Source organism: Durio zibethinus, chromosome 18 (assembly GCF_047325235.1).
Source record: "Durio zibethinus cultivar Kanyao isolate XHJ-2024 chromosome 18, ASM4732523v1, whole genome shotgun sequence".
Classification (NCBI taxonomy): Eukaryota; Viridiplantae; Streptophyta; class Magnoliopsida; order Malvales; family Malvaceae; genus Durio; species Durio zibethinus.
Window position 1 is genome coordinate 1,698,127 of NC_143179.1, and position 72,089 is coordinate 1,770,215.

Sequence of the window (72,089 nt, forward strand, 5' to 3'; positions counted from 1 at the left end):
GCCTTATTAGTCTCTATTGCTACCTCAGATGCAAAAACTTTAAATAGCCTGACCAACAATGTGTACATCTCATCAATCGTCAAATAATTAACTAAAATCATGATCCCAGTGATCGGTATGTGTAGAATCGCTAACACATCATCCAATGTGATGGTCATCTCTGTAAATGGTAGATTAAAAGTGTTGGTTTCAAGCTACCACATTTTAACAAAAATCAACACTATCTTATTATTCATTAAATGATATATGCAATCAATAAGTCAATCTAACCTCGACTAAGCTACATTGGCTTGAATATGTCTACATGCATTGTCTAAATGTCATTGTTGTAATTCAGGTCCATGATTAATCAATTTCAATGGATCTCACTCCTATAACAATAATAACAACAACAACATTAACAATATCATCAACATAAATAATATCAACGATAATAACAATTAACTAATTTACTTTAAAAACATAAATTAACATTATCATATTATACGATTCAAGTGATTATCTGGCCATTCCATATCTATAATACAATAAGAAATATGAAACTTTTAAAGATAGATGTATCAATCAGACCTTCAAGAAAAATTGAACCTGTTTTGCACTATCATCTCTATCTCTATAATGATGCTTGTGGGTGAAAGGTTCCTTATCATGAGTGGAAGGCTTAGCTTGTGGAATATCATCTCCTACATGGTTCTCAATTGACTTATTATCTTCCTAGACTCGACATCTCTTTTCAGAGGCAATCGGATGCCTTTGACTTGGACCAAGATTAACTATAGTACATCAATCACCTTTGCCAACACCTCTAACTTTCGTACAAATGCCTTCATTTCAAGTTCAAGCCATATCAAACCAAAATACAACATTAATTTATTTTTGAGCTTATGAAATGGATTTTCACAAGCTTTGAAAAGCTTTTATATATCCATTTCCGTAAGCCTTTTAAAGCTTATGAACATGGATTTTTGTAAGCTTTCCATTTTCGTAAGCTTTAAAGGGTTTATGGATTTGAATATCCTTAACCTTTTCAAAACTTACAGAAATGGATATCCAAAAGATATGAAATGCTTACAGATATTCAAATCCATAAGCCTTTTATATGAAAATCCATTTCTATGTGCTTTAAAAAGCTTACGAAAATGAATATTTGTAAACTTATAAAGGCTTATGAAAATTCATTTTCAAAATGCCTTAAAAACTTATGAAAATCTATTTCCTTAGTACACATTTCACCAAAAACAATTCGTAACCATAGATTATAAATCCTAAAAAATCAGCCAAATTAATAAACAATAACAACTAAATCTTACCTAGAATGAATTGAATAGTAAAAAATCCTATGATTTAGGGGTTTGTTTGATGGTTTTGAGTTGAATTTGGATGAGTTTGGATTGTGTTTACAGGGAAGATTGAGAGAATCAAGAAGAGAGAAGAAAAAATGGATGCAAAGGGTATGAATTGAAATGTGAAACGTTGGGATGGGGTGTAATGAGTAAAAATGTTGATTTGTATTTAAATTTTTGGTATAATTAATAATAGGACGTGAAGAGTAATTTTAAGGGCGTATTTCGAATTTCCTGATATGTTGCTAAGCAACTGAAATTTGACATAAGGATCATTTTAAATTCATTCTATTTTTTATACTTTTTGAAATCATTCTTACATAAAATTATTTAATTATAATTTTCAAATCCTTTCCTACTTTTTTGTTTTTGAATTTGAAAATTCAAAAATTTTCAATACAAAAGTTTTTAGAAGTCTTTGGGATTGCAAATATAGAATCTTTTAAAAATTTTCAGATTCGCATATTCGAAAACTTTTAAAATTTTTGTCTTAGATTGTTTGAATAAAGAAAAAATCTAAAGACTCATATGCATAGCTTTTTTTTTATCAATTTGTAAATGAGTTTATAATTATTTAAAACAAATCATACTTTCCTTTTGTAATGTTATGAAAATTCTTACAGGATGCATATTCTGTAAATTATAAAACTTATTGGACATATATATCTGAAAACTTTAAAATTGAAATGAGAAAGGGCAATTTAATAATTTTGAAAAAATATGTTAAGAGAAAAAATGGGGGGGGGGGGCGTTTAGAAGCATCATTTGACATAATTATGATGAAATGAAAATTTTTTGTAATATTTTTTATTACGAAATGAAATTATAATTAAAAGCATTTTTTTAAAATAATTGCAGCCCTTTCGGAAATATTAAAGAGGCTTATTCCTGATTTTGATTTTTTTTATTTGTTCTTAAGAAATGAAACGTGTTTTATGCTTGTTTGTATTTTCCATTTAAAAATGGACAAAAAAAACCTACTAAGTTTCAAAAACATTTTCTCATATATATTTTTGAAATCTTATTTTGATAGGATCTATTAATTAAATTTAATTTATTAAAATTAATATTTTGTTAATATTTCACAGCAGCCTCTCGCTCAAAATTAACTAACTTCCATAAATTTTTAATTATTATTCAAAAGATGAGATTAAGGGGTCCTTATAAATACAAAATAAAGATATTTATGATGTTATTAAAATATTTGCATTTAATGAACTGTTTTCATGATATGTAAAAAGAAACAATATTTTCCTTTACTCAAATATAATAAAGTGACTTTCAAATTGCTATCTTAAAAAATAAACATGGAAAATGAGCGTAATATATATATGAGGAGAGATCAATTATATTAGTGTAAAATGAAAATATTTTACATTTTTCTAACCATTAATATCTCCCAAAATCAATTTCTAATGTTGATCCCATTTTTTATTAAATGAAAATTCATATTCTTACAAAAAAAAGTCAACAATCTCTTGGATTAGTTTACATATCATTAGGGTTGGCATTTAGAAATTACGAGTTCCAAAAAACTTAAATCCGTAATATCATTTTCAATCAGATATATAGTAAGATAAAGAGGTTTAAAAGTAGATTAAGAGTTTCAAAAAAAATATTCTTATAAAAAATATAAAATTAAATCATTTTTTTTTTCTTTTTCATCCTTTAAATTCATTAAAATCAATGATTAAGAAAAATAAAACTAAAAAGTTTATATATATATATATATTTACATATATAACAAATAAGCGTAGGTTTAAAAGAGTGAGGATGCAATTTTAGACCATTGCTTAAAATTTTCAAAGTAGCTAAATACAATAACACTTCATCTAGGATAGCTCTTTTGCTCAAATAATTTGGATTCTTCTTTCTTTATATTCAATACATAAAAATATTGAGTTACATAACAAGAATTAGGATAATTTGTTGTTACATAAATCTCATTCGTAGGTCATAAAATTCGAATTTGAGATTTTCAATATGAAATTACAAATTTTAATAGTTAAGATTTTAAATGAGATAGAGTTCATTTAATACAAGGTAAAATTAAAAAACAATAGGCTTTAGTAAGATCCAATTCCACACATAAAATTATGGAAACCAAGAAGAGTAAAAGAGGCGTGTGATCAGGCAGTTTATCTGCCAACATAAAATGATTAAAAAGGAAACTGTCAAAAACCGTTTTGTTCAAACTTACACTTACTAAATTATATTAGTTGATATGATTTGATTATATTAGATTACATGGTTAAACATTCTTTGCCACCTAATTTTATTAGGTAAGTTTCAGTTGTGGAATTGATGCATCCCAATATCATTCTTTTTTATAAAGAGATAACAAGTTGAAATTTAAAAAAAGAAAAAATTTCAAGTACGGAAATTTAAATTTTAAATTTATTAAATATTATTTTTTAAAAAATTTAAATAAATCAATTTTATTAAACTCTATATTCAAATTAGCTTTGCCTTGAGATTAACTTTTTCTTTCTCGTTCTCCACAAAACAATAAAAATGTGTCATTATAAAACAATATCATCAACAAATTAGATTAAACAAAATGATTTGGTGCTTAATCAACCAAAATTTGTGAACCCCGATTTGATACCTTAATCGGGCATATAATTTCGACAATTATCTTTGCAGCTATACATAATTGGGCCACCAAAGAACTACGCCGAAGTGATGAAAAGTAATTATTTGAATCAAACACAATATATATATATATATTTATATATATATATATATTTATATATATATATATTGTGTTTGATTCAATCAAGTAATGAATTATTGTGATTAAATAGTGATCAAACTTTGATAAGTCAGACCGAAATATGTGACCTACCTAATCTCACTACACTTAGGCTAGCTTATAGTTGACTAAAAAGGTCCAATTTTCTATTTGACTTTAAATCTTGGGAAATTACCAAGAAAGAACAAAGTAAGAAAAAAAAAAAACACACACACACACACACAAACACATGAATTGAAGTGTTTTAACCATTTGTCTAGGTTCAAAGAATAAATAGTTCTTCGACTATTAAAAAATTCAAGTACAATAAGTTCTCTATCAATAATTATCCAAACCAACCCCAAGATCCCACTCTCAATAGCCTCACAAGAACAATTACTCAAATTCATTCAAAGTTATAGATCCACCTAGAATGAAAGACAGAGTTATAAGTATTTGCCTCTAAAACTATCAAAAGCAGTATGCAATTTCTAAAGCTTATACAGTTTTAGAATATTAAAGTTCAAAGTAGAATAAGATTAAAATTTCATGTGAAATAAGCAATAAGATCTTGTTCTAGCCAAATTAAAACTCTACATTAAGAAAAAAAAAACTATTAATTGTTTCCATAAATCGATGTTGATTTGTGAGGGTTCATTTTTCCAAAGCAACAAAAGACTTTGCATGTGGGAAAAGAGGGGGAAAGAGCAAGAATAAGTCTTGATACTATGAATGATGCATTCTAGATATTTAGAATGGTCAATCTCCTCCAACGAACCACTTTTGATACTTGAAATTTCATTGATGATGAATTGATTTATTATGTATAATTGGTTAAAATATTAATTTTATAAAATGAAGTATTACGAATCCTTGAAAGAAAACAATTCTTCTAATAATAGGTGAAGTTGAATTTAAAGTTTTTGGACAGAACATCAATATTAATCTTGACTGACAAAGCATAGAAATTTCAATGCGAGAGAGATTGTAGCCACTTTTGAGCGTTGGTGATGGGTTGTGACACGTTGGCCACACCACAATGTCAGAATTTTTTTTATAATATATTATTTTAGCATTGAAGAATATTATAAGCTGTTTACAGCTTATTATAAGTTGAAAGCATCAAAGTATAAATTCTGATACGGTGAAATATTGTATGTTATAATTATTATTAATATTTCCAAGGATACGTATATAATCATTATTATGCGACGTGGTCTTCATGACTGGCTCCTTATTTTTGTATATGCATGCCAGGCAGATGCACATGCAATCTTAGAACGCAGACTGAATCACCTTCATTTTCTTAATCATAAATAATCAGTCATTTCACAAATATTTCCTTCCGAGAAACCAAAGGTTTTTTTTCTGTTGAGATTTAGATTAAAAAAACGAATGATTGAAGATCCGAAAAAAAAAGGAAATGGAATTAATGAAAAATAAAAAACATGTGCATGCAAGATATGAGACACATGGATTGAGCTAACTGTTACACTGTTAGAATCATAGTCTCATATGGTTTGAAGATATATTGTATTTTTTTCTTCCAAAACTCTAAATTACTGTTTTTTTTTCTTAATTAAAATAGCATGGATAGAGGCAAGGTTTCTGGGATTCTCCATGTTATGTGCTCAAATGAAGCAATAATTACTATAAATTACTATTTAAAAGAAAAAAAAATTAATAGATACAATGTAGTAAAGAGCTAAAACTTCAAAAACTTGTATGAGCTCTATATGAGTTACAAGAGAGAAAATGGCAAAGAAGATTACCCATGGGTATGATAGCTTTACTTGATTTCTGTCGTAACGATTTTATGTTCGCCCGATGAATTTAAAAAATAAAAAAAGTAATCGCCATCAATCTTTTTTTTATTAGATGCGATTGATCACCTATTAAAATTTATCATTTTAATAAAATTTTAAAATTTATTAAAATTTATTAAGAAGTTAATTTTATAGTCTGCGAAACAGTCTGGGTTTAAGAATTGGTTACGCGTGGGGAAGGATTAGTACCCCCATAACGTCTGTTTAAAAATGGTACCACTTAACTACGTGTTATCATTTGATTTTGATAAAAAACAATTTTATTTTTGGTGTTTGAAAAATAATTTTCTTGATTGTTTCATTTATTGGGAATTAGTTTTTATATTCAAATATTATTCTAAAAAAATAAATTAAAATCTTTTTATTGAAATAACTCTTAAAATGTTTCAGTACGTTGGTAACATTAGAAGAACTCTTTCTCACCTAGAGATTTCTTAAGTATCGCTTCTCAGAATACCTTAGAATCTCATCTTCAGATATTCAAATTTATTTTTCGCAAAAGAACTATGCAATGCGTGCAATACAAATGATAATATGTTAATACAAATATTTTATTTTTTGTTTAGAAATTTTATTAATTATTATTAATCTTTTCATTTAAAACTTTGAAGAAAATGAAAATTTTATTATATTGAAGATTTTCTATAAATATTCTAATACACTAGTAATATTTTTAAAAAAATCTTCTCACCTAGAGATTTCTTAAAACATCTCTACTCGAAATACTTTTAGAATCTCATCATTGGATAAAATTTCTTTTTTTCTCATTTTTATTACTTATTATTAATTTATTAATTAATTTTTATTATTTTATTAAAAAAAAAATTTTTATTGTATTGAAAACTTTTTATAAATACTCAAATACACTGGTAGTATTTAAAAAAAATCTTTTCACCTAGGGATTTTGTAGGTATCACTACTCGGAGTACTTTTGAATCTCATCATTGAATAAAAATTTCTTTTTTCTTATTTTTATTAATTTTGTATTATTTTTATTTCTTTTTTTTTAAAAAACATTTAAAAAAAATAAAAAAAATAAACTACATAAAGATTTATTCTAACAAATTTAAATTTTTTAACATGCATAACTGCTAATAATAAGATTTAAAATAATATAAAAAATATATAAAAAATCAAATAAAAAAAATAAAAAATTTTTTTTTACCTAAACTAGATCAGTCAACAGTCTGATCAACGCAGGTCTGGGCCAATTCGATCCGTTCGGCAGTTCAATGTCGGTCTGGTCTGGTTTGAGTCGGTTCAGCTAAATCGATCGAGGGTCAAAGGGAGAACGGGTAGTCGGGTTGGGTGCGTGATCTCAGGTCGGGTCGTCAGTCGACGCACAGATCCTCTAGGGTTAAAACAACATCGTTTGTTTCTTTCCTAAACGACGTCGTTTTAAAAGCTTATTTAAAGGTCGAATCAGCTATTTTTTTCAGTTTCCTTTTTTTTTCTCTTTTTCTCAGACATTTTTTTCTCTCTCTAAAAATCTAAAATTTGGTGACTACTCCACCGCATCAGTCGCCGTAAATGGTCATCGGTGATCGTTGACCGTCGTCTACTGTCATCTGTCGATCGTCTAAAAAATCCAAAATCTCTAAGAATCTTCTTTTCACCTCCCCCTAAACACGAATCTGAGCTTAGTTTCACGAAAAAAAGCCTCAAACTATGTAGATATGGCTAGGAAGGTTCGACCAAACTGAAATTTTTTATTTTTGTGATTTTTTTTGCTGGCGCTACGATTTTCGTTCCAAGAACTATTTTTTTTTTATGTTTGATCTTTTTTTTTTTAGGGGAAACTCCTTTTTGGAATCTGATAGTGTGTTTTTTTATTTGTTTTGTTTTTTTGTTGTTTTTTTTTTGTAAGATTTTTTTTGGGCTTATCTTTCTTTTCTTATAAGTGTTTTTACAGCTCTATTTATAAAGCAAAAGGAAGATCAAAATCTTAAAAAATTTAAGATTTTGATTATCTACAATTAGGGTGGCCATCGACTATCAGAATGACTGTCGGTGGCTGTTAGAGCTGGGATGGCTTGCAAGCAGCTATCAGAGCAGCTGGCAATGCGATTGCTAGCAATCAACAAAAAAATTGCCAAAAAAAATAAAAAAATAATTAATTCATTAATAAAATGGTGTTTACAGCTGTCCCTCTTTGCCTATTTTTGAGAATAAAAAATAAGGCAAAGATAAATAGACAACCATTTTATCTGAAAAGAAGAAAAAGCTAGTTTAATCAAAGACTCAAATTTTTATTTGATTTTTTTTTTTGTAAATTTAAAAGGGTTCCTCTAAGCAGATGTTCAATAATTTTTAAAAATATAAAAAGGTTACTCTAAGCCAAGGCTCAACAATTTTAAAAATCATCTTGAAAGAGCTCTTCTAAGCAAAGGCTCAATAATTTTAAAAATTTATCTTGAGAAAAAACTCTTCTAAGCATAGGCTCAACAACTTTAAAATTCATCTTGAAAAAGCTCCTCTAAGGAGAGGCTCAACAACTTTAAAAATTCATCTTGAGAAAAAACTTTTTTAAATAGAGGCTCAACGACTTTAAAAATCTCAAACTCCTTTAAGTAGAGGCTTAACAACTTTAAAAATTCATCTTGATGAAAAGCTCATTTAAACAGAGGCTCAACGACTTTAAAATTCATCTTGAAAAAGCTCCTATAAGCAGAGGCTTAACAATATTTTAAACTTCATCTTGAAAAGGCTTTTTTCAGCAGAGGCTCAACAACTTTAAAAATTCATCTTAAAAAAAGTTATCCTAAACAGAGACTCAATAACTTTAAAAATCTCATCGGTTCTTGAAATTGAGTTCTCATATATGAACAAGTAAATTTCTCTCTTGAAATCTTTTGTTTGATTATTATCCTCGTCCGAATATCAAAATCTTATTTTTTCATTAGGAAATGGAAAGTCTCTACCTTATTATAACTGCTCATTGATGCATATATTGAGTGCTCTAAATGCAATGCATGTAATGCAATCAAAATTATTCATTGTAGTAAAAAAGTTTTCGAAATCTCTCACTTTTTTTCTTTAATCATAATTCTCAAGAATTGTCATATGACCAATCTATTCTTAACATCTGACCATTATATTCTTCCTTAACAATACTTTTCTTCTTCAAAAGTCTGTAACATCAATGTCTTGTCTTACTTTTCTCATCTTTTTTCATCTGTCTTTGTCAATTTTAAAAAAGTAATGCTGAGATCTTTCATGTTTGTTTTTCTTTTTATCATTTTAAGTTCAAGATAAACAAAATACAATCACACATTTCTTCTATTTGTACAATGAAGAAAAATATCAAATGTGAATAAAGGAATGGATAGGTGTTATTTAAAAAAAAAAGATAGCATATTTCATTAGACCGATAATAAGTGCATGGCAAAGTGTTTGAGTCAAAACAAAGGTACCTTAAATAATGATCATAAGATAATCACGAACAAAATATTCTCAAATTTTTTTTCTAAAACTAAATCAGAAGATTTTCTGGATCCTTCAGAGTTCATCAAACTATATTTACCCCTATGTTGTAAGTACATCTAAGCTATCTTTTTAGATTTTCAGCTTAAATGAGTCATTATTTTTTATTTTTTTAACTTTTTTATTTTTTTAAGCAAAATAATTTTTCACAGCATCTAAATTTATTGGAGTAGGTAAATCACTTTCGTCCATTTCTGCCAAAATTAATACCCCACTAAAAAAGCCTTCTTCACCATGTACAAGCTTTCCTAATTTGGTGTCCATTTTTTTCGATTGTCATGTTGATTTGAAAGGATCCTTTTTAGCACTAAGTCTCCTTCCCTAAAGTGACGAGGACAGATTTTCTTATCATGTGCTTGTGTCACAGGTCGAAACTTAAGCTCTGAACCCGCGCGACTTCAGAACCCGCGCGACTTCAAGACCCGAGCATTCACCCTTTCGATGTCTCAGATCAATCTTCCTGTCACGGTTCACACCCTTGTGAGGTATTATCCGCTCTGACCCCCCTAGCCTCACGATTTTATCCTACAAAAGATACCTCACAAGGGAGAAGTGGTGTGAATTCTTTTATACCCCAGTGACCCTCTTATTATGTTCGATGTGAGATTCATGACTCTTCTTTAGGTCCATGACATTCTCTCCTACCCAACCTCATGACGCCCTCATCACGGAGGCTGGCCACCGTGCCTACCTCCCTCGAGGTGCTTGACGTGGATCGAACGATTTAGGGCTGGCTCTAATACCACTTGTCACAGGTCGAGACTTAAGCTCCAAACTCGCGTGACTCCGAGACTTGGGCATTCACCCTTTCGACGTCTCATATCAGCCTTCTTGCCATGGTTCACACCCTTGTGAGGTATTATCTGCTCTGACCCCCCTGACCTCACGATTTTATCCTACAAAAGGTGCCTCACAAGGGAAAGGTGGTGTGAACCCTTTTATACCCCAGTGACCCTCCTATTATATTTGATGTGAGATTCATGACTCTTCCTTAGGTCTGTGACACTTGCATCATCCTTTTTTGATGTAATTGACCATGACAAAGTGCTGTAAGTCTTTTTTCTTCAATGAAATTTAATTGCTCGTAGCGATTCTGAACCCATTCTGCTTCCTCTAACTTTACCTTAATCAGGACTCTCAACGAGGGAATTTTCACTTCAATCGGTAACACAACTTCCATTTCATATACCAAAGAGATTGAGGTAGCCCCAATAGATATTCGGACTGATGTTCTATAAGCATGTAAGGTAAAAGGTAACTTATCATGCCAATCTTTGTAAGTATCAATCATTTTCTCCAAGATTCTTTTGATATTCTTGTTCGTAACCTCCATTGCCCTATTTATTTTTAGACGATATAGTGCAGAATTACGATGACGGATCTTGAACTGAGTGCACACTTTATTCATCATTTTGCTATTTAAATTTTTGATATTGTTAAAAATAATTATCTTGGGAAGCCCATATCTGTATATTATCTCTTTTTTTATGAATTTACGTATCGCGAATCGGGTCACACTAGCATACGATGCTGTTTTTACCTATTTTATGAAGTAATCAATCATTACAAAGATGAATCTATGTCCATTCAAAGCTTTTGGAGTGATGAGACCAATGACATCCATGCCTCACATAGAAAATAGCCATGGAGGAGCCAAAATGTGTAATGTCGATGGTGGAGCGTGAATCTTGTCAGCATAAATCTGACACTTATGACATCTTCTAGCATAATCAATACAGTCACCCTCTATTGTTAACCAATAATAATCAGTTCTCATGATTTGTCTAGCCATCATATGACCATTTGCATGTGCCTCACAGACTTCATCATGTACTTTTTCAATAATCTTTTTGCTTCAGTTACATTTACACATCTTAAGAGTACTTGATCTCGACCCCTTTTGTAGAAGACATCTCCATCCAGGAAAAAACTCATAGCCAACCTTCGATAGTTCTTTTATCATTTTTTGTCACATGTTTCGGGTATTGCTGACTCTTAATATATTGCATAATGTGATCATACTATGGCCTCCCATCAACTTATTCTTCGACACCTGAATAATGTGCTGGTACATTTTTCACATCCAACTTGATAGGTTAGATTTCAGTATTTACATATATTTTGATCATTACAGCTAGAGTAGTCAGTGCATCAGCAATTTGATTTTTCTCTCTGGAGAGATGCTCAAACTAAATTTCTTCAAATTGCTTGACTAACTTAGAGATGTATTTATGGTACTGGATCAACTTGGAATCTCTTATCTCTCATTCACCTTGTAACTGATAAATGACTAGAACTGAATCTCTAAACACATCTAATACTTTGATCTTTTTTTCAATTACTGCTTGCAAACTCATAACACAGACCTCATATTCGGTCATATTATTTGTGCAATTAAAATTTAACCGACTGTGATAGGGTAATAATGCCCATCAAGAGATATCAAAATTACCCCAATACCATGGCCTAAAACATTAGCAGCCTCATCAAAATACATCCTCCAAGACTTTTCAACAGGTTGATTTTCTTCAATGGCCATCATATCTTCATCAAAAAAATCTAATTTCATTGGCTCATAATTTTTGACTACACGATTAGCAAGGAATTCCACTATTACACTCCCTTTAATAGCCTTTTGAATCACATAAATAATATCATATTCTGAAAGCATAATTTACCATCATGTTATTCTCCCTATCAATAGGGCTTTTTGAAGATATATTGAATAGGATTCAACTTCGTTATGAGCCAAGTAATGTGGTAAAGCATGTATTGTCTAAACCTTCAAGCTGTCTATGCCAATACACAACACATCTGCTTTAATGGTGAATACTTAGACTCGTAATCAGTGAATTTCTTACTCAAAAAGTAGATTGCTTGTTCTTTCTTGTTGGTTTCATCTCTTTGCTCCAACACACATCCCATTGAATTTTCGTGCACTATTAAGTATAAAATCAAAGGTTTTCCCGGAATGGGTGGCACCAACACGGGCGGATTCGATAAGTATTATTTGATTTTGTCAAAAGCTTCTTGGCATTCATCATTTCATTCTCTTGGATCATGTTTTCTAGAAAGCTTGAAAATAGGATCATACTTGTAAGTGAGTTGAGAGATGAAGTGAGCAATATAATTCAATCTTTTCATAAAGCCTCGTACCTCTTTCGAAGTACAAAGAGAGGATAAATTTTGAATAACCTGTATCTTATCTGGATCAACTTCGATTTCTCTTTCCCTGACCACAAAGCCTAATAGTTTTTTTGATTTGGCACCAAATGTACATTTAGCAGGATTCAACTTCAACTGAAATCTTTTCAACCTGTCATAAGATTAATTACATGATCTTCTCCTTCACGAGATTTTGCTATCATATATCCATATACACTTCTATCTCTTTATGCATTATGTTGTGAAAAAGAGTCACCATTGCTCTTTGATAAGTGATACCAGTATTTTTTAACCCAAAAAACATGACTTTATAGTAAGACATCCCCCACATAGTCACAAATGTGATTTTCTCCATATCATCTCTGGCCATCTTGATTTGGTTGTAACCTGAGAAGTCATCCATAAAAAAAATGTGAAATGCCTAGCAGTATTATCTACTAGGTTATCGATATGGGGCATAAAAAAATTATCCTTAAGACTTGTCCTATTTAGATCTCGATAGTCGACACACATTCTCACTTTTTTATCTTTCTTAAGAACTGGCACTATGTTGGCTACCCATTCAAGATATTTTGCCACCTCTAAAAATTTTGCATCAAATTATTTTTTCATTTCCACCTTAATTTTTAGTAGCATCTCCGGCTTCATACGCCTTAGCTTTTGCTGTACTGACTTGCATTATGGTTTCAAAAGCAACTTGTGTTCTACAATATTAGTGCTGAGTCCTGGCATATCTTGGTAAGACCATACGAACACATCCATATATTCTCAGAGCAACTCTTCTAACTTCTACCTTTCATCTGGTAAAAAGGATGCACCAACTTTGACCTCTCTTCTGTTTTCATTATCCTTCCAAATTTACTAATTCGATAATTTTCTGGTGGGGCTCTATCAGCTTATCTTTATGTTCTATTAATTTTAACAAATCAGGAGGTAGTGTGTAATTATCTGAATCTTTTTCATTATCAAGTTCATTAACATGAATTAAGTTTTCAAAATTGAATCTGAGATTATTGTAATGATTATCCTCTTGTTCATTATTTGAGACCCTACAAAAGGTAAAATAAAGAAAACATTGACACAAAAAAAAATGAAATGGCAAGAAAATGATTAAGGCAAAAAGAGAAATGATTCCAATGAATAAAAGTGAAAGTGAATAAGAGAAATGTAGACGTATTTTCCAAGCCTTTTATTAAAATGACAAAGATAAACACGTCACAAAGGATCTTCTAATGCTTGTACAAAGCAATTAGGGATTTAAAGTTTCACAGTACATTACTTTTTCAAAGTTTTAAAGATAACAGACAGCTCTATAACTTTCCAATTATCCAGCTCAAAATCTAGAGGATAAAAGTACATGAACAGTTCTTCATTTCGACTCTTCTTTTTTTCATCATCCATCATTTGAATGGCTAGCTTTAAAAATTCTTCCATGAATCCTGCACTTAAGGCTCTAAGTAAATCTGGATAAATATATCCTTTCGAACGAAAAGAATCATAGAGGTATGAAATGACCATAGACTCTAACTTCAGCTCATATCCCTCAAGATTAGCTATCTTTTTATCTTTTTTCTCATTCATTATTTTCATTATGTCCCCTTTTGTTGGCTTATATCCCAAGCTGAATCTATCTCTCTTTTCACATATAACCGATAGGTTCATGAATCCTTACGGATTCTTCTCAAGTCTGACTTCAGGTCACCATCCCATCTTGGTAAACTGTTTGACTACCATTTTAGTTATTGTAGACAAGTATGACAAATACAATTTAGATCTTTCAGCCACATATGTTGCATTGGCAATCTCAAAAGATCTATAAGAGCATTCTAGTGCTTCATCTGCTGATTTCACATAAAAAATATTTATTGGTTGAGTTACCATTAAATCTTTTTCTCTTGCCACACATGTTAGCTTTCCTTTAACAATGAATTTGACTTTCTGATGTAATAAGGATAGAATAGCACCTGTCATATGGATCCACAACCTACCCAATAAGCAACTGTATGAAAAAAAATGTCCATAACTTGAAATTTCATGTTGAAAGTGCACGAGCCAATCTGCAATGGCATTTTTATGTCTCCCAGCACCTTTTTTCAGGTTCCATCAAAGATTCACTATCATATAACTAGGCTTCATATAAGATCCATTAATAGAGAGTTTCGTCAGAATAGTCATAGGTATAATATTGATAGATGAGCCATTATTAATCAAAATCTTAGTCATTATATGAATTTTACATTTAACAATAATGTGGAGAGCCTTGGTACTTTCATAACCTTTGGGAGAAATTTTTTCATCATTAAAAGAACCATAGTTTAAAATTATTATATTATCAACAAGCTATTCCACATATTCAACAAAAGCACTGTGAGACACATATGCTTGATTTAGCACTTTCAGTAAAGCATTATAGTGTGACTCTGAACTGAGCAATAATGACAATAGCGAAATCCTAGTTGGCATCTTGTTCAACTGTTCTACCACGCTATACTCACTATGTTTTATTATCTTTAGAAATCCACATGCTTCACTCTCAGAGACTGACTTTTGACATTCTTTTTCTGAGACTGTGACAAGATTACTCTGACTTTTTTTTTCTTCTCTTACCTTAACTTTCTCTTTTCTAGCTTTTTTTAGAGCCTCTGAGGCATAACATCTCCCACTTCAAGTCATACCTCCTACGTCCGTTATGTTTATAGTATTTGGGTTAACTACGATATCACAATCATACTTTCACGATACTACTTTGTCATTCTGATATAAAAAATGATCAGGAACTTTAATTGTCACTATTGGTCGAGATATGAGTTTTTCTAGCTTCGGTGTTGATTTCTCATTATAATAAATTGTTATTGGTCTATGCACAAATTTATTCTTTGAATTAATAGTAGACACTTCAGCTTTCATTAACTCTTCTCTTTTTTTATAAGACTCTATCCGACCTATATCCATCAACTTCTGTACCTCTTGGCGAAATTGATGACAATTCTCGATAGAATGCCCCAAAGCACTCTATGATAATTACAGCTCTTAGTTGAGTTAATCGCTTCAGAGCAATTCTGAAGTTCTATTGACTTCAATATATTAGCTTTAATCAAGACTTCAACACCTTAGCCATCAAAGTCTTAACTTCATCTATTTTTCCTTCACGTGGTTTCTTTACCCATCAGTTAAGGTATTTATTGATGGTCTAGTATGGTTCGGTAGAAGATTTTCATTAACATTTGGAGTCCTTTGTTGGTTGGTATCAAAGTGTAACACATTTTCATTGATTAACCCCTACACTTTACGCTTTAAAGTAGTACAGTTCTCAGTGAAATGACCTAGCTTCCTATAGTGATAATCACAATACGCATTATGGTCATACCATCTGAGAAATAGAGGTTTCAAAGGTTCAACAATAATAGAAGCAAGTAAATATTTCTCAACAAGTCGGGGATATAAATTTGTGTATGTCATGAGAATGGGGTTGAAAGTGGATTTTTCTTAGGTATTTCTTGAAGCTCTCAAATCATTATTAGGACTAGGTCTCCATTCTAGTCTTGTGGGTGTAGCAGAATAGTTGTAAGTGGGTGTTCGAAAGGATAATTAAAAATGGGATGGATAAGCTGATGGTTGTAGTGGCTGGTATAGTTGATATGGATGATGGATAGATGTAACATTGTTTACGAAAGGGTAATGGGTTTGGTAGACTGATGCAAGGTAGGACGTGAAACATCTAAACTGTTGCCCCATATAGTTAACTGCTTAGGATCCATTCTCTTTTTTTTTAGAGCTCTACCTTTCTTTGCTCCACTTGTCTCTCATGTATTGAGCTTGCCATTCTTTATGACATTTTTAATGATCTCACCCGATATCACCATATCTGTAAAGTTTTTGGTTGCATTGCCTATCAGCCTTTCATAAAATGGTACTTTCAAAGTATTCATAAATAAGACAATTATCTCTTTTCGATAAAAAAAGATTAAACTTGTGCAGCTATATCTCTCCATCTTTGTGTATATTCCTTAAAGCTCTCAGTTGCTTTCTTTTTCATACCTTGTAAAAATAGATGATCTGGAGCTAGATCCCTGACATGCTGATATTATGTAAAGAATGCCCTTATAAGCTTTTGCCAGGAATGAATATGAGTCTTGTCTAATTGAACATACCATCTAACTGTAAAACCCGTAAAGCTATCTTGAAATATGTGCATTAATAATTTTTCATCACGAGCATGTGCTACTATCTTTCAACAGTACATGGCGATATGAATCATCGAACATTTCATCCCGTCATATTTTTCAAATTCATGAACCTTAAATTTAGGCGAAATGACCACATCAAGGGCCAAATAAAGCTCGATTGCATTTGTGAAACTATAAAAATTCATTCCTTTCACTACTCTAAGCCTTTCTTCCAATAGCTTCATTTTTTTTTGGCACTGGTATCTTTCACTTTCTCAGGTATCTTTATCCCTAGCTTTTTTCTTTCTTTTGGATCATCCAAATCAAGAACCAAGATTGACTAGGGTGATTTTTTCGTCATAACAGGATTAAAAAATGTTTGAAACTGTCCTAGAATAGATGTTGATGTCATTCCTGGATAAAGATTGGAATATCCACCAAGAGTAAGAATTTATACTCTGGTTCCTTGAAAAGGTTGGGTTAGTCATGACTCGAATCTTGGAGGGTATATAGGATCTGTTATATCTGACAATTGCTCTTGGAGGCTAGGATTTTCTTCCACTGCTTTTCTCTTATCAAGTTTCTTGAGCATATCCATTATTGTACTGAGATCCTCTCTTAGTTCTTCTTAAATTTTCTCAATTCTTTCAAATCGACAAACTTGTTCTTGTTCCATGATTCTTGTCTAAGTCCTAGTGTTGTATGAGTGACGAGTGGGTTGAGTTGAAATTTTTGAAGAGCAAGCTATTCTTGAACCTTTGTTTCCATAAAATTTTTTTAAAAAAATCAGAATGCCATGTGTCAAAATTTTTATTTTTTGAAAGAGAATAAAAATGGTGTAAATGATGCATGAATGCAAGTGAGAGATATTTGCTCTTAGATAAATTTCAACACTAAAAATTTTTATTTATTTCATACAACTTTGATTACATAGGATTTATCATCTTAGAATTATATCCATAGAAGTATTTGACTTGCTCATAATGGTCATTCACCTCCTCTAGAAAGTTTACTAGGCGTTGTCCATATTCTCCTATGGGATTGACTTCTTGTCTTAACGCTTCTACCTTTTCAACCATTTCTCATTCCTTTTTTACTACCTTACAAACTTGACTAGTTATGTGCTCTATGTATTGTTGCCTTCCTAAACTTTTTATTTTTCACATCATGTGAGCATCTCTTTTTGAATCACATGTGAAGATCCAATCTTTTTCCCTTTTCTGTCATTCATCTATTATTACCGAAATATGGTTCTTATGGTCTTGCAGTTGTAGCTCTAACCTTTGGATCATCTGGTGAAGTGATTCTTTCTCATTCAGTACTTCTAGGTACTTTTTTCTTTCTTTCACAATTATAACCTTTAGCATTTCCTTTTTTTTCTGACATTCCACCAACCTTGTTGAAGTCGTATTATACAACCCCTTCTAATTTTGACATTTTTGAGAGATTCTGGTGGCCTCTTCTTACTTTGCTTGAGCTTTGCCCTTCCATTGGTTCATTTCTTCTCGGAGCTCATTCACTTAACATTACTGACTAAAGTAAGACTTAGTGACCTTTCCAGTCTTGAATTGGACTCGTAACCTCTTGTTTTCCTGGTGCAGATCTTTCAAATCAATATTGGCCACATCCTGTTCTTTTATAGCTTTTTTCAATCTACTCCATTGTATCTCTGCTTCATATTTTAATTGTCTCACTTTCTCTCAAAGTTTCAAATTTTTTTTATTTTTTCTTTTTTAGCTTCTAATTCTTTCTTCACAAGCTCAATTTTTTATAATTACACTTTTTCTAAAAGATTAACTGATTGGTGTGAGCTATCATCAGAAGAGAGTACTATGTCTCTAGGCCACCTTAGTTTTCAAATTTGGTAATCATAAGTGACTTTATCGATGAGAGGCCTAATCTCATTTTTCATGTTTTCTTTCATGCTTGGATTAACTGCTCTGAGATTCTTAGTGAACTTGGTTCTCCGTAAATGAATTCTACCTGAACCAAGCCATGAGTGGCAAGAACAAACTATTTTGCACCAAATTGTCTAAGCACCATCAATGGAGCATAACTCACAACACCCCATAACCCTAACAGCGGTATCCATGACTCGTTTCCTCCACAATATAGCAAAGGCACACAAGGCATCCAAGGCGCCATCCATTCAATTTTATCACCGATAAGCCTTCGCAAGAAAAAAATCCACTCTTTCTTAGTCTTCAATGTTGGCCATTGGCTTTTGCAAAACTCTTCAATTGGTGTTTTGTTTAGTAGATACAACTTTGAAAATGCACTTTTCCTGCATTTGAAATGACTTCTAACCCACATATATAATAGTGGTGCACATCCTGTGAATCGTCCATTTTCATTTCGATGATAGAAATTCAATGATCGGATGGTTTCTACTAGAACTGCTAGTGCAAGATTAATTGCTTGGGTTTCAATTTGCTCAAAAAAGTCTACCACAATTATCTCAATATAACCCAAAATCTTAGGAAAGATCACCATGCCATACAATGATAGAACAAACACAGTCATACCTTGGTCATCATTTAAATGCTCCTGAATGAAGTTTTGGAGAAAGTCCTAACGAATGCTGAGATGTTCACCTTGAGGCTTCGCAAAGGAATTAATGGTTTTCACTTTAACCCCATAAGCTTGGCCAATTTTTTACGATAACCTGATGTTGACTTTAGGGTAAATACTTTATTTGGACACTGTAGTTCTATCCCGAGTAAAATCGAATATTCTTCGATAGTTGACACCAAATCTTGCTGATTAAAAGTGAAACATCTATAGGACGGATCATAAAACTATATAGCTACCCTAATCAATTGTTCATCCATCACTACCGAAATAAGGGATGCAATTTACCTATACTTCTTGCAAAAGCTTTCTTTTCTCTCTTCATTTAACTGACCCCAGATAGCGACTAAGTCTTCTAAATCATTTTACGTGAGATCCAAATGTATTTTTTTGGGTAACTCTGACATATAATTGGTAGGAAGACAATCTTCACTCTTTTGTTGGGTTTCTTTTGATCAAACATGTACTTCATTATACGACTCACATAGGACACTGACTGAAGATAAGCAAATCTGTAGTTTTATGAGATCCATGAAAACTTCTTAGGAGAAAGTTGTCCTAAAGTAAATATCTTGACGCAGAACTGTATTATATGATTATGCAAAAAAAAAAAAAGAAAACAAACAAAATTGAGTTAGTGTGAGAATGTGGTTTGAAAAAAAATATTTTTTGTGTTTTGAGATTTTTTTTGTTTTGTTTTGTTTTGTATTAGACATAGGTATTTCTTATAAGAAGGTGGACGAGGTATTTCCTATAAGAAGGTGGACGATGTTCTAATAAGACTGATTTTTTAGGCTTATTACATGCTAGGTTTGATTGACACGTATCTAAAGGTTCTCAAATTATTCTTTACTGTCGTTCACATTGGACTTGTCAGACACCTCGATCCTCACTCATTACAGGCTACGAACGAAAAAAGTTTAATTTGAGTGAAAATATTTCGTTTGCCATTATGGAGATTATCACCTCACAAGGGCATAGGTACTTTACTTCCTCTTATAAGGGACAAAGATCGAATATAAAACTCATGCATGAAATGTATCATATTATTGTGAGTGCAAATATATCCTAATTTATTGAAAGTAATATATACAGAAAAATCAAGCATAAAAAAGGCATAGTAAAATAAATGTGTGTGAATTTTTTTTTTGTTTTCAATTTTTTTTTATTTTTTTGTTGAAAATGAAAAATAAAAATTTTAAAAACCGATTATGACTGTTTAAATCAAAATTTGAAGATAACACATAATTAGTTTTAGCCTGACTCTCGAAAACAAATCGCATCCCCAATTGAGTGTCAAGCTATCGTAAAATTTTATGTCCGCCAGACGAATTTAAAAAATAATAAAATAAAAAGAGTCGTCACCAATCTTTTTATTGGTTAGGTGCGATTAACCACCTATTAAAATTTATCATTTTAATAAAATTTTAAAATTAATTAAAATTTATTTAAAAAATTAATTTTATGATCTGTAAAACAGTTTGAGTTCGAGAGTCGATTACGCGTGAGAAATGATTAGCACCCCCACTGCGTCCGTTTAAAAACGGTACCACTTAACTATGTGTTATCTTTTGATTTTGATAAAAAAATAATCTTATTTTCGATGTTTGAAATATAATTTTTTTGATTTTTTCATTTATTGGGAATTGATTTTTATATTTAAATATTATTCAACAAAAATAAATTAAAACATTTTTATTGAAATAATTCTTAAAATGTTCTAGTACGTCGGTAACATTAAAAGAACTCTTTCTCACTTAGAGATTTCTTAGGCATCGTTTCTCGGAATACCTTAGAATCTCATCTTTAGAGGCTCAAATTTATTTTTCGCAAAAGAACTATACAATGCATACAATACAAATGATAATACGTTAATACAAATATTTTATTTTTTGTTTAGAAATTTTATTAATTATTATTAATCTTTTCATTTAAAACTTTGAAGAAAATAAAAATTTTATTATATTGAAGATTTTCTATAAATATTCTAATACATTAGTAATATTTTTAAAAATCTTCTCACTTAAAGATTTTTTAAAACATCTCTACTCGAAATATTTTTAGAATCTCATCATCAGATAAAATTTTCTTTTTTCTCATTTTTTATTACTTATTCTTAATTTATTAATTAATTTTTATTATTTTATTAAAGAAAAAAAAATTTTATTGTATTGAAAACTTTTTATAAATACTCCAATACACTAGTAGTATTAAAAAAAATCTTTTCTCCTAGAGATTTCATAAGTATCACTACTTGAAGTACCTTTGAATCTCATCGTCGGATAAAAAATTTTTTTTTATTTTTTATTAATTTGTATTATTTTTATTTCTTTTTTTAAAAAAATTTAAAATAAAAAAAATTAACTACATAAAGATTTATTCTAACAAAATTATATTTTTTTAACATGCATAACTACTAATAATAAGATTTAAAATAATATAAATAATAAAAAAAAAAATTTTACTTGAATCGGATCGATGAACGGTCCAGTCAACGTGAATTTGGGCTAGTTCGATCCGTTTGACAGTTCAACTTCGATCTGATCTGGTCTAGGCGATTCGACGGTTCAACAATTGTTTGGTCTAGTCTGGGTCGATTCAGCTAACCGGTCAAGGGTCAAAGAAAAAATGAGTCATCGGGTCGAGTGCACGAATCTCGGGTCGAGTCGCAGGTCGACGTGCGGATCCTCTGGGGTCGAAACAACGTCGTTTTGCTTATTTCCTAAACGACGTCATTTTGAAGGCCTATTTAAAAGTCGAATCAGCTTTTTTTTTCAATTTTCTTCTTTTTCTTTCTCTCTCTTTTTCTCAAACACACACTCTCTCTAAAAATTCAGAATCCGACGAATACTCCGTCGTGCCGATAGCCGTCGGTGGTCATCAGGCCGCCATCTATCGATCACTGGAAAAATCTAAAATCTCTAAAAATCTTTTCTTCACCCTCTCTAAACACAAATCCGAGCTTAGTTTAGCAAAAAAGAGCCTTGAACTGTGTAGATCCGACCATGAAGGTTCAACCAGACTGAAATTTTTTGTTTTTGTGATTTTTTTTGCTGGCGCTGCAATTCCGTTCCAGGACTATTTTTTTTTGTGTCAGATCCTCTTTTTTTTTTTTTAGATGAAAGTCCTTTTTAGAATCTAGCATTGTGTTTTTTTTATATGCTTTGTTTTTTTGTTGTTTTTTTTATAGTAGTTTCTCTTATTTTTTTTGTAAGTGTTTTTGCAGCTTTATTTATAGAGCAAAAAGAAGATCAAAATCAAAAGGAAGATCAAAATCCTAAAAATTTTGAGAGTTTGATTACCTACGATTAGGGTAGCCACCAGCTGTCAAAACGGCTACCGGTGGCTGCTAGAGCTGGGGCTGCTTGCAAGTGGCTATCAGAGCACTGCCAACAGCCGACAGAAAAATTGCCATAAAAAGAAAAAAATAAAATAAAATAATAATTAATTAATTAATTAATTAAATGGTGTCTACAATTTCTATCAAATGCAAGTTAGGAGATAAGGAAAGAGAATACTTACATCATAATTTATAAAGAAAAAAAATTCATATCCCATTCTACATGCAAAGATAATGGGATTTGAAATTTAAACTACTTGAACTCAACTTAATACTTCATTTCAACTCATTCATAATCAGATTGAATTTGAGCTCATGCTACTCAAATTTTTAATTTCAATTTAATTAGAACTTAAATTGGAGCTCAAACTTGAGTTCTAAATAAATTCCTTACACAAATAAATAATAATCTATCCTAATCGATTTGAACCTGAGTGACTTGAATATTTTTCAGGTAAAGTTCAAGCACAAAAATAAAATTGATCAAGCTCAAGCAAAGTTTGAACCTAAATTTTTTATCAAAGTGACCTCAAGCAAAAAAATAATAATAATAACAAAATTGATCAAAGCTCAAGCCAAGTTTGAACCTCACATATCTTAATTAACCCAAGCTCAAGTCCGACTTTATTGACTCAACCCAACTCAACTACACCCTTATTTTAAGTCTCAGCTATTGCTACTTATATTCCTCCCACCTTATTCATGTAAATAATACTTTTGGATAGCTCCTTATTTCAAAATTTATAAGTATATATGATATTACTTTGTGAAATGAAAACCATAATGCACATGAAAACTAAACCAAATTTGTAGTAATAGTATTAGCAAATTCCAACTTACAAGTGGGGTAACAAGCTAAAATGAAAGGAATTTAATGGCAAAAGGCTGCATTCTCAAAATTTTTGAAGTTCAAATTTCAGTTGACAGGCAACAATTTTTTGTTTTTCATGGTTTTGAGCTTTACCTAACATTGCTTGTATTCTTTGTATAACTGTAAGTATGAAGTTGTTTGATCCAATTCACCCCTTAATCTCTCATTCTCCTTAATGTTCCGAAGAAGCATGAAATGCATAATGAGTTTCTTCATTACCTCTTTGTCATCTATCCAAGTTGGCACGATACTGGCCAATGTTGAGGGCACAGTTCCTCTTTTCCTCTTGTCATTTGATTTCTGGGTGCTGCGCTTCGGGTTGAATGACTCCTGTTCCAATGACAAGTTCATAAATGCTTGTTGAGGAGAAATGGAGAGAAAAACCTGGTTCTGAGCAGTGTTCATGTTTATGCTTGAGATGGTTGAAGCCAGTGTCAATATGGTTGGATGATATTGTTTAGATAGAAGATTCAATTCCCAAAGTACTGAAGCAAGTGCACCACTCAAGCTGGGGTCTGAAGCATATAGTTGGTATTTCTGCAAATCCAATGGTTGGTTTGCATTTGTTACAATTTCAAAATAAAAAACCAACAAATTGCATTCATATTTGTTACCACAACCAAATTTCATAAACCAGTGCAATAATTGCAATACCAATGAAACAAACTGCAAGATTTTGGTACAAAAACGTCAAAATAGAAACTAATACTGATTGCTCTAACGAATATGAAATTAAAGGGCTCAATACCATGAAATTTAACAAATTTCTACAACATAATAAAGCACGAATGTCAAACCGGTTGGGTTATTATGATGCTACAGGTTGGAAAAATATGTTCAGAAACTAGGAATTTCATGCTTCGTTGTTACTCGGTCTGTATTCTTACCTTCCTACTCACCTCAAGTCAGTCTTTCATAATGACTCACGAAGCTTGCAATGCACGAAAGTAACAGATTTTTGTAATAAGGATGATCCAGCATAAATATGGGTCAAAGAGATTAAAAAAGGATAAAAAGATGTAAGAATGACAAATGTATTTGCCAAGGAAAGGAGGATATGTGAATAGAACATTATATGCAGCAGGTTTCACTCTAAACAAAATGCATATAAAAAATTATTCTTATCATTTTCGCAAAATAGCTTACTGCAATGGATCCTGAAACAGAGACACCACCAGTATCATTTTCTAATAGATTTCGGCATTTTATGTTTTTCTGAAGAAGATGATTTAACATTACCAAGGCTGCAAAGTTTAAAAAGAAAAAAGGAATATGCCTTAAAAAGAATACAGTAATGAAGTACTTGAAAGCAAGTAGGCCAGCAATTCAAGTAATTAAAACACCAGCCATGGATTCTGCAGATCCGAAGCACAAAAAGAATGTGGCTAAGCGTTTTACAAATGCAGCTGCTTTTTGTATGTCATGTTGCCTATCATCACATAGCATGATCTTCAGAGCCTCAGCTAACAGTTCACCTTGGTCTCTGCAGCATAGACATACGTTAGGCAAAATATTTACTGGAGCTAAGTTGTAATTGATGCCAGAATTACTACTGAATAAAGATGCAAGAATTTCAACAAGCTGAAATCAACATTCTCAAACAAGACTAGATTTAAAAATAAGGCAATCCCCAGAGGCAAAGCTGCAAAGTATCAAGTTACCATTGAGTCTCTCTCTTTCTGTCTATTGAGTGAATAGCAGAAAATAATCCAAATAAATCAATCCATACGAAAAGGAATAGCATTAAGAAGGAAAGAGAGTAAATGTCATCTTTAAGATGCACATGAATGCATATATGCAGTGATTTTCATATTAATTTAACCAGAAACAAAGTCTGACTATGTTTCTGCCATCAAATAGCATGATCACCTTAAAAAAGGCTTGAAATAAGCTAGTCTCAACTGGCTGTTGCAGCTAGAAAAGACTGTATCAAAGTCAACATTTACCAAGAAGCTACTCTTTTCATTAGATAAATATAAGGGACACTGGGACAGCAATATGCTATTAACCTTCCAGGTCTGTACTCAAGAACATGATTGTAAAGCTGAACAAAGAAGTCTTGTAAATCAACAATTAAAGCATCAAGATTGCTCCTCATAACTTTAAAAGCAACAATGCAGAAGCGAAGGTGCTCAGACACAGTCAAATTTGTGCTTTCTTGGCAGAACTATCTGCGTTGCTACCTCTACAAGCAAGCCTTTTCAAATAATTCATAAGATCTCCAATGTAATCCAAGTCAATCAGATGAGAAAACTTTCCTAAACCACTCAAAGATGGAGCTAGAAGTGGATATGCCCCAGATGCACCCGGAGTTATAGTTCCATTTGCTTCAGAACTGGAAAGAAAATAACAGAATTAACTGGACTGCAAGAGATTTTAAAATATCATACAATGACAAGACAGGTTGAAATAAAATAAAAAAGAGATCAGTGTAAAAATTGATCTCAATCAATCTTAAAGAAGTTGTACTCTTTTAATGGATAAAACTATGATTTCATGTACATTACTTAAACTTCAGGTGCATCTTTCCCCTCTTATGTTTATAAATTATATATGCTGAAACTTAAAGAGAGGTAAAGCCTGGAAAGAACCCAACTTTCATTCACTTCTAGGGACAAATATGGACAAAAGAAAGGGAAAACCCATCAACAGTTAATCTAATCAAGATAGCATGGAGGAAGAGATTCAAAAAAAAAAAAAAGGAGGCAAGAACTTACTTACTGCCTTCCCTTTGGAGAACCTGATGGAATCACCTCTATTCAAACCTAAGGGTGACAGACTACAGAAAATACATACAATTATCTATGACTAATTTTTTTGTCAACGACTGCCACCTAATGAATCAGCCCACTAAACTCTCGTACTCTTTGCATTATTTTCAAAGCCTACACAGCTGATGGCTAGCACGCCCATGCCTGTACTCAATTGACAAGTAACAGTTGCACTGCTGATTGGCAAAGATAGCCTTACTTGGATTGCTATGATTACAGGTTGGCAGACATAAGCCTCTCTTTGTGTCCCTGGTTCCTGATCACTTGTTTTGATCAGAAGAGGGACAAAGGATTGGATTTCAATAAAAGAGCCACCTACCTGAGATACACAACGCACCTGAAACAGCAGTCATAACAGAAAGTGCAGGGGCTCATTTGTTCAATTGGTTAAATAATTCTGTTTCAACATATACGGCTCTGCCAAATACATGAGATTTTTCAAAGTTTTTGTTTTAGTTATATTTTGGGAAAGGTCAGAGGGAGTTGAACCCCGAACTTTGAATCTCACTTGGAGCCATAACAAGTATTAAATGAAGCCTAGGTCATCAGAAATTAGTCTTTCGCCATTTTCTATTCTTAATGTTTTTAGTTGCCTTTTATCCTCTCTTTCATCAATAGGATACAGGAGGCAGCACTTTTCACTGCCTTGAACAAATTGTTGCCGAAAAATTCACAGAATACCACTAAACAACCACACTGATCATTTCTAATAGTGTAATGATCAAGCACTGCTGGCTACACATGATTGCATGGCATGCCTCAAGATGCGGAAATATGTCTCAAATACAGCAGACAGAGTCTCTGACTGCATCCTCTTCCTTTCCTCAACGTTTGGAGTATAAGCAACAGCTTTATAATCTGCAGCAACCTGAGCAAAGCATACAAACATTAGTGCTATCATAATTATAACAAGATGAAGGAAACATCAAAATTTGTTGCTATTGTGGGGGATAAATGCCTCTTCCTTCATCTTTGCTATCATTTATTGCCTACTTTTCTTTGTCATGTCCTTGCAATTGATTTGACTCCTCAATATTCTTCCTCTTTTTACTTTTCTTGTTCTTAATTTTATTATTACCTTCTGGAACTTCAGGCTTCCCAAGATCTTCATGTGGAAAATTGAGCTGTGGAAAAATTGAAAATGTATAGAAAAGCTTGTCCGTTGAATCATACAAACACCATAGGTTTAAATACAGCTAATTAGAGGGTAAACTAGGAAACTAAATATTTCTAAATCTTATCCCTATAATCAAGGGATTGTCTATCCTGATATTCTGTCCTTAATTCTAGAGATACAAATTCTCAATTTTAGGGATACAAATATATACAGATTACAATCAGCTACATAGATTACAATCAATTGTAACTAAATATTTTCCCACACTCCCTCTCAAGCTGGTAAATAGGTGTTTTTCATTCCTAGCTTGGAAATAATTTCCTAAAATGTTGCATTGTTGAGACCTTTAGTCAACACATCTGCAAGTTGGCCCTTGGTTGATACATATGGTATGCAAATCAATCCACTGTCTAGTTTTTCCTTTATGAAGTGCCGGTCTACTTCAATGTGTTTTGTTCTATCATGTTTCACAGGATTATATGCAATGCTTATTACAGACTTGTTATCACAGTAAAGTCTCATTGGTCCATCCCATTTGATCTTTAACTCTTCTAGGATAATCTTTAACTCTTCTAGGATAATCTTTAACCATAGTAGTTCACAAATTCCTTGAGCCATTGCCTTAAACTCTGCTTCAGCACTTGATCTTGCCACCATATTCTGTTTTTTACTCCTCTAAGTTACAAAATTACCACCTAGAAAAGTGCAGTAGCCCGAGGTAGATCTTCTATCAGTTACCGAACCTGCATAATCAACATCTCTATATGCCTCTAGTACCAACCCCGAATTTCTTTTAAACAAGATACCTCTCCCAGGATTAGCCTTCAAATAGTGTAGTATATGATAAATAGCCTGTAAATGCACTTTTTTAGGACTATGCATAAATTGACTTATCGCACTCATAGCATATGCTATGTCAGGTCTATGATGTGAGAGATAAATAACTTTTCCAACTAATCTCTGGTACATCTCCCTATCTACAGCAGCATATTCATTAGCTTCTCCAAGCTTATGATTAGGATCTATAGGGGTACTTGTAGGTTTACATGCGAGCTTCCCAATTTCCCTCAAAAGATCCATCACATATTTCTGTTGTGAGATAAAAATACCATGCCGTGAGTGAGCTACTTCAATTCCTAGGAGATACTTCAATCTCCCTAGCTCTTTTATCTCAAATTCTCTGGCCAAATACTGTTTTAGAAATTCTCTCTCTTTTTTTTCATCTCCAGTTACAATTATATCATCAACATATACTAACAGAACTGTGACTTTTCCTGAATTTGAGTGCTTGATAAACAGTGTGTGATCCCCTTGACTCTATTTATATCCCATTCCTAGCATCACTTTGACAAATCTCTTGAACCAAGCCCTAAGAGACTATTTAAGGCCATATAAAGCCTTTTTCAGCTTGCAAACCTTTTTTGCATTTAGGTGACCTCCAAATCCCAGTGAAATTTTCATATATATTTCTTCTTCCAAATCACCATGTAAAAAGGCATTCTTTACATCAAATTGTTGAAGCTGTCAATTGTAATTTGCAACCAAGGATAACAAAATCCTAACTATATTCATCTTGGCAACTAGAATGACAATCCACTCCATAAGTTTGAGTGTAGCCCTTAGCCACCAGCCTAACCTTGTAACTTTCAACAGTACCATCTGCCTTGTATTTTACAGTGAAAACCCATTTACAACCAATTGGATGTTTTCCTGTAGGCAACTCTACCAGTTCCCATGTCTTATTTTTCTCTAAGACCTCCATTTCTATTTTCATGACCTACCTCCATTTCTCATCGGATAATGCCTTAGATAATGTAGTTAGAATAGAAATAGTGTTTAGGCTCACAAGAATATTTTTATGGGATGGTGAGAATTTTTCAAATGACAAAAAATTAGATATTAGGTATAATAGATGTTTAGTACATTCTCTGATTCCTTTCCTAATGGCAATAGGCAGATCATAATCACTAATTTTAGGAGATTCATGCTCATTTTGAGAAATAGAATCAGAGACTGTAATTACCTCATTTTCAAAGTTAGAATCAGGTTCTTGGATTTGCACCAGTTCAGGAGCTGAAACTTTCTTTCTTAAGTACACCTATAATTCTTCACCAGTTCAGGAGCTGAAACTTTCTTTCTTGAGTACACCTATAATTCTTTCACAGAATCAAGAATACTATTATCTTTAGTCACAACTTCTGTGTTTGGAATAGGTTCAAATTTAGAATTAGTGTTTGACTTGGACTCTGAAGAAACGGGTTTAAGCTCAAAAGAATTAATGGGTGAAATTGTCTTGAAAGAGGATGACAAATCAAGCAAAAAGAAGTCTTTTATCCTTATCTTCTATAAATGATGTCTCCCCCTGAAGATAAGATTGAGTAAAAAATGGTTTATTTTCTTCAAAAGTAACATCTGCACACACATAAAATTTTTTGGTAAGAGGATGATAGCACTTATACCCTTTCTGAGTTGATGAATACCCCACAAAGATACACTTAATTGCTCTTGGATCCAACTTTCCCCTATTATGACTGTGAACATGAACAAATGATGTACAATCAAATATCCTAGGTGTGAGGTTGTTTGTGGTATTAAGGTTGGGATAGAATTGTGAGAGTTGTTCCATAGGAGTTTTAAATCCCAAAAACCTTGAAGGTAACCTATTTATAATGTGTGTGGTAGTGAGAACAGCTTCCCCCTAGTAAGATTTGGGTACATTTGCTTGAAAAAAGAAGGCTCGGGTTGTGACCAGTAAATGACTGTTTTTTCTCTCTGCCACTCCATTTTGCTGTGGAGTATTCACACAAGATGACTTGTGGATAATCCTCTCATTTTGGAAATAGGTGAATAGACTTTGGTTGAAATAGTCTCTTGCATTATCAGACCTAAATCTTTTGATTCTCACTCCAAATTAATTTTGGATCATGTTTTGAAAGCTTAAAAACACACTATTCAAATCTGATTTGAATTTAAGTAAAAAAACCCAAGAGACCCTGGTACAATCATCTATGAATGAAACAAACCATCTTGCACCGAAAATATTAGGAATTGTAAAGCAACCCCAAATGTCACTATGAATCAAGTAAAAGGAAGTAGAACTTCTTTTGTTACTAATTGAAAAAGACACACGTCTGTGCTTTGCAAGTTCACAAACATCACAATGAAAATCTTCAACATTTAATCCTTTGAACAAAGAAGGAAACATGTTTCTCAAAGTTCCAAAAGAAGGATGTCCAAGACGAAAATGATAAAGCCAGATTTTGTCTTTATTAGAAGAGTTTTCAAAAAAAAAATGACAAAGGTAAACTATTCCTGATATTACTTGTGTTGTTGGATGTCTCAAGATAGTATAGTCCATTCTTCTCCTTAGCAAGTCCAATCCTCTTCCCCGAACCCTGGTCCTGAAATTCACAATAAGAGGGATAAAAAGTCACATTGCAGTTCATGTCTCTAGTAAGTCTTTGTATAGATATCAGATTAGTAGACAATCTAGGAACACGAAGAACATTTTTAAGAACAAATAAGGAATTAATTTGAACATCTCCTAATCATGCCACTGTAGTAAGTGAACCATCTGCAACAACAATTTTCTTATTACCAGAACATAGGGTATATGTACTAAACTTTTGTGAAGAATATGTCATGTAGTCTATGGCTCCTAAGTCAATGACCCAAGAACTCTTAATAGACTTATCTAAGACATTTAATCCATGAGAATTAGAGATTTTACCTGCACAAGAGACCTTACCTAAGTGTGCCAAGGAGCATACATCAGTAGTCTTTTCAAGAGTTCCCAATAGGCTTCTCAGTTTCTCAATCTCTTTTTTGTCCAACTCTCCATGTTCTTGAGACTTCTCCTGGTTTAACTCCATTGCAGTCATGTGAGCTTGTCCTTGATTTCTTGGCTGTCCACCTTTATAACCCCATTCTTTGCTTGAAGTTGAAGGTTTTCCATTTAGTTTCCAACAATGATCTCTAGTGTGCCTTGGCTTCTTGCAATAGGTGTACCAAAGATTGTCACGATTTGAAGTCTTAGCCGAATCACCTTTCCCATTCTCACTAACTGGTAATTGTTCTAAGCTTTGGTTCTTCCCACCATTAGAGACCATAGCAAATCCTTCTACATGCAGATTGTCAAGCATCACTCCTTTTCTGCTCTCTTCTGCTCTAACCATGGATATCACTTCATTTAAAGAAGACAGATCCTCTTTTTCCAAAATTTGGACTCTGACTTGATCAAACTCAACATTAAGTCCAGCAAGAAAATCATAGACTCGATCTTTTTCAATAAATTTCTTTACAGTTGCTGCATCTTCACTACACTTCATTTCTATGCACCGATAGTGATCCATCTCTTGCCAAAGATTTTTAAGAAGAATAGCATACTCTATGACTGAGTTATTCCCTTGTTTGAAAGCTACAGTCTTGATCTTTATCTCATAGACTTGAGCAGCATCCTTAACTTTGGAATAGGTTTGCCGAATTGATTCCCAAATGTCTTTGGCCATGGACAAAAACATACAAGTATCACTAATTTCTGGTGTCATAGAATTCCACAGCCATGACATAACCATAGAATCCTCTTCATCCCAAGCCTCAAATTTTGGATCTCTTCTCTCAGGACCAGTGCTAAGAAGATGGCTCAATTTTCCTTTCCCTTTTAGAAAGGTTTGAACCAACTGAGACCACTTCAAGTAGTTCTTTCCATTCAATTTGTACGCAACTTGGATATTTTGTAGTTCTCATGTGGTTTGACCAGTTGTCACTTCCTCAAATCAAGTAGTAGCGGCAGATTCTGCTATTTCTGACATGGTTACCTTTCTCAGGACTAAAACGAGTCTAGGCAATGAAGGCCAAAAAGGAAAAATAAGAGTATGAAAGACTTAACAGAATTTGGCTATGAAGGCCTAAGATAGAATTCAGCAATGAAGGCTGAAAAATTTTCTTCCCAAGAAAAGCCTAAGGCTCTGATACCGTGTGAAAAATTGAGCTGTGAAAAAATTGAGAATGTATAGAAAAGCTTGCCTGTTGAATCATACAAACACCATAGGTTTAAATACAGCTAACTAAAGGGTAAACTAGGAAACTAAATATTTCTAAATCTGATCCCTATAATCAAGGGATTGTCTATCCTGATATTCTGTCCTTAATTCTAGAGATACAAATTCTCAATTTTAAGGATACAAATATACACAGATTACAATCAGCTACACAGATTACAATTAGTTATAACTTAATGTTTTCCCACACCTCATAAAATGAAAAAGACATCAAAACTTGAAAAAAATATTGAAAATTAACCAAAAAAAAAATCATATTAAGGGACAGCAAGAGGCAAAGTTACATAAAATGCACATATCATGTTTATCACAAGGGGAACATTTCTATAAAGAAATCCTACTTTCCAATTATCAGTAGCTAGTTTGGTCAACTACTATTGGCATATTGATAGTGACACATACTTCTCGAAAAATGCCACAATTTCCTAAAAAATGATCACAAAGCAAAGCTACTTTCCTCTGCAAATGGATATGCACATCTATGGAGATGAATCCTAATGCAGCACACTAATTATTATTTCATAGTATACATCCATAAAGATGAAAATTACTTTCTCTCAAGGATCTACTCACATGCTGATCATGGCTCGATGTTATATCTACTAGTTGAAAATAGATGATGCCATATTGACATATTATTGGCATCTTAAAAGTAAACATGCAAATGTAAACCAAAGTCTTCGGTTGTTGATAGCTGCAACTTGAATTGTATATAACAACTACAAACACCTTTTATATGGGAAAGAGGCGGACAGACAAAGAGGAAAAGGAACTTCAACAAAGTTATGTATCTTCTATTATGGAGTTCAAGTGTAGGAGACCCACCATAGTTTTTTCTTGGGAAGATAAGGGAGATAAAAACAGATTCTAATCATGCCAATGAGTTCAGCTTACCAATATTTGCACAAAAAGCAAAGCGTATAATCAGAGAAACGTAAATGCAGCGTGAAATAGGTAAGGATAAGACTATCAAACACCTCAATAGAATCAGGATGCAGTTGGCAATCATAAGCTTTCACATGATCTGCAATCAACCGAACAGCCTCAACAGTAGCTTCACCACTGTTTTTCCCCTCATTGGTAAAAAGTGACTTAACAGTTGCACAACAAAGTCTCCTGTAAAAAAGTAGTAGGCACATTGGTTGCAAAAGACAAAACCAACAAAAAAGTTATTTTTTTATCACCACTGAAGCAACTATAGGGGCAAGTTTTGAGGAGGCAGGTAACTACTATCCAAGGTGATATAGGAAACTGCACTAGCTGTGGTGGAGAACATTATAATATCATCTTTCATTGATGATATTAAAGTTGCACATGTCAAAAATAAAGTGAAACAGTAGACTGTAGTCCATTTCATAATTTGCACGGAATTAGTCTTATGGCAGGGATTAACAGGTATACACAGTGGCGGAGTAGAAGACAAGTAACAGGGGGAGCGGGAGCTTTCTTGAAAAGGAAGGTACAGAGCAATTAACATTCCTCTATGCATGAACAGTCCTGGTAATCAGTTAGGCACAGGCCACAGGTAATGCTTTAACTAAAATATGCTATAGAGTTTTCTTTCTTTATTGTTTCTTTTAAAGGCCAAACTATATATAGATGAGCATATCTAATGACTCCAAAGGATGAAATCTAACCATGCCAACTACACCCAAGAACTAGACCAAATTATATTTAAAATTTCAGAATAATGGGCATATAAGATAGCAGTTTAAACGTTGTAAGCCGATAGAAGGGTTGATTCATAGTACCGCATTTTCTTAACTTCCTTGGAAACTTTCATTTCTAGCTCTTTTTCAGTAGGAAGTCTAATTTGGTAGCTGAATTTGTACATAAATAAGTTGAGTCAAAAAACACAAGTAAATGCAGTGAAAAAGAAAAATAATTATAAAATAAAATAAGGGGCAATTGAGAAGAAAAGAAATGATGGGCACCCAGGAATAATGTCTTTGAAGGCAGCCAAAAAGGACAACAGTCCAAGCTTTACAATAGAGTGATCACCATCTTTGGCACATTGCAACATTTCTTTCAGAGACTTAATATTAGAATCTGGGTCAGCAAGTATTATCATTCCAAGCTCAGCTAGCTTATGCAGCTGTGAGGTCTTCTTTCACCGCTGCCTACTCAAAGAGCAGTATTTGAACATTTGAAGATAACTGGAACTTGAGAATATAGAATCTATAAACTCCCCATTGTCTATGCCAGAAGGTAGGAACAAATGCAAACAAAAATATCAGCAGGATTTAGAATAAGTAACAGCATACACAAATAGATGGAAAGGAAAATTCTCCATTTATGTATTACAACAGAAACAAGGAAAATTCAGACCGTCACAGCAAGAACTTAACGACATAGACATAAGCAAAATATGCAAAAGTTTAAGAACAATACATGATTTCAAGATAATAAGTACGAGAGAAACAAATATTGCCACCTTCTTAAATATTAGAATACCATATGATGTAGATAAAGAAGCAAGAGAAAAAGCTTCTTTGGACCATTTTAATAGGCAGAAAAGTGAAATTAGTCTAAGAAAAATGACTATACATTTATACATGGAAACTAACAAAACCATGCCCTAAATTTGCAGAATCAGCCAAAGAAAAAAGAAATTATTTTTATTCTTCTACTTCTCCACCATGCAGCAGCACAACACACAAGTCCTGTCTCTCCCCCATGCCTCTCCCTCTCTCTCTATGAAAAATAAACTATTTTGAACTCTCTGTTGTCTTTTTTTGAGCTAAGTGTTGAAACCAAGCTTGCACCAACAGCTTTGAGACTGTCAATGTCAAGGTGAACAGAGATTTCATTCCATCTTCAAACCACCTATCAGAAAAATGATCTACCCCTTTCCCGTGAATTTCTTTTATATTTTATGTTTGATTACCTAAGGAGAAGAAGGCGAATCTGTATTGCAGCCACAGTGTCGGATAAACATATGGTGCCAAGTCCACATAACAAAGCCCTTAGGAGTTAGGACACCTATAATATCCTGAATTACTGATCAAAACATAAGAAAACTTCCAATAAACCTGAAATCTTCTTATCTAAGGTAGGCCAAATTATTTTGGCCAAAAAAGGTAAGCCAAATTAAAAACTTTCTTTTATACTTGACAACTGAAGGCCTCCATGTATTTTCCTATCAAATCCTACCAATTAACTCCTTCAAACATACCATTCAAATGGTTGCTGATGCCAGAAAATACTACAAGTTTCTTACTTTCTGGCCACTCTATTTTTCAAATCTTAATTGAATGGAACATTGAATGCTATTTTCTACTTAACAGCAACAACACTAAAAGCCTATTTTTTTTACTATAAGCCCGGTACAAAATCCAACTAAAGAATTTACTTGATTCCAACACATATCATCCAGTTCAAAAGATAATACTCATATACATTCATAGTATACAAACTTTGTTCTCCCTCTTTTTGTCCTTGTTCCAATGATTGACAAAGGTATCCATAAAGATATACTGAGAATAATAAGCAAAATGACAAGAGTCAACATGGTAAAAAGCTCACGCCTATTTAATTCCTGATCTTACTTAAAGAACTGCAGCATATAATCGAGTTAGTATATGATAAGAATGGAATTTAGGATGGTTGATGGTTATAATTGTCTGAGAGGCCAGTTCAGCTCCAGTTTCATTCAGTAGCAAATGACGGGCAAATTCTAAAGCATGTAATAAACCTGCAATACTGTCTATCATGTGCAGAGTTTAATAAAAAATTTGGACCCTTCATTTGAAAAGGTTTCCATAGAAAAGATAACCAAAGTTGTCTAGGATGCAAATGTAAAATTTAATATTCATTCTTTTCTTGCTTATCATTGCAAGAGATCAAGCGGAGCAATGTAGCAATATACCAATACGGCTTCTTGTTGAGTTGGTTGCACTTCTTCAGTTTTAGCCAATTCCTTCCCTTGTTTCTTAGCCTCTTTCTTGCTCTTTTTGAGCTTTCCTCTCCTTTCAGCTATTTTCAGCTTAACTATGCTCTTATCTTCAGTCCCTTCTTCATTTTCAGCTACTTCTGTTGTCTGAGAAACTGCATTCATAACAACATAAAGCATTTCATTCTTTGCATTCAATGGACACTCTTTCTTTACCAGAAAAGAAAGGAAAATATTTTTTTTTCTTTTTATTTTTTTTTAAAATATAAGATACATGTCCGGTAGTAGATATCTCCATCCAAAGTCTTGACAGGAAGGGCATCAACAGGATCAACTTGAACAACACTTTCTCACTTTCTTTCTGCACCAGTGTTTTCCATCTCTGTTTCTCATATAAAGCCTCCAATGCATTTTCACTCCTACACACAGAAGAAAGTTCTCATCATAAGTTGAGACAACTAATTCTCATTTCAAGTTGCCACAGTCAAATAGCATTTCAAGTTTAACTAATCTCCACTATCCAAATATTTTACGATTGAATCTCAGCATATATAACCAAAACAGAAAACCCTAAAATTTTACTTGCCCCCAAGAAAACACAATGACACACTACAATACCTAAAAACAAATGGAAATAATCAAATGCAGTCAAAAAAAATAAAAGAAAAGAAAGGGAACTCCCATTTTATGTTGAGATTATCAATTCTCACATTATGTTACTGCAGTCAAATGGCATTACTAGCACAACGAATTTTCAATTTCCAAAGTGTTTTACAACTGAACATCATTATATATAGAGAGAGGAGAGATCCCCTTACACAAGTGTAAGTGTTACATATTTTGTTGAACATTGGATCAAAATAGCTAAGTATAAGTGTTATGGATTTAATTTTGATCTGAGGGTCAAAAAAGTGTGCAACATTTACACAAGTGTAATAGGATCCCTACTCTTTTATGTGTGTGTGTGTGTATATATAAAGTGACGTGCTGCATATTCAAATTTACAAAGGCAATGATCTAATTCCATTTGGTTGTTATTTTTGCTGCTCGCTTTTTGCTATTTGTATTTTTTTGGTTCCTAAGAAATTGTTATAACTTAAAAATAACTGACAGAAAACAAAATCATATAATTAATCAAAATTGAAGAAAAGACTAGAAATGTAACAACAATTCAATCATAATCTTTCTATTATCTATATTAAAATTCAAATAACCTACTTTGTTCTCCAATCGAAACATTCTTTTTTTTTAAGTTTTGAATTATTGAAAATATAGCTTGCTTTTTATCAAAATGATTTTTTTTCTTCCGGAAACAAAATTTAAAGCATAATTATATATATAATATGAAAATCACTTCCGAAACAACTTCTATTCTAACAAGAAAAGAAAGAAATTTCTAATTGTAATTGAGATTATGAAAATTTTCACTTCTATGCTTACTACAATCCAAACAATTTCCAATGAATAATATACTGAGTGTGAAAATTGGGGGAAAAAGGTCAAAAAAGAAGTAACAGACTTGTTGATAGAATGAGTATCCAAGCGGAAGACGAAGCCAGCGTAGTCTTTATTTTCATCAACAAATTGGAGGTCGTCGTTGGAACTTCAATATCATTCTTGGTTATCGCCGGTGGGAGTTCCGGCAGCAGAATTATTGCTTCAGCTGCTTGCCTTGCTCTTGCGTTTTGACCATCATGGACCTCCAACGACGCCGTACTATGATTTTTTTTGTTCTGAATTAGTACTACAAACTTTTTATAGGTCTACGGTTAAGGAGAGTTTATACTTTCTTGTTGGATTATTAAAGAAAAAAAATTAAGAAAATTAAGTTAGTGTTTGGTTTTAAAAATTAGAATATATTTTGTTTTATTTTTTAAAAAAAATAAAAAAAATGAGTGAAAAGATACTTATTAATTAAAAATAAAAAAATTAGAAAATAAAAAATTTAAATTTAAATATAAAAACAAAAAATTGTTTTTAATTGAGAAAACAAAAATAAATAATTTTTTTTTGTAAGTTATCATATTTGAATTTTTTTAATATCATTAATTAATAAATATATATTATATTTATACTTAGATATCTTTAATAGTAATATCATTGAATATTTTTTTATTTTTTTATTTTTGCATTTTAAAAAATAATTTTTTACTTACCAAATACATTTTTAAAAAATAAAAAATAGAAATTAAAAATTAATTTGTAAAAAATGAAAATTAAAAATAAAATCAAAAAACATTTTTTCAAACCAAACATTTATTGAAATTATACTTTTTTATAATTTAATTTTTTGGTTTAATTTAGGAAATGTAATTTTTGAATTTTTCTAAGATTTCTTTCTGTATAAAAAATAGAAAATAGGGAAATAAAATATCTTATCTTCTTAAATTTTTTTTAGATTCTCAAAAGAAAGTGAAGTTTTTACCTCATTTATCCTTATTTAATTACATTTTCAAATAATATTATCCTTTTTAACCTTTTAAAATTACAAAGCAAATGTAATTTTTATTATTTATAATTTCAGTAAATATTACATTTTTAAAATAAAAAAATATAGTAGTTGTTAAAACTACATTTTTGAAATTTTGAAATTTTAACAAAGACTATTTTTTTAAGATATTATGAAATTTTAACAAATACCATATTTTTAAAATAAAAAATGTAATCGATGTTAAAATTATATTTTTAAATTTATAAAATTTTAATAAATACTATTTTTAAGATAAAAACATAGTAGATACTAAAACTATATTTTTAAAATTCTAAAATTTTAACAAATATTACATTTTTAAGATAAAAATATAATAGATATTAAAAAAAAGATCACATTTTTAAAATAAAAAACGTAATAAATGTTGAAACCCATTGCCATCCCTAATCCCTTTACGCCTTCGATTACGGCTCACCTATCTAATTGAAAAATCAATCGAATAGACAAGTAGTTCAAATTAGGCTTTTTTTTTTTATATTAATATTCGAATTCAATATTTTCAATCATGAAATTAATGTTAGTATTATTAAATTAACAGCTTATTGATAGATTGATATTCTTTTGCCCATAGATCATTCACCGTTTGGCATTTTATTTCTTGGTTACTAATTTCCATGGTTTTTCTCATATCATTAAGGAGAAATTATTATTATACAATATTTTCTTATCACGTTAATATCGACCCATGAAATCAAATACAACGCATAATTAAAAATTATAGTGTAAGTATGTATGTACAAATCAAGACCTTAATAATAACTATCATGTCTTATAAATAAAAGAGTGATAATCAAATTCCATTCAATAAATTAGTAACTGAAATGCATGGAACTTTTATGCTTTCTCATTTTTTGAGAAAATTTGAAATTAATTTAAGTTCTAATCTTGAAATGCAACAGGTAAGTAGAGATGCATGAATAATGCCTAATTAAATTTTACAGTTAAATTTTTCTAATTGTAAAGCATACATAGAATATTTTTTACATAGAAAGTCACAATTTGAGAATAAAAGAAGATGTCGTAAGTTATGAGATTTGAACTCTATATTTATTAAATGTTACCTCTTAATTAAAGATGGCAACAAAATAAATTTATATACGAGTTTATATTTAATATATTGTAAATATATAATGTAGAGTTTACATTTAATACATTGTAAATATGTAATGTTATATATTATTAATGAACCATACAATAACACACATAGAAAAAATATATTTTAAATATATTTTAAAAATTAAGTATGTTTGTTTTTAGAATTTTAAAATTTTAAAATTAATTTTTTATGAAGTGTTATTATATGATTTATTGATAACAAGTAACATCTATGCACTATAATGCATAAAATATAAAACTCTTTATTGTATATATGGAATTAATTAATTGATAGGCCAACAAGAGGTGGTTTACCAAAAGAAAATACATGTAATGTTATGGAAACTAAACATTAAAAACTAAAATGAGAAGGTAGGTAGAACACTTTAAAGGCCATGATAAAATTAAATTCTCATTTATTATGAGTTAGGTATATTAATGAATTGCTCTATAAATGGCCTTTATTTAGCTTCATGCAGCAACCATAATAAAGCTCATCAAAATTTGACAAAGTGTAGGTGAATGCAGTTTTCAAATATTTATAGGACAACCATAATTTTTGTACATCACAATCCTTATCCTATTCCTTCCTATGAATCTGCCAAGAGTAAGTTGAGTTGAGATGGACAGAAATTAAACAGAGAAATTAAACTCAAATTAATGGATTATTCCTTTAATAGTCTCAGACTTTATAGCATTCCTGTTGAGCTTCTTTCCTTTTCTGTTGGATCAAAATCCTTAATAAAATTTATTTACGTATCGTGTGAATTTGATTTAATTTTATATTAAATTCATTTAGTTATATGTTAATTCATTAATTTATTTATTTATATTATTTAATTCAGTTATTTTTTATATGAATGAATGTAACATTTGATTATAATTATAATTTTTCTTTTTCTTTTAATTTCATTAAAAAAATAGAACAACCTTGTCAATACTACAACTTACAGGCAAGAACCATGTTTATTTTGTTGCAATATAATTAATTGCTTATATAATTTACCTGCATAAAAAACGAACATTAGTTAGGATTTGTTATTGTCTAAATTAAACGAGTAACATTATTAAAATTGAGATTGAAAAAAAGAAAAAATACTCTTTAAATGAAATTTAATGCTAATTGGTTCTCTCAGTAAATATTGGAAATTTCATTTTATTGCCTTCACAAAATATAAAAAATAATTTTTTCAAAGAGTATAATTATATAAGCTTTCTTCAAATATAGGAATCAAATCGTGATAACTTCGAATACAAAAAAAAGGAACTGGAAGGTTCATATAAAGTTAATTCAGGTTTCCTTAATATTGAAACTTGTTACAATTGTACTATGAATTGATATATATGGTGAGGAACAGGTACACCTACCTTGGCTCATTTCTAAGTTTATTCATTATCAATTAATTTTTCGAATGTAGAAAGCTCTAAAACTATAAACCTTAAACTATAAGGCCTTACAAACTTAGATTATTTTAAACATAATCCAAGGATACCATTAAATGGAAATTAAGAATCAATGAGTAATTTAAATTTTAAAGTAACTTGCATTGTAACATCTCAAAATTTAATTTAATTGATTCATACAGATATTCTTAAGAGATGACATCCAATAAATATAAAATTCAAATATCAAAATTTGTAATTCAATTCTCGTATGTTTAGGCGTAAGCTTTTGTACTAAAAAAATAATTTACATTACCGGTTGATTGAAAAATATATATATATATATATATAATATAGAATAAAAATGGATTCAGAGAAGGAGATAAAAAAAGAAAATCTCTATTTGCTTTGCCGATAAACGACCAACCCAAACGTTTTTCTTTCTTTTTGGTCTTCATCACCATCCTTTTCCAATATACATATGCTCAAATTTTCCTAATTTATCTATCATATAAAAAATTATAAGCATTGGATATTAAAGCTAGAACAAATTATAATCTTCCCTCAAATTGATATATTGAGATCAATGCGAGGCTTCTTGGCAGTTGGCATTGGAACAAGGGTATTGCACCGTGGGCAACTAGGGCTATTTTTCATTATCAACACATAGGATAAGCATCCAGGGCAGCCTGCTGCCACCGGCGATACAAACAACTTCTCTTCACCTTCACCCTCTTGTGAATCTTTGATCGAAGATGATGACGAAGAATATGAAGGGGATAACGATGATTTCCAAAACGATTTTCGCTTTTTAATCGGCTCTTTCTCGGCCCTTTCAAGCGCGAATTTTACTTTATCTAGGGTGCACACACTCTGATAATTGGTAGAGGAGGATGATGAGACTAATTTCAATTCTAAACTGCTCTCATCGAAAAGTTTTAGCAAAGGTTTAGAAGGCGATGGCGGGAAATTTAAATCTTGAAGCTTTGGCACTGTTTGATTGATTTGGTGCTTAGTTCCATCCGATGATGATGAAGAATTTGATGAATTGCATCTTTGCAAATAAACCTTACCGGACTGCAATCATTAAAAATAAATGATTCATACATTAAATAACAAAAAATATATATTAATATTTTATTTAAAATTGTTAGGATTTAATCTGAAGCTAAAAATTTAATGTTGTAAAATTAAGTAAATTTATAATAGGTTGCACTTGAAGAAAACAATCAGAATTTATTATTCAAATTGAGAGACCTAATAATAATAATAAGTAATGAAAGTAAAGAAAAACAGGTGGCCTCAGAGCATTTAAGAGCATAATTGATTTTAACGTAAATAAATGCAAATTGTCATGTTATTAATTGCTCATTAAAATCTGTTTCCACAAGGAAAAAAAATGTTAAAAATCAGACTTTGATTAGAAATAAGTAAATGGCTTATTTCAGTTGGAGAAACTAATGAAGCAATCAAATTATATTGATTTCTGTAAAAATTAAAAGCTGGCCATTTTGCATTCAGGAGAAATAAAAGCTGATTTTAACTCTCCCAATTCGTTCTCCATTTTTTCAGAAACCAAACAGAGGAATTTACAAAGAACAGAGAAACTCAAGACATTTCAATACTCCCATATCTGTTAAATTTTTAATTTTAATGAAATTCTACAAGGGTCAAATGCTAGAAAAACAAACTCAGGACATTACTTTAAATAAAACTATATTTAATTTCCAAAAAGCAAGCTAGTAGAAAAATCTTTAAAAAAAAAAACGTATTCAAAGAAAAAATGAAGAAAATTGAAGAAAAAAAACTCTTGTATGTAGAATCTTAAAATAGTTAAAATCAAATAATAAAGAATTAAACATGATCAAATAACGTAAAAATTTGGTTAGGAAATTTTTTTCCAAATGAAAGAAACTTAGAATTTAGTTTGGCATGAAAGTGAAATCGCAGCAGTCAAATTGAAACAATAACTAAAAAAAATCAAGGAAATTATTTTCATTCCTCTGAGATGAGAAAATCAGCATACCTTCAAGTCCAGGCGCTTTTCCCATCCGTTAGGGACTTGAAGATCAAGGTCAAGTTCTTGGGATTGATCATTTTTCATATTCAAGGCGAACCCACCACCTCCAAGCAAGTCCCTAGTGATCAAAGCCGTTGATTTCGCTCCACCGGATTCGTTACCCACCGTTAGATCATCCTTGCACCCGCTCAAAACTCTATGCAAAGAGCTAACCTCGGCAGCCATAGCCAAAGCGCTTCTTCTTCTTTTGTCCTCCTTTCTTGAGAAAGGGAAAAACAGAAAGAGAGAGTTTACAGGGTTTTCTTTTACAATAAATATTGAGATGTGTGAGCCATTTAAAAGTGTTACAGCAAATATAATAGTTCCGTTATTAAATAAATAAAAAAAGAAAGGTGATAATTGGTGTTATTATTACTGAATTAAATTTCAATTTAAGAAAATAAAGCCATTGATTATCTCAAATAAAACCATTGATTGAATTTGTTCTAATTAATTGTTTTATTTATTTATTTATGGTAAGAAGGAAGAGTGAGAAAGCGAGAGCAATTCAAGGAAAAAGCGAAACATTAATTGCTTGGAAATACAAGTAGAGAACAGTTAGAATTTATATTTGCAATATTACCATCCCATTTTTTATTTTCTTTCTTTGCCCCACATTCGGTTTGTTTTTATTTATTTTGAATTTAATTTATTTTGTAGTATTTAATACGCATAACATTATTTGTTGTTTACTCCTTATATTATATATAGCATTAAATGGGGCTATATCATCAAGATCATTAAATGAAGTAGGTTTTGGTAGAAGTATGGGGTTTTAAAAAAGCATTGTTGACTTTTATTAAATTTTTAGGCATTTGCACCAATGAAGATTAGTTTACTTGATTTATATATTAATCTTTAATAAATAATATTATATAAGTTTAAAATTTAAATTTATTGATTCATATAATCATTTTTAAAAAATAATATCAATTATATTTAGAATTTAAATTCAACATCTAGAAGAATCATGTCACCTATAATTATTATAATGTAATTAATCAATCATAATTTAATATTACGTAAGATATATAAAAAAAATTATGTAGAGCTCACATTTTTAAGTGATAAAATCTTATATAATTTTTTTATTATAATTAATTGATTATAAGATTATAATAAAAAAAATTATAAGTGAAATACTCTCACATCTTAACTCATTTTTTTATTATAAGATTGCAATCTCTTTTATTAAAAAAAAAAAAATTGAGGCATCAAGGCATTTGGTTGAAGGCAGATCAACAACCACCAATTTTTCAATTAAAATTCTACTTTAATATTTGTTGCTCTAAATCAACTTAGGACCATTTTCAAAGTAGTTATATGCACCCTTCATTTCCACCTTCTTTTATTTAGTTTTCAGTTATTGTCAATATATCCGATTAACCTTTTAAACCTTACCATGTAAAATAAATTATATATTATGTATCTTGCACCATCTAATGTTGTTAAACTTTTATTTAATTTTAAATTTTTTCGATTTTGATCTCAAAATTTTGTTAAATTTTAAAAGTGAATATATGTATTTAACCTAGATAGTCTATTAAAAAAATCAAGTTGAACTCTTCCTTCAGCCACGAAAGTATCTTTTAAAGAAAATAAAAATGAAATGATATTTATGTAAGATAAAACATTTTACCTCCTCTTAAAAAATTAAATTCTAAAACGTTTTATATGAAATGAATTAAACAAATTATTAGATGTGTAAGTAGAATTAGTGAATGGATGGATTTTAATATTACAAAATTTTAATTATTAGTAGTACCGAATGATTAATATATAGTATTGAATGATTAATATTACAAAATTTTAATTATTCATGTCATAATGTGCAAGTTCTATAACAACTTATTAGATATAAAGTTATTATAAATTTTTTTTATTTAAGTGTAATTGATTATCTAAATGAATCTACCATTTCTATGGAAATCTTAAATTTAATTAAAGATCTTTAAAAAAAATAGGTTCAGGTTTATATATCATAACTAGTTTAAAAATTCGGTTACATGTAGAGAATATTATAATACTTTTACAATGTCTGTCTTTGAACGGTATCAATTAATCTTAAATTATGTTATCTAAACTTTCATTAAAATAGTCATAACTTATTTTTATTATTGATTTTAATTTTGATATTTAAAAATTAAAAATAATTTTTGATTTTCTCCAACGTCTTGATCAAATCTCAAAAATTATTCATCACCTTAAGGGTATTTAAATAATACATCTATTTCCTTAAAAAAAGTTTGCCATTAGATTTATTAAATATTTTATATAAAAAAAAGTAGACATGCATGATATAATAAATATACAAAACTTACAACATTAAATAATCACAATTTTTTCAATAATTAACCATGAAAGAAATTAAACATATCACAATGTATTCATTAATCATTATTTTTATTTCAAATTAGAAATAAATAAAAATTCTTATATTGAGAATTTTTTTTAATTCTCAAATGTCTTGATCGAATTTAAAAAATTTTTCTCACCTAAATTTTTTTAAAAAAATTACATGTTCGTAACTTTTTTAGAATTTTTGATCAAATATTTATTAATTAATCAATTTATTATTTTTAAAGTCACATTACTTAATTTAATCACTAATTATTTTCATATATTTCACAAAATAAGCTAATATAAAAAAACACTTAAACATTAAAACAAATAAATAAATTAATCAAATATAAATAATCAAAATAAAATAAAATAATAAATAATCAAAATAAATAAAAAAAATAAAAAATAGAACTGAAAAGAATAAAAAAAAATGCAGAACAGTTTGGACTTAACTCGGGTAGGTCATCAAGTCTAGCCGGATAGGGCCGCAGGTTTGCAAAAAAAAAAAAAAAAAAAAAAAAAACTTAACCCCCATTGCAAAATTCAATGTTTTTTCAAAAAAATTTTCCTAAATCTAAACTTCAATTATCTTCTCTTTTTTCCCCAAATCTAAGTCTCTTTGAATCAAACCTAAAACTCAATCAACCCCACAATCTTTTCCCCAAAACTACCAAAAACCAAAATTGCCAGAGCATTTTTTTTTTTACTTTATTTCTTTTCTTTGTCGATTGTTGATTAATTGTTGATTCTTGCGCTTAATTTGGGTTCTTTGAACATGCCTTTTGTTCTAAGTCAATTACGATTTTAATTTCAAAGAGAATTCTTATAACTTTCTTTCATTCCGATTTAATCCCAAAATTCCAATCAAACACAACTTCTCGATTTTTTTCCTAATCTAGAATCTCTTACAAAATTAAAACCCAATTAACCTTTAAATACCCTATAAAACAAATATCCTAAATCAAAAAGAATTTGATTCCAAAAGAACTTTAAGAATTTCAATCCTGACTCACCATTTTGCAAATTTCAAATTTCATTGTTTCTTTTTTCTTTTTTTTTTTAAATTACTAAAATAAAAATCAATAAATAAAAATAAAATTACCAGAAATAATAAAAAGAATACAAAGTTAAACTCAATTAACTTCAATTAAGCTTCTAATGGGCAAGAACAAAACCTAGACAAATGAGGTGTCTATAATTTATATTTCAAAGTTTAAGTTTTTGTAATATTGATCATTCAATACTACTAAAATCAGGAAAAATATTTTTTTAATGAAAGTCATTAAATGTAATTAGAATTTTAATTTACAAATTACATAAATTATATTAATATTTATGATAAAAATATTTTAGTGATAGTCATTTGATGCAATTAAAATTCTTATTTATAAATTGGATAAAATTTATTAATAATTTACAATAAAATCATTTAAAATAAAAAAATTTTGAAATATGATGAGTAGAAAGGCCACTTTTCCTAGTACATCAATTATTTAAGCATTGACTTAAGTTGTGAACAAATTAATACTATTAATTATATATATTTTTCTTTTCATGCATATACAAATTTATTAAATATAAATTTAAAATTTAATTCAATTGATTTATACAGTTACCTTTCAAAAGTTGCATCTAATATAGAGTTCAAATTTCAACATATGTAATCCCTTTGTCTATTCCCAAACTTTGACTTCCTGTTTAAAAAAGATTATTAAATTGGATTACAAAAAAAAGAAATTCCTTAAATAATTAAGGAATTGGTACAAATTACAAAATGAAGATGAAGGGGGGGGGGGGACTAAAAATAGCGAAATATTTCATAATGAGACATCTCAATTGTAATATAGAATTTAGACTTTCAACATAGAATTAAGTTTTTCAAAAATGAGTTTAAATCATCCATTGAATTAAAATTTGGATTGCATAGGATAAAGTGCATAAATCTAATGAATACTATAATAAATTTAAATTAAATTTTAAGAAATTGGAAAGCCTTTGTTTCTTTTTATAATTTAACGAGTTTCACATATATTCATTATAATCAATCCAGAAGTTTTTTAAGGTATTCACTTATAATTTATATAAAAAATTACTAACAAAATTTTTAAATATGTTGACAGAAAATATGTTTAGAGAAAATTTTGAGAAAATAGAAAAAAAATTTTCAAAATTTTTGTTTTTCAATATTTAAGAGTGTCCATAAATACTCTATCTTGAATGGTGGATCCGCCTTTGGTGTTCTTTGAGTTTAATCTGAAAAATGTTAAATAAAATTAAATTTGTGTTTTGAAATAATAAAAGAAGTGACATAATAAAAATGCTTTTTTTTTTCTTTTCCTTAATTAAAGGCATAAAACAAAAGATGAAGAATTTCCTTTTGCTACTCATTATTTGCAGATATAAAATCTGGGATATTACTTACTTCCACTCTCAAACTTGAATTTATGGCAAATAATTCAAAGTTACGAAATTCAAAGGCCAACCGCAATAAATACAATCTTTCGCAATAAATACAATCTTTATACATACATACATATATATGTACTTTTCCTTCATCTCTTTCTTTTTTATTTATTTTTTCCTTTCTTTCTTTACATTATAATTTCTTTTTTTGAGGCTTTTATATTATTATTTTTAAAGGAGCTTATAATAGACTTAATTTTATACGTATTTATGATATGCGCATGACCGATAGTGTAATAATTGAAAGTTGAAACAATAAATTTTCTCTTGAAGAACCATTTTTTTTCTCTTCTATTTCTTGAAATTATACTTCATTTGTTTCTAAAGACTATTTTCATTTGTTAATCAAAGTTTATATTGGTTATTAGAGTATATAAATAATTGTATACCATGTTTGTGAATTACATTTTGTTGTTGTCTAATAAAAGAATTTATTAACAAATGCATTTTTTAATAAGATGGTAACATAACTGTTATTTACTAATAATTTATAAATTTATACATCAGCAATATTATATCAAATATAAATTTAATTGATCGTAAAAATAAAAATAAAATCAAATGTAAAATTTATAAAAAGAAAAGTAATAAAATGAATTAGAGATTTAATTCAATTGATTTACATAATCATATTTAAAAGATGGTATCCAATAAATTTAGATTCAAATTCTAATACTTATAATTTTTTATTTTATTGTCAAATTATGATCTTTTATATATATATATATATATATATATAAAAGTTATTAAAACTTTTTTTAAATAATAAAAATTTTATTATGTGATTAAGAAGACAATTTGAGTAAATTGTGATGGATAGTCAGACTTCTATGCAAGGAAAGTTTATTTTGACATCTTTCCTTTGTTTGGAAGCAAAGGCTGATTATTGATTACATTGAATAGATGCAGATATTCTAAGAATGCATTTAAATTTATCTTTACATCATTACATTTTTAGGCCATGGAAGGTGTAGGCATTAAAGATCCACCATAAAGTTTTGAATAGTAGTATACTACATTTAATACAGTGGAAACATTTTAAGATGACCAAATCCTCATGTTTTACACAATTATTTTTTTAAAAAAATTAATAAAATTCTGGTGCTTATAATTTATGAATGATATTTACAACTCCTAGCATAAATGTAGCTTCCATTCCATTTTTTTAAAAAAATTTTCGGTGAGTTAATACGAAATTTAATGCCTGTGTAATTGCCTTTGGTAGGGCATTAAATGTTGAAATTCAATGCCTTCTTTTTTCTTTATTTGTGTACAAAATCAATTTTCCTAGAAAGTTTGTATATCTCTATGTATCATGCATGTGTTAAGTTACAATACAATGTCAAAGGGGTGTTGAGAGTGTTAAATCCTATGCCATAAAATCTACACGCCATCATTAATGTCTTTCAATTCTCTAAGGATGAAGTCAAAACATTTACATCACTCTCATTTTTACTTTTGTTTTTATGAATTTTGCTATCGGATATCTTAAGGATATTCTTAAAGATTAATTAGGATTAAGCTAAGTATGGGTTAGAGATGTATTATTTGGTTTTGAGTCATTTTTACTTGTATTTGTATTATATTTATTTTATGTCAAACACGCTTAAAATACAAAAATTATCACGTCCAATTTTTATCAATACATTAAATATCAAATTTTTTTTTTTACTAAATTTATACAATTTTTACTAAAATTTCAAATTACATCACTTTTATATATTTTTTCATATTATTTTTATCTTGTGTCATTTTGTCGTATTTAAAATTGTTACACATCCCTATTCTTGGAAAGTACAATAATCCTAAAACCAACAGGAAACGCTATAGAAACAATAATAAACAATTAAATCTTAATCAACAAAATTCTCCATACAAATTCACACCTCGCCAACCCAACACACCAGCTCCCCTACCTAGAGACCAAACAATAAAAGGTAGCAAGATCCATCAGTGAATCATATCAAACACCTTGCGAGCATAGCAATATTTGAGCAACTCAGATAACAAGATGCCCAGCCAAAAACCAACAATAAACGCCAGAGAGACAAACAACAAACAATAACAAACTCGATCAACCAACTTCTCCACAATTAACATTTCTTCCTTTGCAGCCCAAACTGCCACTAATTGACAGAAGAAATGAAAAAGAAAAAAAAAAAAAAGAGCAGCCAGAAGACAATATTTTACCCAAGCATTCCCTGCAAACACTAGCAACTAATTCTTAATTAATCAATTTTATTATTTATTTAAAATCTAAATTATATGTCACAATAGCAACCAACCCTAACACCATATTATCTAACCCATCTCCCTACCCAATGAGTATTTTAAAATCATATTTCTGTGCGTTTTTGTCCGCAAAATTTGATATTTATATTCGTCTCTATTTGAATAAAAAATTGAATTTCATATTAGAGATAGATAAAATTAACATCTCCATTATGAGTTTGGGGTTCCTAAGAAAATATATTTGTTAAAGGATATCCTGATTTTCTCCGATATGTTATTTTTGCAAATGCAATTTTTCATTAACAAATAAAATTAATGCCTTGAAAACAACAACCATTCATTTCCGTCCCTAAAAAAAATCTGGCCAATTGTAAGAAATTATTGTTTTAGAATTTGATTTATAGCTTTTGAATTCAAAACTTATGAAAAAATGTTGGATTATGGAATGAGAGAGTTACTAAACTTGGAGTTTATCTTAATTGGTTTATATAACTAATTTTAAGAGATAACATATAATAGATCTGAAGTTTAATTCTCAATACCTACATTTTCTTTTCCTATTTCCAGATTATAACCTCCTATATATCTAAAAATTTTTAGCAATATAACAATTGGCAAGTGGAGTTTCAGTACTTTATACCCTTACATTCCATGATAAATTCAATGAACTAGGGAACTTGAACTTGAAGAAATCATCAGGTTGAAACGCTTGTTCCCTATCTTGGATGGGGTATTAGGATCAAGCTAGAAATTGAGAATAAATAGTCGTAGTAACAAAAATCCAAGGAAAAAAAAAACAGTGGCCTTTAGCTTTCCTTTCCTGGCATAATGGATTTTCACATACTGAGAGTATGCTTCAAGGTGTTGGCAGAGAAGAGAAGAGAAGAAAAACTTGCGATTGAAATTAAGTGATGCAATCCAATTTGAGTCTCAACACTTTTTCCCAGACACTCTCCATTTTCCTTCATCAGCTGTCACATTGTCAGGCCCTCTCTGAAGCAGACCAAAAATTGATAGTGAAGATGACTTTGCAAATGCCCTCAACACTATGTTCCTAATTGGCACCTGCAATTTCCTGTCTAACTATTGATGGCTATACTTATCAAATGTTTTACCAGAAATTCTGAGTCTGCTTCAATGACAACTTTAATGCAAAATTGCAATCCACAAGTAAACTCCAATGCTGAAACTAATGGAAATCCACAGATGTTTTGAGCCAACAGTGAACTCTATCAATTAAGTTGCCAATCTGACACTGCAATGTTCCCCTTTCTTTTCTTCATCACTTTTAGCTGTTTCTTTCAAAACTTTTAAAATTACTATTGGGCTTGTATAAATAAATATATATAATTTATTATTTGAAATTATTGTTGAGTTATATGGTCCGAAACTGCATGCAAGAAGGAATGACAATCAAATAATGAGAGCACCTGTAAATAACATACACTTAAAGGGGTAAAAATTGTTTTTTTTTTTTATTTATAAAAGAGACAATATGAGAACGAGTGCTTCTAAATGTAACACCAAGCCTTTTTAGACTCCTATTTTTTTTAAAAAAAATTTTGTAAATGAAATTATTTAATTATTCTTCTCATAAGTTTTTGGATATCCATATTTAATAATTTTTATAATTTTTCAAAAATTTATTTTCTAAATGTCATATAATTAACTTATCAAAAATGAATTTTTGAAAAATTATAAAACTTTACGAAAATCTATTTCTGTGAAGGGGATTGAAATTTTAAAGAAAATTACAAAAAATGAAATTTTACTAAAATTTTTTTTATGAATTAGTATAATAAAAAAGTTATTGTTAAAAAATGATAAATTTTAAAATTAATAAAAAAAGTTAATTTAGACTATTTTGATCTTAGAAAATAATGAAATTTTATGAGATTCTAATTACATTAAGGATAAAATAATAATGTAATTTTTTTAGAAATTTAATAAATGTAAATTTTTATTAATTATTAAAATTTTATAATAGTTCTAATTAAATTGAATTTTTTGGAGAAGTCTCTCATCTATTTATCATGATGGGTTTCTTTAGTTAGCATATCAAATTTTGATAAAATTGGTATTATTTAGTAGCATTACTTGTACAACTTCTAAAAATTTTAGCTTTTATATGTTGATGAGACCTAATAGTTCCTTCATTACCTTTTGAAACATCAAGAGATAAAATATTTAATTAAGGTCTCATAAAATTTTATTCTTTTTTAAAATTAAAATAGTAAAATTAACATTCTTTTTATTAATTTTAAATTTTATAATTTTTTCTAATAATAATTTTTTTCTTACACTAATTAAGAAAAATTTTTAATAGGATCCATTTTTTGTAATTTTTCTTAAAATTCACAAAAATGGATTTTGGTAAAGTTTTATAACATTTTGGAAATTCATTTCCAACAAGTTATATAATTCGAAAAGTTATAAAATTTACCAAATGTACACGAAATTTTGTAAAAAATATATTTAAATTTTTTTACTTATAAAAAAATTTTAAAAAAATGAAATGTGAATAACAAAAATTATGGTGCATTTAGAAACTCCTTATAAGAATAAAAAAAGACTTCTAAATACATCATAATTTTTCTCGTCACATCTTGTTTTAAAAATTTTTTGTAAATAAAATTATTTAATTATCCTTCTCACAAGTTTTCAGATATTTAGATTTGATAAGAAATATAACTTACAGAAAGAAAGCAATTAGTTTTTTAAGAAAATTACAAAAAGGAGATTTTATTAAAAATTTTTATTAATTTATGCAATAAAAATTATTATTGAAAATTATAAATTTTAAAATTAAAAAAAAGTTGATTTTGCTATTTTGACCTTAGATAATGAATAAAATCTTAAAAAACCTTAATTAAATATTTTATTTCTTAATGTTACGAGAGATGATGAAGGAAATTACCAAGTCTGATCCATATCTAAAAGCTAAAACTCCTAAAAGCTGTATAAGTAATAATACTAAATACTACATAATTTTATCAAAATCTAATATGCTAATCAAAGAAATCCATCGTAATCAGTAAAAGAAGAAACTTCTTTAAGAAATTTAGTTTAATTAGAACTATTATAAAGTTTTAATAATTAATATTAAGAAAAATATTTATTAAAAAAATTATGAATTTTAAATTTATAAAAGATTGTACTTACTGTCGTAACGGTTTTGGGACCGTCAGATGTAAAAGAGTTTTAAAATCAAAGTAAATGGGGGAGTCGCCACCAATCTTTTTTAGGGTGTAATTGGCCACCCAAAAGTTTATCTTTTTAACAAAACTATAGAAACGAGTATAAAGTTTATCAAAAAGATAAATTTCAGTCTATGAAAAATCAGGTTGGGTCCGGGAGTCGGTTACGTGTGGGAAAGGATTAGCACCCTCACAACGCCCATAAATTGGTACCACTTAATTACGCTCTATTTCGGTGTTGGATAAAAATGGTTTCAAATTGAAATTTAACACTAATCCCCTTCATTTGAAAAAATAAAATTTTGCTAAAATTTTTATTTAGAAATATTGAGAAAATCTTTAAGTTAAAGAATTATCTTAAAATTCTCCAACATCTAGGCAGAATTTAAAATAACTCTTTTCGCTTAAGATTTAACACAATAATCCTTAAAATGAAATAACAATCTCTATAGAAAATAATCGTTAGTGACTCTCCAACATCTAAGCAGAGTACTAAGAATTATTTCTTTCGGAATGTTATTTTTATTTTATTTTATAATATCAAAAATATATCTTTTGAAAAAATTTATATGAGAAAATAAATGATGGTAATGTAGGCAACAAATGAAAATTAAAGACAGAGAAATACAATACAAATAACATGATAATGTATGTATGCAAAGTGATGAAATATAAATTTAAAGCAGAATTCTTGAATATAATGAAATCACCCCGACTCTTCAACATCTAGGCAGAGTTTAGGTGCGACTATTTATATTTAAGATCTCATTTCATTATTATACTTTTGTAGTTAATCTTATTATTAAAGCAAATTAAGAACTCGTATGAAAAACTTAATGAAATAAAGTTTCCTAAATACCCCATCATCTTGGCAGTATTCGGGAAAAAATAATTTCAAACGGGATTCTCACACGTGTCCTAAGGATTTTCAGAAGATTTTGAGTAAGAGTTTGAGTAGAGGTTTTGAAGGTTTGGGGTTTTGATATAAAGGGTTTGGATTTTAAGGATTTTGGATTTTCAGGTTTGGGTTTAAAAGATTTCGGATTTCGGATTTTAGGGGTTTTAAAAAACGCGAACATCTCTAAAAATACCTAACATCTAGGCGAACTTTCGGAGCAAGTTCAATTTTTATAATCTTTTTTTTTTAAAATTAATTTAAAAAACATAAATTTTTTTGTTTATAAAAATGTTTTTTTTTAAAGGGTTCTTTTTTTGTGAAAACTTATTATAAAAAATATTATTAACTTATTTAGTATTTTTTATAACAATAATTTTTCAACATCTAGGCAAAATTATTATTTTTGAAATATGATTTAATTCTCTCCAACATCTAGGCGGGAAAAAAATTTTATTATTATTATTATTTAAGCATTTTTAATATTTTTTTATTATTATCTTACTTTGTTGTCATTTTATTATTATTAAAACAATTAAAAAAACTTATCTTAACAAATTTAAAACTTATCATACATAAATATATAAAAAAAATACTTAAAATAACAAAAATAATAATATATAAAAAATAAAAAAAAATTTTACCTAAACCGGACTGGTCAACGATCCAGTCAATGGCAGTTCGGGTGGACCAACAAAGGTTTGGTTCAGCGGTGGTTTAGTTGAGCGGTTCAGGGAACGGTTCGATCCGGTCTGATCAAACTGGTTCAGAGCCGCTGAGAAGTTAGGTTAACGGGTCGGTTGCGAGGACCCCGGGTTGGATCCGGGTCAACGCGCGGATCCTCTACACTCAAAACGACGTCATTTATTGACGCGGATCCTCTACGCTCAAAACGACGTCATTTTGGTCTTATGCTCAAAACGACGTCGTTTTGCCATTATGCTTTCTATAAAAATCATTTTTTTCTCAGCTCACTTTTCTGTTTCAAAGGGAAAAAAAAGGGAGAGAGGGCTCTGGGAGAGGTCCGGCACTCTCGTCGTCTGGCCGTCGCCTGGGCCACCGTCGGCAGTGGTCACCGGTGATCGAAAATTTTGAAACCCTCATAGAGGCTCCTTTCAACACTATCTTTTTAGATCCGATCTCCTTTTGATCGGAAACAACCCCGTTCGACGTAGATCGGGGTTCAAAGTTTTCTGTTCTTTTTTTTTTTAAACTCAAAATAATAACCTTTTTTTTTGTTGCAGGTACTTCCTTGGCGCTGGGTTCCTCGTCGATTCGACGAGGACTGTGGTTTCTGTTTTATTTTTTTTTGTAGTTTATTTTTTTTGCAGCATTACTCCCCCTCTATCTCCGTCTATTGTGGTTTTGCTAGGAGCTCTATTTATAAAGCTCCGGTCGCGTGTGTGCTTGAGGGAAGGGCATAGGGCTCGGCATGGGGTATAAACACGAGTCTCATGTCTCTTTATTTTTTTTTTTTAGCAACATCTGGCAGTGATAGGGTTAGGTGATCAGAGGGGTAAGGGGTAGGGCATAGTAAGGGATGGGTCGTAAGGTATGGTGGTAGGCACCACTGCCATCCTTGATTGTTTTTCTGTTCTATTTTTTTTGTTTTGTATTATTTTTGGTATTTTGTATTATTTTTTTGTATTTCATATTTTGTATTTTTTTCTGGACAAATTTGATGTCCACGTTTACTTTGTTATCTTTAGTTTAATTAGGCTTTCATAAAATTTTATTCTTTATCTTATGTCATAATAATAAAATTAATGTTTTTCAAATAAATTTTAAATTTTTTGAATTTTTCAATAATAATTTTTTGTTACACCAATTAATAAAATTTCTAGTAAAATTACTTTTTGTATTTTTTAAAAAAAATTTATTTGTTGCCTCTCCAGAAATTGAAAATTATATAAATTTTCAAATTTTCATTTTTAGTAAGTTATACAACTTTTCATAAATCAATTTCTACTAAGTTATATAATTTATCAGATATGAATATCCGGAAACTTGTAAGAAAAATACTTAAGTAATTTCATATATAGATAAATTTTGAAAAAGAATAGTGTAAAAAGTAAAAATATAGGTGTAAACACCTATTTTGTCCAAAATAATAATAATAAAATAAAAAAGTCAAAATTCTTTTCAACTTTGACAACTAAAATCAAGTTATTAGAATGATTTTTTTCTTTTCCTCTTCCAAAATTTGTCACAAACCTAACTTTGCAGCATCAAATTCTGCAAGTGTTAGCCCCAAAAGTCTTTCACAATCCCTTAAAACATGGGATTTGAAGACTCCAAAAGGTTATATAAATGGAGCCAGAACATTGCAAAAAAAAAAGAAAAACATAGAGAACCAGGGGGTGATCACTGTAAAAAAAAAAGAGAATAGGGAGGAATTTAGAAACTACATGGTTCTGTAAAAAAAAAAAAAAACACACACACACACACACGAAAGCACAAAAACAATTATAGTTTGCTTTGACAGAAGAACTAGCAGCAAAATTTCAAAAAAATATTTTCAAAAACAAATAAAAAAAACAAGAATGAAATTCTTGATCTATGCCATCAGGGATTTTTTTTTTAAAAAAATCTAGTTTTAAAATGATGTTTAGAAAATCACGAAGGTTGTTTTAGGATTTTTTTTTTATTTTTTTGGTTCACTGAAAATTGAAAAAGTTTGAATTTTTTGACCACCGAAAATTAAAAAATCGATCAAAAATTAGGATTTCTTGAATTTTCCAACACCATTTAAAATTATAACTACTAGTGCACGATGGCAACCAACCAAAATTTAGGCTTCACAGTGGCTGATAGAAGGGGGTTGGTTTGAAAAACAAAGGTTCTGGATTTTTAGAGATAGAAAGAAAAATAAAAAACAAAAAAGGCCTATTTATAGGCCACCAAAATGACTTCATTTTGTAGCCAAGATCCGTGGAACGACCCGTCGACTCGCACACTAACCCGCATGTTGACCCGACTTGTTTGGTAAGTTTTTCTTTTTCTTTAATTTTTTGTGTTGTTTTTTATGATATTATTATTATTATTATTATTATTATTATTATTATTCCTTCTTTTAGAAATAAGTAAAAAAAATTAAAATAAAATGTAGATATAGTAAAATAAAAAATATGCACAAATCCTTATAAAAAAAAAAAACTATTTAAGGAAAATTGAAATTTTTTTACAAGCAAAATATTGCTTAAATTTTACTAAAGTGTTAGAATAATTTAATAAATAATTTTTTCTAAAAAAATAATTAAAAAATAATAAATTATTTAAATGAATATTTTAAATGTAATTTTTACAGAAAACTAAAAAAGTTTGATTTTCTTTAAATATTGCAAGGAAAAATAATTTTTTGAATTTTATTATAGGGTTGGGATAATTTAAAATTATGTTTACTAGAATAAAAATTTATTTAAACAATATAAAAAATAAAAAAATGAATAAAAATAAAAGTGCTTATTTAAATGAATCCCTTAATTATTACCAAAAATATATTTTGAATTTCACCATAGAGTTGGGATAAAAATATTTTTTTTACTAAATAAAGATTTATGTAAGTAATAAAAAAATCGTGAAAATAACAAATAATACATAATAAAAAATAAAGAAATAATTTGTTTAATTAAATATCTCAGGTAAGAATTTTTAAAAAAAATTGAAAAAATCTCATTTTTCTTAATTATCATCAATAAAAAATGATTCTTAGGATCTCATCAAAAATTTTGGATGATTCAAAAATAAATTTAAAACTTTTTAGGATTTTTTCAAAGAATCGCGATAATCTTAAAATCTATTTAATAAATTTTGGAATTTCGCCAAAGAGTTGAGATAATCATAAAATCAGTTTTAATAAATAAATAAAATATTCTATGAAAAATTTTGTGAATGATCAATTTTTCTAAATTTTTTTTAAATAAAGATTTTTTATAAATTCTGTCAAAGTATCGAAGAATTTATAGAATATGAAAATAATAACATTGATTTCACAACAAAAAATGTTTTTCATAAATAAATTTTAAGAAATTAAGGTTAAATACAAAGAAGATAATATCTTCAAAATTAAAGAATTATATATGTTTAACTGGTACTGTTCTTCGAACAAGTAATATGAAGGTGTTAATACCTTTGTTACTCGTAACTGTACTCTTAGACTAGATCATAATTCACAAACCTAAGCGTCTTTTAATAAATTTTAATTAATTTTAAAATTTTTATTTAAAAATAATATTTTTAAGTGACCAATCATGTTCTACAAAAGAAATATTAATGACAACTTCAAAAAATTTTTATCAAATCTAGCAATCGAATCCCCCAAATAAAAATTGTTATGACAAGGGGTGCATTTAAAAACTCCCATAGAAAAAGTTTAAAGGTACTTATATTTAAATTCAAAATTTTTAAATATCATTTTTGAAAAATAAATATATAAATCAATTGAACTAAATTTTTTGAACTACTCAAATCGATGAACTTTTTATCATTTCTCATTAAACTATGAATTATAGATTGGTTATGTAATGTAATTAATCGTCTTAATTTATTTGCCCCATGTGCATATTGCACACTTAAACTCAACTTGACAAATTCAACTTTTAATTAAATATCTATTGCCAAGTTAACATGATTATTACTAAAGTAGTATTAAATCCCTTGGTACATTATTTAATTTTTGTAGCCGGCTGTTGATTGGTCAAGTAATTAATACTTGTTAATGAGAATTCAGGTACTTATACACCTTGGTATTTTAGAATCAATAAAATCTCCAAAACAGTAATTCACTAATAAAGGAGGCTTAAATTTATATCATATCAGTAGTCATGTTAATTAAGGAGGAAAGATAACAATGTTGTTTTATGAAAGTTTTGAAAATTGCATAGATTTTTGTATTTAAAATATTATTATTTATCAAAACATTATATTACAATATTATATACATAATAAAAAAGGCTAATATATAATAATGGCAAGTCTATTTAGTAGGAAAGGAGTTTCATTTTTTGTCAATCTAAATTTAATATTTGTGTAATATATTTTAAACGGAAATTTTTAAATACATCAAATTAGTATAAAAAAAGGAAAAAGATTACCTTTTTAAGTTTCTAACACCGATTGACAACAGCAGCAATAAAAAAAGATGATGTTGTCAACTGGGTATAGATCAGAAGGGAGGGGGAGGGAAGAGGTCGAGAGGCATCGGCCTACCAATGTCGATCGTCCCTTCCCCTTTCGTCACCATTTCTCCTTTGCCTCTTTCTTCTTAAATATTTTTAATATATTAGGAACTTTTTAATAGTTTCTAACCAAATATTGTCTCGTCGCAATTTTTTTTTTTTACAAATGCTTTTTTACACCAAATGTCCACATTTACTTCATGCCAACAATCCAGGTATATTTTATTTCACATCACTGTCCACGTAGATGGCAGCAATCATTGTAATGACAGGCATTTAGTCAAGGCAATTGGACTTTTTATATGATTTTAAAATTTTATGATTATAATTATAAAAAAATAAATACTAAAATATTAAAAAAGTCTCGAATTATTTTATTTTTTAAATAAATTTTTTTATTTTTATATTATATTTAAATAAATTTTTATTTTTAATTATATCTAAATAAATCTTTATTTCAAATAAAAAAATTAATTCATGTTAAGGATTGATTTAAATCTAAATTAAAAGTTAAGAATTTATTTGAATATAAATTAAAAGTTAATAATTATTTGAGTATAAATTAAAAATTAAAAATTTGTTTAAATATAATAAAAAAAATAAATTTATCTAAATAAAATAATAAAATTAAGGGATTATATATCATATCAATAGACATGTTAATTAAGGTTGAGAGATACCAAAGTTGTTACATGAAAGTTTTGAAAATTGCAATAACTCATTGTCACTAGATTCCAAGGAATATATAGAACCTGACATCATTTACATGCCATTAAAGTTAGTTTTACGGATAAGATATAAAATTTTTAAAAAAGCTATGTATAAGATGGTTCATATCTAAAATATTGTATATTATATATAATATTATATAAAAATTGTCATAACAATTTTTTGTTGGAGATTTGATAGTTAAATTTGAAGAAAAATTATGAAATTACCATTAACTTTTTATTTAAATGTGATTGATTAACTAAAAATTTATCTCTTTAGTAAATTTTAACATTAATTAATATTTACTAAAAGGATATTGTGATCTACAAAATTAAGGTTGGATTTGAAATAATGATTACGCGTTATAAAGGTTAAGTACCCCTACAACATCTGTTCATGGATGATATCAATTAATTTTATATTATCCTAAAATTGTCTTGGTTTGAAGGATCTTTATTTTTTTTAGTTTTATTATTAATTTGTCAAAAATTTTTAGGTTTTACCCACCATTTGTGTAGAATTTTTTTAAAGTTTTTCCTTATCTCAAAAGTGTTAAAAAAATCCAATCATTTTCTTGAAACTTTGTCATAAGACATGTTTAAAGATTTTTTTTTTTACTTTATTATTATTATATTTTGATTTACTTTATTTTAACGTTATTTTTAGGAATAATCATAAATTCATGCTATTGAAAATTTATCTAATTTATCTATCATTTTGAAAAATTTTAGACAATATATTTTTTTTAAAAAAAAATTTTGAGAAAAGAACTTATTTGTAATCATTTTAGAAATTTACCTTTGATCAAATACTGCATTATGTTCCATAGTTTATTTTTCATTGTTAAAAAGTATTCATGCTAAATTAATCTAATTATTAATTGTTAAATTTTTTTCAAAAAAATTAATTTATTTTATTTTTATTAGTGTTTTATTTATATTTTAATATTCTTATATTGAAAATCTATCTAACTTTTTCATCATTCTAAAAACATTTTAAAATGTTTTCTCACTAAAAATTTCTTTGTGCCTCAAAGATTGCCTTTTCAAATTCTTAGAGCTTTGCTTGCAATTGTCCATTTTCTTTCAAAAGTTGGGCCAACTCTCGCGTAGTGGATGACTGTATTGTGTTAAGGTCGACGAACAGACTCATCCATTCATCCTTTTCTTGTTTGAGTGCTTGGATTTCCCTTTTTAGCCTTTTGTTTACAAACTTCAACTTTTCGGGCTCCCTTTTTAAGCTAGTAAAGCACTTTGTTAGGCTTTCTATACACTACAAGGAAATAAATTTTTAGCGGCATTTCTTTTTATGTTTACCAATGTTTATAAATACCACTATATGATTTACGATATTTGTAAAAAATGTTACTAAGAGCGTTAACCATACCTACGTTGGGGAGTATAATAGCATTTTAGGGAAAAACGTCACTAATTTAGCGGTGTTTGCACACAAAACACCATTCAATTTAACAACATTTGTACACAAAATACCATTAAATTTAGTGGCGTTTGTACACAAAAACACTACTAAATTAGTGAAATTTCAAGGAAAAACGTCGCTAGTTTTGGTTATTTAGTAGCATTTTTTAGAAAAATAATTTAGTGACATTTTTAAATAGAAACTCCATTAATTTTAGTCATTTTGTGGCATTTTCAAACAGAAAAAACCACTAATTTTGACTATTTAGCGGTGCTTCTGGCAAAAACACTACCAAATTAGAAATTTTATTTTTCTAATTTTTTTAATATTTATTACTATAATTAAATAAAAAATATTAAAATAAATAAAAACAAATTAAAATTCATAAATTGAATATTATAAATATTTAAATATCTAAATATATAAATTGTTTAAGAATGCATATAACCATAAAATTTAATACAATAACAATTGATTGTTTTAGTACAATAATTCCATGCAAGTAATACTATGTCAGCATTCCTACCAATGATGTCTCAGCTGAAAGATGTACTCTTGCGTTCTTGTACTAAATTATTCTACACAACAAAACCGTATAGCAAAAGCATAGAGCATTTTCTTTGGGGTTGCTACCTTACTTGTACCAACCAGTAAGGAAGTATCTCAGCATAAAACAGAAACAACATCCTAGGGCCTATTGGAAAAGGCAAACATACACCAATGTGAAACAGAAGTAAACAAATGGATGATGCATGGTACTTGGAGATCATTCAACCTGACAAAGTGAAATTAGAACTAATTATCACAAACACTGCTCCGCCATGTTTACAAAATTTTGACTAGGATAATATGACAATTATACAAGAAGACAATGAACATAGATAATATTGCAGAGTATGGATAATAGATAAAATAAAAACTTGAGTCTCACAATTTGATATTCTTGATATATTTTTTTATATTCTTATAGCGAAAGAATACGTAAAAAAGTTTTATTTGTTGGTAAAATATAAAAAAGGATAACGCGAGAGATATATATTAGAGATTAATATGTTGGATATCTAAAAGCAACTAATTGATTTGAAATATATTATTTAAATCTTCAATTGATTGTTTCTCTGATTTTTTTTAATCTCTTGATAATTGTATATATTCAAAAAATTTTAAAGAAATATTAATATTTCCAAAATTTTTAATCATTGTTATTTTTTTAAAATATAAATAAAATTTTCTTTAATGAAAAAAAATCTTCAGTTCATATGTTAAATGTGTTTGGATTAATAGAAGTGTGATCTACAAGGTTATGCATGTATCAAACAATACACATGACATTAGCTCAGAAATGAAAGAGCTTTGCTGTCTCTCTATGATTAAAACTTTAAACAACAAATAAAGAGCATTGCAAATTATTTTTTTATAAGTTTTATGATTGAAATTAATGGTTTGCAATGTTATGTAACTTAATGCATGAATTATTTCATACCAATATGCGCCTTTTTTTTGTTTTACAATAAAATTTCCAATGTCATAGTCCATATAAATAATATTTTACCGATGATATTATCATGGCCACATTACCACCATCTACAAATACTAAAATTTAATTTCCTTCAATTTTTTAGTTTAGGAATACACAAATCAATCATAAGTAAAAAAAATAAATAAAATTCAATACTATTTCTTACTAGCAATGAACTTGGTTTTTGGTTAAAGGAGGGAAAGGGTCAACCTGTTCAGTAAAAACTAAAAAGATTTGGCCAACAACGTTGGTAGTTTTGTACGGGTTCCAGAATGAATTGTTAAAAAAATTAAATTGTTAGCACAGCTGTGATGGAGCTATTTTAATTTAAAAGGCATTATTGTTCATTGAAAATGATGTTGCATGACGAAGAAGAATGTTTTATTTGTTTTTAAAGGATGAATATCCAATTGTCAAAATCTTCTTTTGAGGTCAAATTTTGAAAATAATTTTATGTGTGAAAAATTTGAAAAAAAATGACTCCAGCTGTGCCACACCATCACTTGAATGGGTTCCAGATAGAGCTTAAAATAATTTATTTAAAAAAATAGAACATAAATATTTGATAAAATAGAACATAATTTATTTAATCTTGATGGGTTCTGTTTTCTGGGTTTGAGCTCTTGATTGCTTCTTGTCTTGCTTTTTTATTTTGTAGGTTTAAGGTTTGGTGGGTTGATGAGTTTGCTTCGAGCTTTTCTGGTGGCTGTTGGGTCTTCTTGTAAGCTATGTGCTAAGAATGTCGTCGACTCTGTTTTTGCTTGTTGATGATTTCCTGCTCAATTTGTTGATGGGTTCGATTCTAGGTTGACTTGTTGGTATGGTTGTTTGGGTTGGGCTTTGTTGATTGTTCGGCTCAGTGAATATTTACTGATTGAGTGCTTTCTGACTTTGGGTTCTGTCGATTTGCTGTACTTGTTTTGTCTTCTCTTTCAATTGATCTTCGTTGCTTGTAATGGTTTTGTCGAATTGTTTGTTTAGCTTTGCTGGTTATTTTGATGGACTCTGATAGTGAATTATTGCTGTCTGGCCCTCTTCTAATTGCCTCTTGCTTCCTTTTTTGTGATTACAGATTTGAGTCCTTATATAAGGATTTACGCATTTTTAATTTGGAAAAATCAATTTCACTAAGTTTGTGATTTGATTTGATTTGATTTTTTTGTCAATTAATTTTCCATGAATCAAGCCCAAGTTTTCCTTACACAAAAGATCTCTAAATCTCAACATTCAATTTAATCAAAGACCAAATCCAAGATATTTGCAAGATCCCACACTTTGTTCTATTTTTTCCTCTTTTTTTTTTTTTTAACCTTGACTTTGAGCCTTTTTTTTTACCAAAATAGACCACAAACTAAAAATTAAAACTAAATTAAATAAAGTTAAATCTAAATTAAAATTAAACTTAAAATCAAATTTAATATTGAAATTGAAATTGAAATCAAATTACAACTCAAAATTAAAAAATTTAAGCTTTTATCCTATTGGGCCTAAAGCTTTCCAATCGAGGCCCAATTTATGGTCAAAGGCCCATTCCAACTCAAAAAAAATTTAGGAAAAAATGGTGCATCTACAATTATCTATGAAGTTATATGAGCAAGTTATGTAAAGGACATTCAAATTTCTATGAAGTTTTTATTTATTAAAAAGTAAAATAGAGATGTCTCATATGTGGTTTTTTATGATGATTTACCTATAAGATAAGTCTATGTTCAATAAATGATCTTCAAAAAAGGTACTTATATTTCATATGAGAAATGGCCGTTTTTTTTATATCTTTCGCAAAAATGAAAATTTTCCATTTACTACCCTTTTAAGCTTATTATATTTAAAAAAAAAAAAACTTTAACTAAAAATCACCCTTAACCATAGAAGGCAAATTTTAGAAAAGATTTTTTTGCAAAAAAAAAAAAAAAAACCCCAAAAGTTTTTAAGGATAAAGATTGGAAAAACCCTTATATTAAAAGAAAGATGAATGCTACAAATGATCTAAGGGTAAAGTAGAAAGAACTCTTTATGAGTAAATTTTTTTCAAAAGAGAAAATAATGAAGAAAAAACAAATGTGATGAAATAAAAAGATGCAAAAGAAAAAGGAAAAGGAAATGTAAAGAAATGGGGTAAAATACCAAGGTGCTTTAAATAATAAAATAATCATTTGGTTTACACCCTTTCAAACATATGTTTTATGCTTATTTTTTCTTTTTTTTCATAACCCTTCAACTTTGCCTACGTTTTATGCCTTAAAAATTTATTTTGATCAAATATAAATGCTTGAAAATCATTAATTTTAATTTTAAAAAACCTATATCCAGATTGATTTAATTTTTAATCATAATTTGAATAATTTTATCATTTGAAAAAATTTAAAATTATCTAATTATAATTAAAAGAAGCTATAATACTTTTGTAAAAGGCTATCCTACATTTCATTCAAAAAAATTATCTACATAAGCATCCATATAACAAACTTTATGAGATGTATACGTATATTGTAATATAATATATATGATTTCTATAGGTTTATACAAAATGGTTAAGATTTGATCGTGTTCTGGTATCTTTTTTTAATTAAGGTGATAATTTTTTAATTTAATTATTTCTTTGGATGAGGGGTTCGAAATGAGCTAGATTTTTTTTATTGTGACTTTAATTTTTGTTGTTGTGTGTACTATAGTGATGGAACTTGGTTGTTCTGTGTAAGGAACTTCGAAGAACTATTATACTTTAGTGAAATGACATTCATTACATGTTATCTCTAATGATTTTCGAAGTTGTCTACACATAAAAATTCTTGGGATAAGAATTCAAATCAAGGTTTGAGACTCTAAAATTATAACTACTTATGGCATAATCGATAAAAGCTAGCAAAGAAAATTATTAAACTAACCATAGAGCAGAACTAAATATGATAGGAATTTCAAGAGAAAAAAAAAAGGGAAAGAATAGATATACCATGTAAAACCAACCAAAAGTAAGCTTGATGATAGTAGAACATTTTGCACCTTCATTTAATCTGTTGTCCATTACAAATATCAAAACAAAAAAAAAAGTTCAACTTGATAAAACTTTAAAATTTTAGAAAGAATAATACTTTTACTAAAAATAACAAGGGGAATTTTATTCAATAACAAAATTTTGAAGAATAAAACATCTGCAGAGAAAGAAAAAATTCCCCAATTTTTTTGATAAAAAAATTAAATAAATCAAATTGGTATACAACTCTATTATATTAATTAATCAAAGCATCATTTTTATTTTATACAAATAGGGAATATTGAATAAATAATCAGTTAAAAGATAAAATATATTACCTGATTGAATGAATAATCCATGAAAAAATAAAAGGTCTATAGACAACACCAGTAAAAATATAACAATTTATGTATTTTTGTAGTTTTGTACAATATATGAAAAAACAAAGTCAAAATTAAACTAAAAGAGCTTACCTAAACCAAATAGAAAAGAAAAAATAAATCCACCTTAAATGGAAGACCTTAAATGGATAAGTAATAAAAAAGTAATGCTAAAGTTTGTGAAAAGATGGAATATTGTTTGAAAAATAAGTTGAATAAAAAGCCATAAAAGAATCAAGCTAGATAATTTTATTTAATCCATAAATATATTTAAATAATAATTTTATCTATTTAATTATCTTATATTTTAATTGATTTTTCATTTAAATTTTGATAACTTTAATCCATAAATATATTTAAATAATAATTTTATCCATGGATAACATCTAATCAGATAATAATATTTAAATTTTGGTGTTTTATACCTTTATCTTTCATAGAGAAATATCTAATCAAATAATTATTTGATAATTCTAGACTCAAGAAATTTCATCAAAGTGACCAACATGGCTTGTTAGAGTTTAAAAGTTATATAACACAAGTTTTCTTCTTAATGTTATTTAATTGTGCATTGCGATTTCATTTGCATAAATAAATGAAACAAATTTATTTAGTTTATTTTCTTATTTGTTTTTAAATGATAATAAAAAAAGATATTACCTTAAATGGGTTCTAATTAAATTTATTACTATTTTAGAATAGATAAAAGAAATATTACAGCTGATTTGAAAAAAAAAATCCTACCCAATGGAGTGAATAAAATGTTTAGTGAATTAGTACCTATCATAAAAAAAAAGTATGTTAGTTCTTATAGTAGGAATAGACTAATAAAAAGCGAGATTAAATTAATAGTGAAAAAAATATGTTTAGCTCATATACTTCGTGGGACATTGGAAAAACTATATAACTAAGAACTATCAATAATGAGAGCTTTTCTGAAGTTGTTTTGGTATTTATATATATATGTATATATGTATATATTTTTTTATATTTTCTCAAAATATTAATATTAAAAGTCTATGACAAATATTGATTTAAATTTAAATTTTATTTTAATTCAGATATATTTCAATATATTTTTTAAAGCTAGTGGATTATTTATTAAATTATTTTATCTCTAACAATATATTTAAAAATAAAAAATAATACAATAATTATTTATAAAAAATATTAAAGATATTAAATAATATTTTTAAAAATTATGATAAATTTAAATAATCATATTAAGTGCAGATAAATTGAAAAAGATAAATTACTTTAAAATTAGATTTAAATTGAGATGAGGTCATGTATAAGAGAAATAAATTTTATTATAATTTAAATTAGTTTTTGATTAAATTTTAAAAAGTTTAGATAATTTAATAATTTATAAAAAAATATTTTTATAAATAATTTAAAATTAATAAATATATTACGTGTCATCATAATAAGAAGTTTTAAGAATTATTTTATGTGTCAAAAAAAGAAACTGTCTACATAAGTATCTACGTTAGCAAATGCTATATGCTAACTATATATATTATAATATAATTTATGTATGTTGACACCATTTATTTATCTATTTATTTATTTACTTATTTTTTTTTTCATTTTTTCATTTTCTTTTCTTTTTCTGACAGCGGCTCTGACAGCCACCAGTAGCTGTTCTGATAGTCGGTGACTACCCTAATCGTAGGTGATTAAAATCTCAAAAAATATGAGATTTTGATTTTCTTTTTGTTCTATAAATAGAGCTGTAAAAACATCACCAAAAAAAAAAGCTCGAAACCTTAAAAAAAATCTGCCAGATTAAAAAAAAAGATAACTTTCTGTCAAACAAAAAATTCAAAGCAAACCAATTACATACAAACACAAAAATAACAGCCTCTGGAAACGAGGACCACAACATCAAACAAAAAACAATACAGAGACAAAAAAATTTTTGGCCAAATCTTTTAGGTTAGATTTGCGTCATGTGGAGCCCATTTTTTCACAAAAACAGGCTTGGATCTAGACTTAAAAGGCTGAGATCATCCATTTGGTGAATCTTAGGATTTTTCGGTGATCGACGAATGGTGGCCGGCACGATGGAGTAGTGATCGGATTCTGAATTGCTAGAAAGAGAAAGAGAAAGAGAAAGTCTGAGAGCAAGAGAGAGAAAGAGGAAGAAGAAAAAAAAAGCTGATTGGGCCTTTAAATAGCCTTTCAAAATCACGTCGTTTAGGAGAGAAGCAAAATGACCTCGTTTCAATCCCAGAGGATCCGCACGTCGACTAGCAACTCGACCCGAAATCTGTGCACCTAACCCAATAACCCGTTCTCCCTTTTATCCCTTGATCGGTCCAGTTGAATCGGCATAGACTAGACTAGACCGATGCCAAATCACTAAACTTGAACCAATCGGATCAAACCGGATTGAACCGCTGAACCAGCCCAGACTGGCGTTGACCGGACCATTAACAGGTTCGGTTCAAATAAAAAAAAAATTTAAAATTTTTTTATATATTATTTTAAATTTTATTATTAATATTCATGCCTATTAAAATATTTATATTTATTAGAATAAATTTTTGTTGAAATAAGTAAAAATATATGATAAAATATATAATAAAGTTTTTTTTTGATAATTTTGTTAATTTTAGAATAAATCTTATAAATTAATAAAAAAATGTAAGAAAAAATATTTTTGTTCGATAATTAGACTCAAAGATACTCCGAGTAATGATATCTATGAAATCTCTAGGTGAGAAAATTTTTTTAAATACTACCAGTGTATTGGAGTATTTATACCAAATTTTTAATATAATAATTTTCTTTCTATTAATAATAAATAAAATTAACTAATTTATTGAAAAATAAAGTGATAAAGGAATAGTAATAAAAAATAAGAAAAAAAAATTTATCCAATGATGAGATTCTAAAAGTATTTCAAGTAGTGATACTTTACGAAATCTTTAGGTGAGAATGTTTTTTTAAATATTACCAGTATATTGGAATATTTATAAAAAAAATTTTAATATAATAAAATTTTCACTTTTCTTTTTTTCTAAATGAAAATATTAATAAAACAATTAAAAAAATTAAAAAAAAAATAAAATATGTGCATCAATATGGTAACATTCTACATTGCATGCATGATATAGTTTTTTTACGAAAAGTAAATTTGAGCCTCCAATGATGAGATTTTAAGGTATTCCAAGAAACAATTCCTAAGAAATCTCTAGGTAATGAAAGGTTCTTCTAATGTTACCAATTAACTGGAATATTTTAAGAATTATTTCGATAAAAGAGTTTTAATTTATTTTTCTCAAATAAAATTTGAGCACTAAAAAATTTTCAACAAATGAAAAAAAGTAAAAAAATTATTTTTCAAACATAAAAAATAAGACTTTTTATATTAAAATCAATGGATAACACATAGTTAATTAGTACCGTTTTAAACGGGCGTTATGAAGGTGCTAATTCTTCCCCACACGTAACCGACTCCCAAACCCAAACCGTTACGCAGACCCTAAAATTATCCTCTTAATAAATTTTAATTAATTTTAAAATTTTATTAAAATGATATATTTTAATAGGTGGCCAATCGCACCTAACAAAAAAAAATTAGTGACGATTCCGTTATATTTTATTTCATTTTTAAATTCATCAGACGGACACAAAATCGTTACGACAATATATATTATTATTTATTTAAAAAGATAATATATTCAAATTTAAATTTGTTACAAACAATTTAAAAATTATTTACATAGTGATATACAAATAAACAAATTTATTGAATAATTTTTTATAAGTAAAAAAATTTTAAAAGATAATGTATTATCACATTTGAAAATCTTAAATTTAAAAAATATATTTCTAGATTATTCGAAATTTTATTTAATTTAAAAAAAATAATGTATCTAAATTATATCTTATTGTCAACAATTTAGAAGTTTTCTAATGTAAATATTCAAGTAAGCAAATTTTTGTAGCAATTTTTGACGTGTTAAATAATAAAATTATTTATATAAACATCCATATAAACAATATTTAATTGATATTTCTGCATTTTGTAATATAATATAATATTATATATATATATATTTATATATATGATTTGATGCCTGATTGTGTATTTAAAAAAACCTACTATAAATACTCTCAAATGTCGCAATCTATCTTCAGCCAGCCCTAGAACTGGATTACAGCATCAGGTCCTCTCAATTTGTTGGAAGAAAATTTTTTTTTTTAAAAAAAAGAGATGCAGATCTATGTGAATACGCTTACTGGGAAGACTATTACTCTCGAGGTTGAGAGCTCTGATAGTATCGATAATGTCAAGGCCAAGATTCAGGTTTTTCTTTTTGCCCTCTTCGTTTTTCATTTTGCTATTTTTTATCTGGGTTTGGTTTGTGAAGCAAGTTGACTTCTTGTTTGATGGATGCGAAAAGGAAGGAAACGATAAAGGAAATCAACTATGAATATGTGTGAAATGGAAACTGCAGTGACGGTTTAGGAATTGATTTTCTTGGTTTCTTTATTTAAATATTGTACTGTGGAATTCTTGGTGGACTTTCTGTTTGGTTGACGAGAAGAGTACAGAAAGGAAAAACAAAGTTTAAAGAAAAAGAATTCGAACTTAAATTATTCGATGGGTATATGACAAATATATTTTTATTAATTTTTGGGTTCCTTTTATGCTAAAATTTTGAAATTAATAGTGCTTAAATTATGCTGTGTCGTTCCAAGTTTGGACAAATTGATTAGATGCTGTGAAGCCTGAATTGAAATTTTCTAGGATTGGAAATACTTTGAATTCTGAAGTTTCCATTGTAAAAGATTTACTCAGATTTTGTCTAAGACGGGATTAAATGGTTGCAAAAATTGTGATGGTCACCCATGATTATTGTATGATTGAGTCTAATGATAATAAAATTGTCAAGAATTTCTCCAATTTGTTTTTGTTTATTTTTGTCCGGTACATTGGAGGTCGTAGCCTGGAATAGCGGAATGGGTTGTAGGAGTTGGGATTCAAACTTTAGATCTACTGAATATTACCTCTTAAAAATGATTTAATGAATTAACTGAGCTAAACACTAGGTCTATTTGTGCTTTGTTTACTTTCATATTTGTACTACATGGAAAAGCTTGAGGGGGGTTGTGTCAGACTGCCTTTTCTTTCTCTTCCTGTTATTAAACGTTTGCTGATGGTGGACTAAACTTTTACGGGACAAGGAGGGAATACCGCCTGATCAGCAGAGATTGATTTTTGCTGGCAAACAGCTTGAAGATGGTCGAACTCTGGCAGATTATAACATCCAAAAGGAGTCTACTCTTCACTTGGTTTTGAGGCTTAGGGGAAGGACCATGATCAAGGTCAAGACTCCGACTGGGAAAGAAATTGAGATTGATATCGAACCCACTGATACCATTGATTGGATTAAGGAACGT

General features: G+C 28.9%; 3 protein-coding genes and 1 pseudogene across 6 annotated transcripts in view; 1 reads left to right on the forward strand and 3 right to left on the reverse strand.

Moving 5' to 3' along the window:
* Nucleotides 1-23,425: 23,425 nt before the first annotated feature.
* Nucleotides 23,426-38,769, reverse strand: LOC111300174 (uncharacterized; annotated as a pseudogene). Its single transcript, XR_016329961.1, has 12 exons — nt 38,765-38,769; nt 37,859-38,055; nt 36,873-36,957; nt 36,614-36,758; nt 36,316-36,494; nt 35,864-35,923; nt 26,364-26,607; nt 26,221-26,254; nt 25,509-25,834; nt 24,843-24,982; nt 24,646-24,743; nt 23,426-24,036 (listed from the first exon to the last, which is right to left on the reverse strand). The product of XR_016329961.1 is annotated as an uncharacterized LOC111300174 (transcript).
* Nucleotides 25,441-36,307, reverse strand: LOC149513599 (nucleolar complex-associated protein 3-like). Its single transcript, XM_089746949.1, has 5 exons — nt 34,382-36,307; nt 34,199-34,267; nt 33,425-33,563; nt 26,217-27,138; nt 25,441-25,834 (listed from the first exon to the last, which is right to left on the reverse strand). Exons 1-4 carry the CDS (start codon nt 34,516-34,518, stop codon nt 26,992-26,994), a joined length of 492 nt encoding a protein of 163 aa, XP_089603075.1. The 5' UTR covers nt 34,519-36,307; the 3' UTR covers nt 25,441-25,834; nt 26,217-26,991.
* A 2,922-nt stretch (nt 38,770-41,691) lies between the features above and the next one.
* On the reverse strand, nt 41,692-43,692 carry LOC111298913 (uncharacterized). The gene is made up of 2 exons (XM_022893671.2): nt 43,335-43,692; nt 41,692-42,385 (listed from the first exon to the last, which is right to left on the reverse strand). Exons 1-2 carry the CDS (start codon nt 43,551-43,553, stop codon nt 41,873-41,875), a joined length of 732 nt encoding a protein of 243 aa, XP_022749406.2. The 5' UTR covers nt 43,554-43,692; the 3' UTR covers nt 41,692-41,872.
* A 27,071-nt stretch (nt 43,693-70,763) lies between these two features.
* Nucleotides 70,764-72,089, forward strand: part of LOC111298919 (ubiquitin-NEDD8-like protein RUB2) — a 1,843-nt gene continuing 517 nt past the window's right edge. Inside the window, exons 1-2 of one of the 3 annotated variants that reach the window (XM_089746955.1) lie at nt 70,764-70,992; nt 71,922-72,089. The exon at nt 71,922-72,089 is cut by the window's right edge and continues 38 nt beyond it. In XM_089746955.1, the coding sequence (XP_089603081.1) occupies nt 70,900-70,992; nt 71,922-72,089 (261 nt within the window). In that variant the 5' untranslated portion in view covers nt 70,764-70,899. Of the gene's footprint in view, nt 70,993-71,873 lie in introns of all 3 variants that reach the window. The other 2 variants (XM_089746954.1, XM_089746953.1) reach the window with 2 other exon arrangements.

Coding starts and splice junctions, on each gene's coding strand:
- LOC149513599 (XM_089746949.1), bottom strand. CDS start 34,518: ATGATAATACTTGCTGACCCAGATTCTAATATTAAGTCTCTGAAAGAA. Junction 34,268..34,381: donor TTCAAAGACATTATTCCTGG/GTGCCCATCATT, acceptor GTACAAATTCAG/CTACCAAATTAGACTTCCTA. Junction 33,564..34,198: donor AAGGAAGTTAAGAAAATGCG/GTACTATGAATC, acceptor ACTTTTTTACAG/GAGACTTTGTTGTGCAACTG.
- LOC111298913 (XM_022893671.2), bottom strand. CDS start 43,553: ATGGCTGCCGAGGTTAGCTCTTTGCATAGAGTTTTGAGCGGGTGCAAG. Junction 42,386..43,334: donor AAAAGCGCCTGGACTTGAAG/GTATGCTGATTT, acceptor TAATGATTGCAG/TCCGGTAAGGTTTATTTGCA.